The sequence below is a fragment of the Rhinoraja longicauda genome, chromosome 16 (genome assembly GCF_053455715.1).
Source record: "Rhinoraja longicauda isolate Sanriku21f chromosome 16, sRhiLon1.1, whole genome shotgun sequence".
Lineage (NCBI taxonomy): Eukaryota > Metazoa > Chordata > Chondrichthyes > Rajiformes > Arhynchobatidae > Rhinoraja > Rhinoraja longicauda.
In genome coordinates this window covers 5999863-6071614 of record NC_135968.1, presented here as the reverse complement: position 1 = coordinate 6071614, position 71752 = coordinate 5999863, and the positions used below count along the sequence as shown (strand labels likewise).

General features: G+C 43.4%; 7 protein-coding genes across 7 annotated transcripts; 5 read left to right on the top strand and 2 right to left on the bottom strand.

The window, feature by feature from the left end:
• Positions 1 to 5573: 5573 nt before the first annotated feature.
• On the bottom strand, positions 5574 to 6503 carry LOC144601136 (putative G-protein coupled receptor 139; the record flags this gene model as incomplete). Its single annotated transcript, XM_078413092.1, has 1 exon — positions 5574 to 6503. A coding segment is annotated over one exon (930 nt), but the record flags the coding sequence as incomplete, so codon positions are not given.
• A 6906-nt stretch (positions 6504 to 13409) lies between these two features.
• LOC144600798 (putative G-protein coupled receptor 139) lies at positions 13410 to 20271 on the top strand. The gene is made up of 4 exons (XM_078412690.1): positions 13410 to 13473; positions 15293 to 15424; positions 17082 to 17185; positions 19312 to 20271. Exons 1-4 carry the CDS (start codon positions 13410 to 13412, stop codon positions 20269 to 20271), a joined length of 1260 nt encoding a protein of 419 aa, XP_078268816.1.
• An 11081-nt stretch (positions 20272 to 31352) lies between these two features.
• LOC144600797 (putative G-protein coupled receptor 139) lies at positions 31353 to 33175 on the top strand. Its single transcript, XM_078412689.1, has 2 exons — positions 31353 to 31442; positions 32216 to 33175. The coding sequence occupies exons 1-2, from the start codon at positions 31353 to 31355 to the stop codon at positions 33173 to 33175; spliced, it is 1050 nt and encodes a 349-aa protein (XP_078268815.1).
• Positions 33176 to 33337: 162 nt separating this feature from the next.
• On the bottom strand, positions 33338 to 38090 carry LOC144601105 (uncharacterized). Its single transcript, XM_078413046.1, has 2 exons — positions 36718 to 38090; positions 33338 to 33422 (listed from the first exon to the last, which is right to left on the bottom strand). The coding sequence occupies exon 1, from the start codon at positions 37983 to 37985 to the stop codon at positions 36735 to 36737; it is 1251 nt and encodes a 416-aa protein (XP_078269172.1). The 5' UTR covers positions 37986 to 38090; the 3' UTR covers positions 33338 to 33422; positions 36718 to 36734.
• Positions 38091 to 48909: 10819 nt separating this feature from the next.
• Positions 48910 to 51623, top strand: LOC144600796 (putative G-protein coupled receptor 139). Its single transcript, XM_078412687.1, has 2 exons — positions 48910 to 48978; positions 50664 to 51623. Exons 1-2 carry the CDS (start codon positions 48910 to 48912, stop codon positions 51621 to 51623), a joined length of 1029 nt encoding a protein of 342 aa, XP_078268813.1.
• Positions 51624 to 58859: 7236 nt separating this feature from the next.
• LOC144600795 (putative G-protein coupled receptor 139) lies at positions 58860 to 61755 on the top strand. The gene is made up of 3 exons (XM_078412686.1): positions 58860 to 58889; positions 60088 to 60118; positions 60842 to 61755. The coding sequence occupies exons 1-3, from the start codon at positions 58860 to 58862 to the stop codon at positions 61753 to 61755; spliced, it is 975 nt and encodes a 324-aa protein (XP_078268812.1).
• An 8092-nt stretch (positions 61756 to 69847) lies between these two features.
• Positions 69848 to 70753, top strand: LOC144601142 (putative G-protein coupled receptor 139; the record flags this gene model as incomplete). The annotated part of the gene is made up of 1 exon (XM_078413097.1): positions 69848 to 70753. A coding segment is annotated over one exon (906 nt), but the record flags the coding sequence as incomplete, so codon positions are not given.
• Positions 70754 to 71752: the final 999 nt, after the last annotated feature.

Below are 71752 nucleotides of genomic sequence, written 5' to 3'. Positions count from 1 at the left end.
CTCAAGAAAAATAACAGTTCTGCCATTGATCCCAGGGAATCAGCACTGTACCAATTCTTCAGATCAAAGCAACATATACGCTCTCAAAACCGAAACGCCTGTTGCTCTCAAAATGCCTGACAAACATTAACGAGCCTTCCGTTGTTTAGTGCTTTGCTGGAAACTGCTTGACAACAAGCGGATTTTATCGTCACAATTTAATGCTTCCCTTTTCATTTGAATATATGGAGGTGAGCGGTGGCGACCGGCGTGAATGGGGGATATTCGAGTCCCGTTTTGACCCAGCCTCCAAACAAATGCATCTTTCAAAGGATACAATCCAAAATGTCTGCTCTATATGATCTACATAGTTTCAACCAGCAATGCCAAATTCCGATTCCAACCTAGATATGATTGATAATAAAGTGTGTTGAATGTCAATGGAACAGAAGGTGACTTTAGACTTTAGAGATACAACGAGGAAACAGGCCCGTCGGCCCACCGAATCCGCGCCGTGGGGTGATCCACCTACGCTAGCACTACACTGGGAACATTTTTACAATTTTTACCGAAGCCAATTAACCTACAAAACTGTACGTCTTTGGAGTTGGGAACCGGAGCCCCGCAGAAAACCCACGCGGTCACAGGGAGAAAGCAAAAAGTCCGTACATGCGGCACCCGTAGTCAGGATCGAAACCGGGTCTCTGGCGCCCTATAACTCTAACGCTGTGCCACCGTGCTACCCAAAATGGCGATGTCCAAGTATTTGTAGTTTTGTTAATCAGTTCCGAGCTTGAACGCGTTGTCGTCCGTATGGAAGCTGATCCACCGAGCAGGATGTTGTCTCTTGCCGATGCTTGCTGCCATGTTCGAGAGCTTGGCCAGATCAGGCAGATTAGCCAGATCTTGTGGGCTACATATATCAATGGGGGTAAGAAAACAAAATGATCAAGCAACACGCATATACGGTATCAGATGCTAAATATTCTGCAAAAGGTTAGCGGTATAATAATAATAATAATACAAACCACGCACTGGGGTTTATTTCCAGAAGGATATCATTCAAAAGTGGGGAAGTTGGATTAGACCTGTATTAATTGGCGAATTGCACACAATTCTGCTCGTCATCTAATAAAATGGATATAGACGCATTTGGCAGAATGTAGACCGTAGAATGTAGAATGTAGAAATAACTTAGAAGGGTAATGCAAAGAATACTAGGTGTGCTCAGGAAAAAATGTGTCTTTGGGTAGTGTAACCAAATTATGAAAGATTTTGATAGTAGTTGCAGAGCGAATTTCCTCTTGTGGGGATAGCCCTGTCCAAATGCGGTAGAGACAAACGCGTATCCAAAATATCTATTTTGCAATTTAATAAATTATCGGTGCAGAATGAAGCCATTCGGCCCATCAAGTCGACTTCACCAATCTATCAAAGCTGATCTATCTTTTCCTCTAAACCCCATTCCCCCGCATTCTCCCCGTAACCACTGACACACTCAATCATCAAAAGTCTTTAAATCTCCGGCTCAAAATATATACATTGACGGCCTCCACAGCTGCCTGTAACAATGAATTCCAAAAATTCACCACCCTCTGACTTAAGATTCACCACCCTTTCACTAAAGATTCAACAATCTCTGACTAAAGATTCACCACCTCTGACTAAAGATTCATCACCCTCTGACGAAAGATTCACCACCCTCTGACTAAAGATTCACCACCCTCTGACTAAAGATTCACCACCCTCTGACTAAGTTTAATCCAAACATTGGTGTGTAGTATTATCCCACTACCTCATTATTGAGAGCTTGGAAAAGTTTTTAAACTATTGCACTCGTGTATGAACATATATTCATTAGAAGAGAAGAGACTGCACGAGGCTCTCGTTAAGGCAATTGTCCCAAATGGTTTTTTGCTGGGATATTTTAATTTTATTCAATGGACATGTTTCGCCGAAAATGAGCAAATGTTGTTCAAAATCAAATTGGAACATATATTTCGCATCAGCCTCTCATCAACGATAATCTATTATTATTGAAATTTAGTTTGCAATAATAGAATGTAACCGATCGATCCTGTTTCTGATTAATGATACTATTGCACTAACGTTCGTTCGACGCAGCTATAATTGCACGGTTTAACTGTTGATCGTTCAAACACCGCTTTACCAATTCATTACAATTGAGAAGTAAACAGAATATGGCACGTGGGAACACGCATAAGAGGGAAATCAGGACTGCAAACAGGATTCATGAGATATCGTCGGTAGATAAGATGAATCTGAGGAGATTCTCCAGGTATATTAGTCGCTTGACAAAATAAGTCCCGCTAAGAAACGACAAGGCTGTCTATGTATGGAGCCGCTAGAGATGGGTGAAGCCTTACGTGAATAATTCTACGTGAATAATTCTCCTCTGTATTTATTGGGGAGAGGTAATGGAAGCCAACGAATTTAGGAAAGTGAAGTGATATCCTGAGACATACCAACATTAGGAAAGAGGAATTGCTAACAACGTTGAGCCGCAGAGAGGTGAATAAATCCCAGAGTCTGACCAAGTGTATCCTGGAACGTTGTACTAAGCAAGGGAGGAAATAGCTGGTGCCACATCTGCTTTTTTGTATCTTTTTTGGTCACGACTGAGAGACTGGAACATATCCGGGTGGCTCGCGTTGTGCCTTGAATTATGAAGGGTTGCGGCGACAACCCAGGGAACTACTGGCCGAGTGCTTAAACATCATCGGTGCGAAGATTACTGAATGAGATCCCAGGGATTACAGAAGGATGAAAGGGACCACATTGAAAACTGCCGAATGATGAAAGGCCTGGATAGAGTGGATGTGGAAAGCATTGTCCACTAGTGGGAGAGTCTAGAACCAGAGGACAGAGCCTCAGAATAAAAGGGCGCACGAGAGAGGAGATGAGGAAGAATGTCTTTAGTCAGAGGGCAGTGAATGTATTGAACCCATTGCCACACCAGACATCTGCGGAGGTCAAATCATTGGGTATATTTAAAGCGGAGGTCACAGATACTTGATCGGTAAGGGCGTCAAGGTGGAGGCAGGAGGGAGTTGAGAGGAAAAAAAGATAGATCAACCATGATTGAATGGCGGAGTAGACACGATGGGCCGAATAGTTCACTTCTGCTCCTGGGACTTATGAACATAAGATTCTGAGAGAGAGGGAGGACTGATTGGGGATACGACATGGCTTGGGAAATGTGGTATCAGAAATTAGTCAATCAAATTAGTAGTTTCTTTGGTCAGAGGCTAGTTAATCAGTGTAACTCATTGCCACAGATGGCTGTGGAAGCCAAGTCAGCGGATATTTTAAGGCAGAGATAGACGAATTCTTGATTAGACCGGATGTCAAGGGCTTTGGGGAGAAGCCAAGAAAATGGGATTCGGAGGCAGAGATCAGCGGAGTGGACTCGATTGGCCGAATGGCCTAATTCTACTCCTATAACTTGTGACCTTGCGAAATTAAATTCGTTTTTGGGAGACCAGAAAGCTTCACGGGGAAGGGTTTGCAGATGTTGTCTACCTGGAGTTGAGCAAGTTGTTTGACGAGGACATGCATGGTAGATCGGTACAGAAATGTAGATCACATGGCATCCAGGGTGACCGAGGCAATTATGAATTTGGCTTGGTGGAAGGCGTGAGAAGGTGGTAGTGGAAGTTGGTTTAAGGTAATTATTGTCACCCCGTGCTGAGAACTAGTGAAGAACCCGCACTTGCGTGCTGTCTAGTCAAATCATACAAGATACGAGTACAGTCAAGTCATGCACAAATACAACACGGAGTGCAAAGAGGAAAATAACAAAATGCAGTGTTACAAGTTTACAGGATTTATTGCAGAGAAAGTGCAAATAACAAGGACCGCAATGATATGGGGCGGCAGATCGGGACTACACCCGAGCTGAAATGTTCAGGAAAGAAAGCAGGAACACAAATTAATTTTCTGGCTAAGTACCTCCCTCCCCCCACATGGCAAGAGATATGCAGCGTGGAAAGGGAACATTGCGTTTGTTGCAGTCAGTGAACACACTGAAGATGTGAGATTTTGTTGAAATTAAATATTCGCCATTGTAATGTACACGAGGTGTGCTTGAAGGGGCGAGTGACCTATAACTAGTTCATATAGTTTATATTTTCACATGTATGCATGTATTCCATTAGAATTCCCATGAATTATGAAACGGCGCTCAGTTACTGATGTCAGTGTGTGTGTGTGTGTGTGTGTGTGTGTGTGTGTGTGTGTGTGTATGTGTGTGCTTCCGCGTGTGTGTGGGTGTGTGTGTGTGTGTGTGGCGGTGAGGGAATGGCGATTGCTGTTCTTAACCGTGAGGAGTCTCGGGATGGCGCTGAAAACAATGGAGGCGGAGACACAATGTGCGGACAGAGGAAGAGCAGTGGGTCAAGTGAAAGAGAGGAGCAGAAAAGGTTGGAGTAAATGGGAAGCACCGAAGGAGTTAGGGTTTAAGAGAAGAGTGGGTGGACAGGGGAATCTGAACACTGGTCCACCTATGAGTTTGAGGGCATTTTTTGCTGATCAGTCCCTTCCTCCCATTTCTATCTACCATCTGCTGCACTGCTCCCACGAAGCCAAACGCAAGCTTGAGAGCAGCAACTCAGCTTCCGTCTGTGCATGGTTACCCCATCCGACTGGCCCCACGAATTCTCCTGCTCATTCTGAATCAGAATTCGTCATTTTTGACTGCTGTCAATTTAGCCTCATTTTATTTTTCTTATTCTGTTTGTATAGTCTGTTGGGTTGGACTCGAGAAACTCACCAGTCAGAAAGCATTACTCAGACCAGAAAACGTAATGAGATTTTAACTACCCTCACTCGCGCAATTGGGCGTCAAACCCCAGCTATACCCACAATTCTGCCCACAACGGTCCCATTCCCATACTCCTCCGCGATTGAAATCAGACATGCTATTCCCTTTCAGTTCGGACAAAGGTGTCGGAGCGAATCCTGAACGCCCTTTCTTATTCCTGATCTGCTGAGCGATTCCAGTATTTTCTACTTTCATTTCATGCCATGTGGCGCACGGATAGAGCTACTTCCTTAATGTGCCAGAGATCTTAATGTCTTGGATCCTGAGTACAGGTGATAGACACAAAATGCTGGAGTAACTCAGCGGGACAGGCAGAATCTCTGGAGAGAAGGAATGAGTGACGTTTTGGGTCGAAACCCTTCCGCTGACTACGGGTGTTGTCTGCACAGAGTCTGTACGTTCTCCCCGTGACCTGCCTGGGTTTTCTCCGAGATCTTCGCTTTCCTCCCACCCTCCGACAACGTTCAGGTTTGTAGATTAATTGTCTTGTTATAAATGTAAATTGGCCCCAGTATGGAGGATAGTGTTAATGTGCGGGGATCGCTGGTCGGTGCCGGTTCGGTTGGGCCAAAAGGCATGTTTCCGTGTTGTAACTCTAAACAAAACTAAACCAAATTATACTTCCCCCTGTCGAAAAAAAGGCAGTCGTTTGAAATGAAGAATACGGAAATGCAGTGCAATTATTCTGAACTCGGAAAGTTTCCAGTGAAAATTCTCATAAACAAGGCGTCAATTTAGACGTAAACTTCCATTATTTGCATCTTTTACCCAATACTTGAAGTAGATATTTCACAGCGTCTTTTAGCTCCTTTCTGAAGCTACTTTGAGTTACTGCATAAATAAACGTATTAGTGCAAGAATTCAACAACTGAAGCATATTAGCGCTTTCTTGCAATATAAATTTGGGATCGCTGAAGCCATTTGGAACACTATTTGTGATTCGTTGGTAACAAAATTGTACGACATACGTCATCCACAGGAGTATGAAACTACCCGAGATGGCAAAAAGTAAAACGATGGACTTCCTCCGGTTCTCCATCTCTGGATCACTTAGTTTTTCTCCATTGCTCTGCGCCCGAAGCCTGCTGCGCGCTTTACTCGCCGCTAGAATGGACCTGACAGTCAGGACATTGAGCAGCAATATCAGAAGGAATGGGGCGCACGGGGTCAAAATACGATCGAACCAGTCGTATGCTCTCCAGAAGGGTGAAGTAAAACGGATTTCCTTCACTCTGCAATACCAGGGAACTTCATTGATTACAAACATGGGCTCATGAATAAAGTACCAGGGCACGCTTTTCAAAGTTCCCAGAGCATACATGGTTCCTACAACCACAACCGCCGTCTTCTCGGTGCAATATTTTGTTTTCAGCTTCTGGCAACAAATGGCCACAAATCGATCAAACGTGAAGGCGACTGTCAACCAGACGGAGGCGGTGCTGAATGCATGAATTAAAACAACGGAGAGACTACACACAGGTGTAATGTACAGGAAGTTACCGGGAAAATAAATCGCCGGAATCCGGTTTAATAAAACAGCGGTGATAATGACTAAGAGATCCATCACCGCCATCGACACCAGGTACTTAGTTATACATCTGGAGAGACCGCACCTTCCTCTGGAAAGGATCGCAATGGCCATTAGATTAACTACAATAAGAGATAGAAAGAAAGATACAATATTATCAAGTGGAATTTTGCAAGTCGGTTATTTTCTGTGACGTACATCGCACGGTGATCTACGTACAAAGGTATAAATTCGGGCGAAAGAGTTCCTAATGCACCGAATCTTTCCTTTTGGCACTTAGTCCCCCAATAATAATAATATCGAAGATTTCAAATGGTTTGAGATATTTGATTTACTGTGTTGAGTAACCCGTATTTGCAGGAGGAATAAAAGTACCTGAAGCTTTTAAGAGTTTGGACCGGCGAGCAGGGATCGTCAGTAACCGGTTCGTGGAACAAAACCGATCGGAAACCTGGAGTTGTTGATTAATTAATAAGCCCCTTTAGTTATTCTGAACTCGGAAAGTGTCCATGGAAAATTCTCATTAACCAGGTTTTATTTTAGACTTAAACTCCCATTACGTTTGTATTTTACCCAATGCTCCGTGGATATTTCATCGCGTCGTTTAGCTCCTTTCTGAAGCTACATTGAGTTACTGCAGAAATAAACATATTAGTGCAAGAATTTAATAATTGAAACACGTTAGCCCTTGCTTGCATTATAAATTTTGGATCGCTGATCTACTTTCATTAGTTACACATTACGAGTGTCCAGTTACCGGTAGCTCGATGGACGCATAAAACGAGGAGTACGATGGTATTAACATTGTTTTGGAATAATGAATAACATTAGAAACATGTCAATATAGTTCAACGCATAAATTACGTAAGTTCACACAATGCCTTGTTTTATTTTCTTCTAACCGCCACCTACTCTAACAGGGTCCAATACTGTACCTGGTGGAGAAGGATCCAGCTACCCACGCCGGTTAGTCAGTGAACGTGGAGGTATATTTCAAAATCAGAGCACTTTGCCTAATCCTTCGTTCCTTCAGCTAGATTATCACAACGCCGCGCGAAACTACCAAGGCAACAATGTTGGAACACAAATAAACAATTGCAGTTATCCATCGACCGGAGCGCCAAATAACCTATTCTCGAGAAAAGAAACTACAGTAAATAACATCTCTGGTTTCACCTGGAATAGCGCAAGCTGCAAGAGCAGTGTAGTAAACGGCGTACACTGGACCTCGAGGCGGGGAGTGCATTTTTAGCGTGCGAATGCTGTCCTGGATCACACATATAATCTACTCGACGCTAACACCGTCCCTCGTTATATCTCGTCGTAATGGAACAACATTAATTCCTGGGAGGTGGAATTAGATAATAGCTTTATTTAGCAAATAAATTTAAAGAGCCGCTTTCAAATAAGCATTACATCACAGCTTTTGTAATTTATTTTTATGAAACAAACATCTTATTGCACTCGATTGAAGTTGCATATTTGATGCAGTAAAACAGATAAAAGCGAATGGCATAGAGTTTTGAAAGGATACTATATTTTATAATTATGTACCGGGCCTTCTATATTACATTGTCTGCCCTATTTATTCTAGTGGACATTTAACCTTTCACATTTAAGTGCATGAAATTTCACCACAGACCAGGCCTCCACCATTCCCCGTTCAACTGAACTCTAATTCCTTCTCTCTGTTTACCACACTTCCACGTCTTCTAGATCTGCAAAGTTCCATGTGGTTCCCTCTGCATTCATGTTTTAAAGGTATCAGAAGAGAAATAATAGTTTTGACCCCAGGCAAATAGCAAATGGTTCTGACCAGGAATGTGTTAAAGAGCCGCACGATGTTTCGTGCTTTGCTTCAATCACTGCTTGACAACATGTGGATTATACATTCACAATGTTCTTTTCAATACGTCCATTCAATATTAATTTCAATATGTGGTAGTGCTTAACGAGTCGTTGGAGACAAGCGGCGTTCAATCTCTACTTCAGACGCATTTAAACTTTTCTCATCGAAGCACATCGTCTTCAACTTTAACGGCTCCTGTAGTCTCTCCAAGAACAAATCTTTCAAAGGATGCAATGGAAATTTCCTTGCTCTAAACAGTCCCAATTATCAGTACACTATTCCGATTCTAAAGTCACGTAAGGCAGGTCTGAAGAAGGGTTCCGATCCGAAAAGTCACCCGTTCGTTTTCTCCAGAGATAGTCTGTCCCGCTGAAATTCTGCAACATTTTATGACTATCTTTGGTTTAAAACATCATCTGTCGTCCCTTCCTACAAATAATGCATGTACAGTTGATTATAAGGTGTGGTTTACGGCCACGGAACAGCAGATGTCTAATACCGTGAAATAATTATTGTAGGTTAGGTGGTTATCTTAGAGTTTCAAACGTTTGTCGTCTTGTGGAAGGAAGTCGAGACACCCAGAAGGGCATTGCGTCTTGCCGATGGTTGCAGCCACGTTGAAGACCTTGGCCAGTCGGAGAGAATGGTATTTTGGGCTAAGTGTATAAGTGGGATAACAAAACAAAGTGATCCGGCAGCAGAAATACAAAAAAAGCTAAAAGTTGTTCAACAAGTTAGCAATATCAAACTGTAAACCACGTATTGGAGTTTCTTCCCAGAGGATAAAATTAAAAGTAGGGAAGTGACGTTAAACCTGAATGACGAGGCAAATGGCAAATAATTCTGTCCGTCATATTTTAAACAGTCAGAGATGCTTTGAGCAAAATACAGAAAGGGCTTACTAGATTTATGCACAAAATATGAGGTATGCACATCAGGGAAAATTGCCTCTTTATCATTGAGATAGGAAAACCGCGTAGTGTCCTTAAATTACGAAAAGTTTCGATTGAACAGGTACTAAGACAATGCCTTCACTTGTGGCGTTAACCCTGACCCAATGCCCTCAATAGAAATAGGTCATAAAGAGATCCAATTTGCAATTTAATCCAAAGTGCGTCCGTCATGTTTCAGAATTGACGTCCTGGAAGAGCTTTTAAGGGACAAATTACGCTAATGGATGAGAGGTTGCTAATGAGCTGCGAAAGGATAGTTTGGATTCGATTGGATGCAATTGGCCTAAATGGCTTTCGGTGAACTATTTTAATTGTATTCAGTGGATGTCGCTTTCGCTGACAATTATCAAATGATTTAGCAATTCCGCTCCACATCATCCTTTCCCCAACCTTCTCAAGGACATTCAATCAATATTGAAACTCTGTTTTCAATAGTAAAATGTACACGATCGATTCTGTTTCTGATTGGTGGGACTATATCCCTACCATTGAGAATAGGTCGACCCACTGTCATTACATGGTTCAATCTTTGATCGTGTAGCATCTCATCGACATTCAGGCCGGCTGAGAAATTAATCGAGGCTTCACTTCCTTCTATCCAGGACATTGCACACAAACGCTGCTTGACCAAGGGCAAAAACATTATTAAACACCCCACCCATCTCCATCATGGACTGTTCACCCTGCTGCTCTCTGGTAAAAGGTATTGCAGCATACGGAGCAGAACAGCCAGGTTCTGCAATAGCTTCTTCCCCGAGCCATCAGACTCTTGAATTCCCAATAATCCGCCGCCATTATTTTTATGTGCGAGTTACTTATTTATTTTTTAAATCTATTTTTATTAATCGGTGTTACATTGTGAGCCAGATGCAACGGCATTTCGTTCAAATGTGCACTCGTCTGGTGTATAGATTTGAATGACAATAAAGTTATATTCATTCATTCAATATGAATTGAAAACGGAGCAGTATAAGTCATATAGGAGCACACATAAGAAGCGAATCGGAATCGCAAAAGAGGGATGTGTGATATCCTCAGTGGACAAGATAGGGGAGAAACCTCAGACAATTTCAGGGAAAAATAATAGCAAAAAGGTAACCAGTGAGGGCATAGATCCCGTTAAGAACCAACGCGGTTGTCTATGTGCGGAGACAGAATTAATTGGTGAAGCTTTAAACGGATATTTCTCATCTGACTTTAACCAGGCGAAGGTCATGGAAGCAAGAGAATTTGGGAAGTGAATAGTGACGTCCTGAAAAATACCAACATTACGAAAGAGGATACGCCAGCATGTTGATACGCACAACGGTTAGTGAATCTCAAAGCATGGCCAAGTCTTTAGATTCTAAACTATAGAGATAAAACATGGAAACATGCCCTTCGGTCTACAGAGTCCACGCCGACCAGCGTTCACCTTACAAACTAGGGACAATTTGCAATTAAACCGAAGGCAATTGACCAACAAACCATAACGTCTTTGGACAGTGAAAGGAAACAGGAGCACCCGCAGAAAACCAATTTTCCCTGATGTGCATACCTCATATTTTTTTTCATCAATCTTGAAAGCCCTTTCTGTATTTTGCTCAAAGCATCTCTGACCATTTAAAATATGACGGACAGAATTATTTGCCATATGCCTCGTCATTCAGGTTTAATGTCACTTCCCTTCTTTTAATTTTATCCTCTGGGAAGAAACTCCAATACGTGGTTTGCAGTTTGATATTGCTAAATTGTTGAACAAGTTTTAGCGTTTGTTGTATTTGTACTGCGGGATCACTTTGTTTTGTTACCCCACTTATAGACTTAGCCCAAAATACCATTCATTCCGACTTGCCAAAAATACCATTCTCTCCGACTGAATATTATATTCCCAATATGACAAGCCATTACGCAATAACGTGGTGCTTGTTTTTTTGTTGTATATTCTTCGTTGTTTCCTGCGACATGTTTACGTCAAAGCAATTCTAAACATATTTCTGGAGCGGGACAACGTAATACTGCGCACGGGTGAACCGCTGCCACAGATAATCAAAGTCAGGCAAAGGGGAGTTTGCACCTCAGAGAACACCAAAGCCGAAGAGTTTGCCAAATCATCTGATTTTCTTTCAAAAAATATAAACGTAGAATCTGCATGGGTGTGATTCGATGGAATATTGGCTTTTTAGTTCAGCCTGATTTATTTACACTTTAGAAGATATGAATCGAAAAAATCCTTGTTTGGATATGTTTAGAATTGCTTTGACGTAATGATGGCGCAGGAAACAACGAAGAAGATACAACAACAAAAAAAAGCACCACGTTATTGCGTAATGGCTTGTCATATTGGGAATATAATATTCTCGTGTTCTTTTTTTGTTCTTGTTAAACGAATCGATGCCTGTATTTCTGTGAAGCTCATCTATATCTTCAGTCATGCGCTTTGCCACTTGCCCCACTGACTACCAATATGCTTTGTTATTTGTTCATTGCTCAAGGAATAAAATTAAAGGCACTGGATTAATTAAGTTAGTTAAGGTTACACACCAAAACTGCAATAAATGCAAATCGTGACTGACTGAAATTATCGGTGATTGATGAGATGTCTGAGATTGATGATTTACGCACACACACACACACACACACACACACACACACACACACACACACACACACACACACACACACACACACACACCTCTCTCTCTCTCTCTCTCTCTCTCTCTCTCTCTCTCTCTCTCTCTCTCTCTCTCTCTCTCTCTCTCTCTCTCTCTCTCTCTCTATATATATATATATATATATATATATATATAAAGGAAATAACTGCAGATAGGGTCAGAGTCATGGAGTCGTAAAGTGAAACAGTGTGGAAACAGGCCCTTCGGCCCAACTCGCCCATACCGGCCTACAATGTCCAAGCTACACTAGTCTCACTTACCGACACTTGGCCCATAACCCCCCAAACCTGTCCTATCCATGTACCCGTCTAACTGTTTCTTATAAAATGGGATAGTCCCAGACTGAACTACCTCCCCTGACAGCTTGTTCCAGACACCCACCACCCTTTGTGTGAAAATGTTACCCCTCCGATTCCTATTAAATCTTTTCCCCTTCACCTTGAACCTATGTCTTCTGGTCCTCGATTCTCCCACTCTGGGCAAAATACCCTGTGCAACTACGCGATCTATTCATCTCATGATTTTGTTTACCTCTGGAGGATCCCCTCTCATCCTCTTGCGCTCCATACTCAACCTCTCCCTATAGCTCACAACCTCTAGTCCTTGTAACATCCTCGTAAATCTTTTCTGAACCCGTTATAGGTTGACAATTTATTTCCTATAACATGGGGCCCAAAACTGAACACAATATTCTAAATGCGGTCTGTCCAACGTCTTATACGACTGCAACATGACCACCCAACTTCTTTACTCAATATTCTGACTGATGAAGGCCAAAGTGCCAAAAGCCTTTTTGACCACCTAATCTACCTGCGACTCGACCTTCAAGGAACCCTGCACCTGTAAGCCGAGATGTTTCCGTTTGTGGAGATAATCATCGCTGAGGGCCATCAATGTAACCGGATCACCTATAAATCTATTGGCAATTTAATCAGAGCAGTATTCTTCCATATCTTTAAACGCTGCCAATGAGAGCTTGGAGTGGTTTTTATCGGATAAAGCATTATGGTCGCGAATTAAACAAGACGTGGCATTAATAATGGAACCAATTGTTCAAATGTCTATCCTTCTGCGGAATGATTTTATACAAGGGACATCAGTTTCGCTGACAATTAGCGAATCTTTTTGGAAGTCAATTTCCAAGACATTCTCGCATCAGGCTTTCCGTTACTTCATCAATGCCACTCAGTTATTATATAAACTCAGTTGTAAAAATAAAATGCATATGATCAATTCTGTTTCTGATTCGTAGTATTATATCCTCACCACTGACTTCAGGTCGATCCACCAATAACTACATTGTTTAACGTTTGATTGTGTATCACCGCTGCACCAACTAATCAGAGTCATTATGAGCCATGTAGGATCACACATTTAAATGAAATCAGGACAGCAAAAAGGGCTGTCCCGCTGAGTTACTCCAGCATTTTGTGTCTGCTTTGGATTTAAACCAGCATCTGCAGTTCCTTCCAACACACAGGGTATAAGATATCTTCGGTACAAACGAAAGAGGAGAATCCCAAATGATTAAGTATGTAAGAGCAAAAGGAGAGAAATTTCGTTTACGAATGCGCGTGGTGGACTATGTGCAGCGCCACACGAGATGGCAGAAGTCTTAAGTGAATACTTCTCGACTGTATTTACTGAGAAGAATTTAATGGAAGTTGGTATGAATTTGGTAAAGAGAACAATGATTTCCTGAAGCAAATGAACATTATGAAAGGGGAGGTACTAGCAGTATTGAAGCGCCTAAAGTTGGATAAATCCCGGGCCTGACCAAATGTATCTTGGTTCGTTGTAGTGTGCCCGGGAAGCAATGGCTGGGACTATGGCAGGGATGTTTGTGTAGGGAATCCAGGCTCATGGAATAAACAGATATACATTTAAGAGTTGGCGGAATAAATTGACGAGAGCAGGGCTGTGCTGGTTCTCTATGTGGACTTCAGCCAATGGATTGACAAGGAGATACATGGAAGATTGTTACAGAAAGTTAAATCATATGAGTTCCTGGGCGTGCTAACCAATTTGACACAAAATTAGTTTGGTCGAAGGTGTCTGAAGGTGGATGTGGAAGGTTTGGGTTGGTTTAGTTTATTATCATATCATCCTTTACCGAGGTACACTGAAAAGGGTTGTTGGCATGCTATCCAGTCAAATCATACCGCACATGAGTACAATTATGTACGCAGGTACAACTGGTAGGCAAAGAGCAAGATACCAGAGTGGAGAATGTGGCGTTACAGTTTTATAGTATTGCAGTTACAGAGATATTACAGGTAACAAGAAAAGTGCAAAATACGCAACGAGGTAGGCTGGAAGACCGGGTGAGCGAAGAAGTTTGTCTGAGGTAATAACAGGATATTTCAACGGATAACTGAGACATCGACTGACATTTCGATGGAAATATGGATATGAAAGCTTTGAAGGGATACTTGTTAATGTAGGTAAAGGCGACCGGTTCAGGAAAACATAGAGTCATTAAATGATAGAGTCGTACAGCAAGGAAACATGTCCTTCAGCCTTACTTGCTCCTCAAGCTGGCCCATCTACACCGGTCTCATCTGCCCGCGTTTGGGCTATATTTCTCTGAACATTTCCAGTCCAAATACCCGTGCAAATGTCTTTTGAAAATGCAGGGGGGAGGGGGTGGACACACACACACACACACACACACACACACACACACACACACACACACACACACACACACACACACACACACACACACACACACACACACACACACACAGGCACACACACACACACAGGCACACACACACACACACACACACACACACAAGAAAATGCAGATGGTGGAATTTTAAAAATAATTACAGGCTGGTGGGGGCCGTCGGCAAGCCAGGTAGCATCTGTGAGGGAGCCTTTTGAAAACACTTTGGCTGTCTGGCACGTGTTGGGATGAAAGGTCTTTTTCCATGCTGGATAATTCTAAGCATGCATGGATAGAATACCAAATCTTTGCACACCTACAATTTCGACCAATATTCTGTTCTGGTCCTTGAATACATTCCATCGGTATCGCCATTAATTAAAAGCAGCTTTGATAAATTCTTGACTTATAAAAATATGCTGCCATAAGGAAATGAATAACTCTTGAAATTTCTTTTAACGATGCTCCAACTATGAACGATTTAAAAAATGGACACAAATTGGACATGGGCAATTTCATTTACGTTAAGTAAACAATGCTTAAATAATTTCGTGTTGATAAGTAGTTTTTATATTGTGAAGCTCAGGTTTGTGTGCACTCTAAACACGAGTCCAACTGCATATTTCCAACAATGTATTAATTATACTGAAGAAGTAGCAATAGATCTTAAACATCAAAGAAACTAAAATATTCAAGAACAGCAATATTCGAATGGCATCATGACCCTTACTTCATAATTATCCAATGTATATTTTATATATACTGTTTCAACTGGAACGCGTAAGCTCTAATGTAGAGATCAACTATGCCTCTAGTTATGAGAGCATCAGAGGCAAAACAGGTCCAAGCAAACTCTAAGAAAACGAATGAAATTAGGCAGGGCTCCAGTGGTTCTAACCGATTTCCATTGATGCCCCAAGGAAGTATCCCATTTGGCCACATTGCAGGTTGGATTTACGTTGCCCCAAACCATAAGAAATTTCGGACACTTGTGCGTGAGGACCAGTCCATCAGAAAAGCCAGTTTCGGAACAGCAGTCGACATAATCCACTGCCACTTACACTCTAAGCATTCCCTCTTCTCACGTCTCCGGTCGGGCAGATATAGCGCTGGAAAGCACGTACCGCAGATTCATAATTAGAGAATTTTTGTATCGATGTTGGTGTAAGTCGCAGACTACCTAACCCTGCTAGATTGTCATCCAAATAAATATTAGACACACCATTCAACCAGGCACTGAGCCAAAAAGGACATGAAGTGGAACTGGCAGGCAAAGTAAATGAAAATCCTAAGAGATTCGACAGATAGGTTGAATGTAAAGGCGTGGGTAGGAAGGGAATAGATTAGCTAAAAACTCAGCATGGTGGTCCTTGTGTAGAGCTATCTGAGATGAATGAAATATTAAATGAATATCGAGTGTAATATAAACGCCTTCAGTCGCAAATGTCTAGTTGCTCATGCCCAAAAAGTGTCAAAGAGACATCATTGAAATGGTTACTTTGGTCCACCATGCCTTGCCGAGCAAGCGGCTTTCTGGGCTAGACCCATTTGTCCACATTCGGCCTAGGTTCCTCTGAACCATTCCTCACCATAAACCTTCTAAAATAATCAAATTAAATTGAAGCATTATATTATGACTCGAAACCCCACTTGCTGTCAGGCTGAGATTTTAGCAAAGCACAAAACTTCGCAAGGCTCGTCAACACAACCTTTGTTGAGAGCAACGGGTGTATTGGTTTCTTTGATCTGAGAGAAATATCAATGTGGTTTCCATGGGATCAAAGGTAGAACTATTACATTTCTGGAGATGTCTTTATTCCTTGAATATAAAGGGAAGTATTTCAAGCTTAGTAGTTGTGTAGCACTTAGTAGTGTGATAAACCTCCACACTAGACTTGAGTTTAGTGTGAAAGAAGGAAGATGTAGCCTGATGCGTGAAATACCGGGCACTTAAATGGGAAGTGAAATAATATTGACAAGAAGAACAGTGACAGGCAATATAACTTTGAAGTTAACATTCTTTCAAAGCACTGCATTCTGGTCATCAAATCTTAGAATCATTGAGTCTTAGAGTTATACACCGTGGAAACATGCCGTTCGGCTCAACTGGCCCACACCGGCCAACATGTCCCAGCTACACTAGTCCCACCTCCCTGTGTTTAGTGCATATCCCTCCAAAGCGGTCCTATCCATGACCCTGCCTAACTGTTTCTCAAACGCTGGGATAGTCTCAGCCTCAATCACCCCCTCTGACAGCTTGTTCCAAAACACCACCATCCTTTGCGTGAAAAAAAAGTTACCCCTCAGATTCATATTAAACATTTTCCCCTTCATCTTAAACCTAAGACCTCTGGTCCGCGATTCACCAACTCTGGGCAAGAGACTCTGTACATCTACCCGATCTATTCCTCCCATGACCGCAAATAAGCTGATTGCTTCATGAACATAAATAATTGCCGTGATGTAAGTTACTCCGGCGATTCTATTAATTAAGTGGATGGAAAAAAAACTTTCTAATTGCACCTCTTAGGAATTCATGCAAGAGGGATAGGCCATTAAGACAAGACATAATGAGCGACGATGTGATTACCGAGTAACTTGTAGGCGCGATTCGCAGCAGACTGAGCTCTGAAGAAAGATGCACGCTCCGCCTCGAGGTCCTGTGTACGCCGTTTACTACACGGCTCTTGCAGTTTGCGCTGTTCCAGGTAAACGGAGGGAGGTTGTAATTTACTGTGGTTTGTTACCTCGAGAATCGGTTGCTTGGCACTCAGATTTCTTGGATGGCAGGAATTGCTATTTGTACTCCAGTATTGATTGTGTTAGTTTGCTTTAGACGCGATATCTTTACAATGGCTCTGAGTGAGGAAAGGTAGCCGATACATTGGTCAAACGATGATACCTCCAGAACTGACTGTTCTCAATTTACTTAGCAACGCTTCCACGTGAATGAAATCTGCATTGGAAGCCACCGGTACTCCGCGACCTGGGATTGTAATGTCAATAGACAATAGACAATAGGTGCAGGAGTAGGCCATTCGGCCCTTCGAGTCAGCGCCACCATTCACTGCGATCATGGCTGATCATTCCCAATCAGTACCCCGTTCCTGCCTTCTCTCTATACAGCCTGACTCCGCTATCCTTAAGAGCTCTCTCTAGCTTTCTCTTGAAAGCACCCAGTGAATTGGCCTCCACCGCCTTCTGAGGCAGAGAATTCCACAGATTTATAACTCTCTGACTGAAGAGGTTTTTCCTCATCTCCGTTCTAAATAGCTTACCCCTTATTCTTAAACTGTGGCCGCTGGCTCTGGACTCCCCCAACATTGGGAACATGTTTCCTGCCTTTAACGTGTCCAACCCGTTAATAATCTTATATGTTTCAATAAGATCCCGTCTCATCCTTCTAAATTCCAGTGTATACAAGCCTAGTCGATCCGATCTTTCAACATACGACAGTCCCGCCATTCCGGGAATTAACCTACTAAACATAGTCAACAATTGACTCCAGCATCTTCTCCACCACCGATGCCAGACTAACTGGTCTATAATTTCCTGTTTTCTCTCTCCCTCCTTTCTTAAAATGTGCGATAACATTAGCTACCCTCCAATCCACAGGAACTGATCCTGAATCTATAGAACATTGGAAAATGATCACCAATGCGCCCACGATTTCTAGAGCCACCTCCTTAAGTACCCTGGGATGCAGACCATCAAGCCCTGGGGATTTATTAGCCCTCAGTCCCATCAGTATACCCAACACCATTTCCTGCCTAATGTGAATGTCCATTAATTATCCTCATGTACGTTCGTCTACATAGCTCCCAGTCAAGTGAATGCACGATGTAAAAATTCGTCTTTACAAACCCCGTGTTTATATTCACCTCTGTCCGACCGGGGTTTAACACTGAAAATATGGCGTATTCATCACCGTGTCCATCGTGTCTTCAGCTACCAGCATCCGAAACTTCGAAATGCCCCGCATAACCTGCCATGTCTGTCTACCTCTCGGACGTAAAACACATGTCTTTGAAGAAGCACTTGGGCGACTGCCGTTATATATCGTAGGTTATCTTCACATTTTTTGTAAAAGCTCCGGTAAAGTGTGTAAATGCGGTTTTACCGGAGTGGAGGTCACGGATGGAACGCAACGTGTTGTTTGATCGGCCACTTACTTTGGACTTCATGAGAACTGTATCTAATTAATTATGAAAGGAATGAGTATAACTAATATGAGATGTTGGAGCTTATTAATTAATATGTTAAACTTACCGGTAATAGCATTATTCTATCCACAATTGCTCGGTGAATTAATTATGTGATGTTTAATTATTTATCCTTTAAAACAAGCAACATTATATGTCCACATAGAAAGGAAGTTAAATGATAGTAGGTGGGTGACAGAGAATTGCAATAAGTGTTATTTCAGCTTGTCGTCTGTTTGGCTCCTTTGTTCTAATTATATTCGTATTCTCTGGCTTGCTGGCACGTCACACTATTAAGAATACTCAAAGAAAGGAAAAAAGGAGTTTCCAACTAAATTCTTTAACCCATTGGGACTGATTTAGTTTATTATTAGGCCATAATCGACCACCCGTTTTTCGACACATTTTCCATTAATGGATCACGAACGTTCATTGGCCCATGTCCTCAAATCTTCAAATGATACGATACATTTATACTTTTTGCAAGCAGGGATTATTCAGCACGTTAATTAAAAAGTATGATCCATTTGAAACCTAGTGTTATTCCTCGTGGGCCCCCATTCTAAATGTTAACACGTTTACGCATTTCCCTGTTGACATGTCAATCTGCTTGTTTTTTTTATCGCTCCAAGTATGTCAACTGCAACTTCCACGACAATCATTTATCTCTCTTTGTGTCTCTTCTTGCAGTTAACCTAATGGCCGTTGTGATCCTTTCGAGAGGAAGGTGTGGTCTCTCCAGATGTATAACTAAGTACCTGGTATCGATGGCGGTAACGGATCTCTTAGTCATTATCACCGCTGTTTTATTAAACCGGATTCCGGCGATTTATTTCCCAGCGAGCTTCCTGTCCATTACACCTGTGTGTAGTTTCACCATTGCTTTAATTTATGCATCCAGGGACAGCTCCGTCTGGCTGACAGTCGCCTTCACTTTTGATCGATTTGTGGCCATCTGTTGCCAGGAGCTGAAAACAAAATATTGCACCGAGAAGACCGCGATTGTGGTTATAACAACGATCTGTGGTCTGGGAAGTTTGAAAAGCGTTCCCTGGTACTTTATACATGAGCCCATGCTTTTTATCAACGAAGTTCCTTGGTACTGTAGAGTGAAGGAATTCCGTTATACCTCACCCGTGTGGCGAGCATTTGACTGGTTGGATCGTGTTTTGACCCCATGTGCCCCTTTCCTCCTGATAATTCTGCTCAATGTTCTGACTGTCAGGTTCATTCTAGCGGCGAATAAAGCGCGGAAGAGGCTTCGCGAGCAGAACAACCGAGAAAAACAAAGCGATCCAGAGATGGAGAACAGGAGGAAGTCCATCATTTTACTTTTCGCTATATCGGGGAACTTCATTGTCTTGTGGATACCGAATGTCGTACAATTTTGTTTCACATATCTTACGATTAATTATCAAATCACTAGTATCAGTGATCCAAGGTATATTCTGCAAGAAAGTGCGAATATGCTTCAATTATTAAATTCTTGTACTAATACGTTTATTTACGCAGTAACTCAAAGTAGCTTCAGGAAGGAGCTAAAGGATACGATTAAATATCCGTTTATTGCACTGGGTAAAATAATCAAATAATGGAAGTTTAAATCTAAATTTAGATTCTGTTTTACAAGATGTTCCCGTTTACGTTTCGGGGTTCAGAAACATTGTTACTGCGTTTCCATTTTACCGAATTTTAAATGTTTATTATAATATATCAGCTGTGGCAAATAAAATTGGCCTGACAAAATAGTACAGAAAATTGATTCTGCACGCGTCTCCTCTGTGTACTTCAGTTCTGCTCTTGAAACCACTCCCCCAGATGGAACAAGGATAGTTCTCTTGGTCCTCACATGTGTTATTCCGCCAACCTATGCATCGAACACACTTTTCTCCGACATTTATCGCTTCCTCCAACGCGATCCTACCACCAGTCACATCTTCCAATCCCTACCCCTTTCCGCCGTCCGCTGAGATCGCTCACTCCGGAACTCCTTGGCTCACTCATCGCTTCCCACCCAAGCTACTCCGTCCCTAGCTACTTTTCCTTGCAACCTCAGGATATTTAACACCTGTCCCTATAACTCCCGCAACACATCCAACCCGGAGCCCCAACAGTGTTTCATGTAAGACATAGGTTTACGTGCACCCCCTCTCACCTCCTCTACTACATTCGGTGCTCCCGCTGTGGTCTCCTTCACATCGGGAAGACCATGCGGAGAACCGGTGACTGTCTCGCCGAAAATCTGAGTTTCGTCCGTCAAGACCTCCCAATTGCTGACCATTTTAATCCCCTTTCCAATTTCCATACAGAACTGGCCAACCCCTTCGTCAGAGTAAGGCCACAAACAAAGTGGAAGAATAGCTCCCCATATTCCACGTGAGTGACGTAGAACCCCGAGACATGGATATTGCGTTCACCCATTTTATCTAACATAAACCCCTCTTTCTTTGACCCCTTACCTCTTCCCCCTCCGCTCTGTATCAACACACACACAACTCTCTCCTCCGCATTCCTTTCAAACTGCATTTCTTCCTCTGATTTCAAAATTCGCAAAACGTCTATCCGTAACTCACGACTTTACTCTTTACTTCTCTGTTCTTTGTTCAATCATCTGCCTAATCCCCTCACCCCCCTTCTCTCACCCGAATCCACCTATCATTTACCAGACTTTGTCAGCCCCTCCTCTCTACCAGTTCTCTTCACCCACCACCACCACGATATCGACATAATTTCACCTTTAATTTCGACATTGAGGACCCGGGGTGGGTGGGGGAGCTTGCCCGGAACAAACACGGACCCGATGTTGGGGCTGCCGTAGGGGGTGGGGTCGCCGAGGGAACAGAGATAAGAGGGATCTTGCGGGGTGGTGGTGGCGGGGGGGGGGGGGGGGGGATGCCGTGAATAGAGGTACAATTGGGGAATATATTGGATACTTTTTTCACTTTGATGACGCCCTATACGTGCCAACTCTTTACATACATTGTGTATGGTATCCACAACAAAGAATTTCCCTGTGACATGTCATGTGTGATAATAAAGTATCATTCGATCATTCGTGTTCTCCAGAGATGCTGCCTGACCCAGTGATTTACTCCAGCACCATGTCCTTTTAGTAATCCAGCACCCAAGTTCCTTGTTTCTGCAGAAAATGTTGGGAACATTCGGCAGGTCCAGAAGCAGTTTGAAGAAAAAGAAACCTGGTTAAAGTTTAGGTCGGAGACTCTTTGCCAGACCTGAGGGGAAGTAGCATGTTAATTTTCAATAGTAGAAAATGCAGGACGCGGAGTGGGTGGTGGGTGGAGCGAATACCACGGGTGGTCCATATCGACCAAGAAGCCCCATAGAAGCTGGTCCCATTTGACAGCGACTCTCCTCTATCCAGAAAAAACCGTTCCTATCCATGTGCCTGTTCAAATGTATTTGAAATCTTGTGGTTGTAAGTGCCTCAACTACTTCCTCTGGCGTCCGTCCGTACCCACCACCCACCGTGTTAAGAAATTGCCCCATCAGGTTCCAATTAAACATTTCCCCTCTCTCCGTAAGATGATAACCTCTAGTTCTTGAATTGCTGATCCTGGAACAATCTGTGCGCATTCACTCTTTTTATGGCCTTAGTGATTTTATATGCCTCTATTAGATTATCCCTCAGCTTCAACGACTGACGTCCAATCCTTTCTTATAACAAAGACCCTCAAATCCTAGCAACATCCTGGACAATCTGCTCTGCACCCATTCCAGCTCACTGGCAATTTTAAAGAAATTAATCGGGACTTCACTTCCTTCCATCCAGGACATTGCACACAAACGCTGCTTGACCAAGGGCAAAAACAATTCTTAAAAACCCCACCCATCTCCATCATGGACTGTTCACCCTGCTGCTCTCTGGTAAAAGGTATTGCAGCATACGGAGCAGAACAGCCAGGTTCTGCAATAGCTTCTTCCCCGAGCCATCAGACTCTTGAATTCCCAATAATCCGCCGCCATTATTTTTATGTGCGACTTACTTATTTATTTTTTAAATCTATTTTTATGAATCGGTGTTACATTGTGAGCCAGATGGAACGGAATTTCGTTCAAATGTGCACTCGTCTGGTGTATAGTTTTGAATGACAATAAAGTTATATTCATTCATTCAATATGAATTGAAAACGGAGCAGTCAGTATAAATTATATAGGAGCACACATAAGAAGCGAATCGGAATCGCAAAAGAGGGATGTGTGATATCCTCAGTGGACAAGATAGGGGAGAAACCTCAGACAATTTCAGGGAAAAATAATAGCAAAAAGGTAACCAGTGAGAGCATAGGTCCCGTTAAGAACCAACGCGGTTGTCTATGTGGGGAGACAGAATTAATTGGTGAAGCTTTAAACGGATATTTCTCGTCTGACTTTAACCAGGCGAAGGTCATGGAAACAAGAGAATTTGGGAAGTGAACAGTGACGTCCTGAAAAATACCAACATTACGAAAGAGGATACGCCTGCATGTTGATGCGCACAACGGTTAGTGAATCTCAAAGCATGGCCAAGTCTTTAGATTCGAAACTATAGAGATAAAACATGGAAACATGCTCTTCGGCCCACAGAGTCCATGCCGACCAACGTTCACCTTACAAACTAGGGACAAATTGCAATTAAACTGAAGGCAATTGACCAACAAACCATAACGTCTTTGGACAGTGAAAGGAAACAGGAGCACCCGCAGAAAACCAATTTTCCCTGATGTGCATACCTCATATTTTTTTGCATCAATCTTGTAAGCCCTTTCTGTATTTTAGTCAAAGCATCTCTGACCGTTTAAAATATGACGGACAGAATTATTTGCCATATGCCTCGTCATTCAGGTTTAATGTCACTTCCCTACTTTTAATTTTATCCTCTGGGAAGAAACTCCAATACGTGGTTTGCAGTTTGATATTGCTAACTTGTTGAACAAGTTTTAGCGTTTGTTGTATTTGTACTGCCGGATCACTTTGTTTTGTTACCCCACTTATACACTTAGCCCAAAATACCATTCCGACTGGCCAAAAATACCATTCTCTCCGACTGAATATTATATTCCCAATATGACAAGCCATTACGCAATAACGTGGTGCTTGTTTTTTTGTTGTATCTTCTTCGTTGTTTCCTGCGACATATTTACGTCAAAGCAATTCTAAACATATCTCTGGAGCGGGATAACGTAATACTGCGCACGGGTGTACCGCTGCCATAGATAATCAAAGTCAGGCAAAGGGGAGTTTGCACCTCAGAGTACACCAAAGCCGAAGAGTTTGCCAAATCATCTGATTTTCCTTCAAAATATATAAACGTAGAATCTGCATGGGTGTCATTCAATGGAATATTGGCTTTTTAGTTCAGCCTGATTTATTTACACTTTAGAAGATATGAATCCAAAAAATCCATGTTTGGATATGTTTAGAATTGCTTTGACGTAAAGATGTCGCAGGAAACAACGAAGATAGGGTCAGAGTCATGGAGTCGTAAAGTGAAACAGTGTGGAAACAGGCCCTTCGGCCCAACTCGCCCATACCGGCCTACAATGTCCAAGCTACACTAGTCCCACTTGCCTGCACTTGGCCCATAACCCCCCAAACCAGTCCTATCCATGTACCTGTCTAACCGTTTCTTATAAAATGGGATACTCCCAGACTCAACTCCCTCCTCTGACAGCTTGTTCCAGACATCCACCAACCTTTGTGTGAAAATGTCACCCCTCCGATTCCTATTAAATCTTTTCCCCTTCACCTTGCACCTATGTCTTCTGGTCCTCGATTCCCCCACTCTGGGCAAAATACCCTGTGCAACTACGCGATCTATTCCTCTCATGATTTTGTCAAGTCAAGTCAAGTCAAGTCAATTTATTTGTATAGCACATTTAAAAACAACCCACGTTGACCAAAGTGCTGCACATCTGACCAGGAAAAAAAGAAACATACAGTGGCAGGCAGCCAAACACAACGGCGCGGCCATCTTGAACAAAATGTTAATTCAATCACCCACAGTCCAACAATAAAAGCACTAAACAGGCACCCAAAATTACCCAACCCCAAAAACCCCCCAAAACACAGTCCAACAATAAATGCATTAAATAGGCATTCAAATCACACACCCCAAAACCCCCAAAAACACAGTCCAACAATAAAAGCATCAAACAGGCACTCAAACCACCCAACCCCAAAAACACACAAAAAAAGAAACATCCATCAAAGAAACATCCATCACAGTGAGTCTCCTCCAGTCCTCTCTCTCCTCACTGTGATGGAAGGCCACAATGTCTTTCCCTTCTCCCGCTGTGCCTCGCCCGCAGTCAGGTTGTTGTGGTTGCAGGCCGCACCGGACGGTCCACAGCGGGCCGAGCCCAAGGCGCGTCGCGTCGCAGCCGCTCCCGCAGCCTCCGAAGACGGCCGGCTCCGCCGATGATAAGTCCGATCCGGGGCGGGCGAACACGCTGCTGCCGCTGTTGCTGCACGTCGGGGCGGTCGTGGCTCCCGACATTGAAGCCCCCGCCCAGCAGAGAAATATCCCGCGGCCATCCTAGGCCGCGCCGGACGGTGAAATGTCCGCGCCCCATGCCCCGCGATCCGGGGCGGGCGAGCACGCTGCCGCTGCCGGAGCTCCCGATGTCGGCATCCACGCGGCCCGAGCCTAAGGCGAGTCGCAGCCGCTCCCGCAGCCTCCGAAGACGGCCGGCTCCGGTGGTGGTAAGTCCGATCCGCGGGCTCTGCGAACCAGAGCCCTGGAGGCCGACAGCTCCAGGAGTTGGGCCGATGGTAGGCCGCAGCAGGAACGGAGACACGGCCCAGAAAACAAAGGTCGGGTCTCCGTTCTGAAGGGACACATATTTACAGTGTTAGTTTCCCCCTCCCCCCCACATACACACATAGTACACAAACACAAAACACCACAAAACACCACATCACAACTACAATTAAGACAAAAAAAAACCCAACAAAAACACAAAGACAAATGGACCGCAGGTGAGCGGCAGCTGCTAGGGCAGTGCCGCCATTTTGTTTGTATACCTCTGGAGGATCCCCTCTCACCCTCTTGCGCTCCATGGAATAGAGACCCAGCCTACTCAACCTCTCCCTATAGCCCACAACCTCTAGTCCTTGTAACATCCTCGTAAATCTTTTCTGAACCCTTTATAGATTGACAATATATTTCCTATAACATGGGGCCCAAAACTGAACACAATATTCTAAATGCGGTCTGTCCAACGTCTTATACGACTGCAACATGACCTCCCAACTTCTTTACTCGATATTCTGACTGATGAAGGCCAAAGTGGCAAAAGCCTTTTTCACCACCTAATCTACCTGCGAATCTACCTATATCCCCACCACTGACTTCAGGTCGATCCACCAATAACTACATTGTTTAACTTTTGATTGTGTATCACCGCTGCATCAACTAATCAGAGTCATTATGAGCCATGTAGGATCACACATTTAAATGAAATCAGGACAGCAAAAAGGGCTGTCCCACTGAGTTACTCCAGCATTTTGTGTCTGCTTTGGATTTAAACCAGCATCTGCAGTTCCTTCCTACACACAGGGTATAAGATATCTTCGGTACAAACGAAAGAGGAAAATCCCAAATGATTAAGTATGTAAGAGCAAAAGGAGAGAAATTTCGTTTACGAATGCGCGTGGTGGACTATGTGCAGCGCCACACGAGATGGCAGAAGTCTTAAGTGAATACCTCTCGACTGTATTTACTGAGAAGAATTTAATGGAAGTTGGTATGAATTTGGTAAAGAGAACAATGATTTCCTGAAGCAAATGAACATTATGAAAGGGGAGGTACTAGCAGTATTGAAGCGCCTAAAGTTGGATAAATCCCGGGCCTGACCAAATATATCTTGGTTCGTTGTAGTGTGCCCGGGAAGCAATGGCTGGGACTATGGCAGGGATGATTGTGTAGGGAATCCAGGCTCATGGAATAAAAAGATATACATTTAAGAGTTGGCGGAATAAATTGACGAGAGCAGGGCTGTGCTGGTTCTCTATGTGGACTTCAGCCAATGGATTGACAAGGAGATACATGGAAGATTGTTACAGAAAGTTAAATCATATGAGTTCCTGGGCGTGCTAACCAATTTGACACAAAATTAGTTTGGTCGAAGGTGTCTGAAGGAGGATGTGGAAGGTTTGGGTTGGTTTAGTTTATTATCGTATCCTCCTTTACCGAGGTACACTGAAAAGGGTTGTTGGCATGCTATCCAGTCAAATCATACCGCACATGAGTACAATTATGTACGCAGGTACAACTGGTAGGCAAAGAGCAAGATACCAGAGTGCAGAATGTGGCGTTACAGTTTTATACTATTGCAGTTACAGAGATATTACAGGTAACAAGAAAAGTGCAAAATACGCAACAAGGTAGGCTGGAAGACCGGGTGAGCGAAGAAGTTTGCCTGAGGTAATAACAGGATATTTCAACGGATAAATGAGACATCGACTGACATTTCGATGGAAATATGGGTATGAAAGCTTTGAAGGGATACTTGTTAATGTAGGTAAAGGCGACCGGTTCAGGAAAACATAGAGTCATTAAATGATAGGGTCGTACAGCAAGGAAACATGTCCTTCAGCCTTACTTCCTCCTCAAGCTGGCCCATCTACACCGGTCTCATCTGCCCGCGTTTGGGCTATATTTCTCTGAACATTTCCAGTCCAAATACCCGTGCAAATGTCTTTTGAAAATGCAGGGGGGGGTGGGTGGACACACACACACACACACACACACACACACACACACACACACACACACACACACACACACACACACACACACACACACACACACACACACACACACACACACACAGGCACACACACACACAAGAAAATGCAGATGGTGGAATTTTAAAAATAATTACAGGCTGGTGGAGGCCGTCGGCAAGCCAGGTAGCATCTGTGAGGGAGCCTTTTGAAAACACTTTGGCTGTCAGGCACGTGTTGGGATGAAAGGTCTATTTCCATGCTGGATAAGTCTAAGCATGCATGGATCGAATACCAAATCTTTGCACACCTACAATTTCGACCAATATTCTGTTCTGGTCCTTGAATACATTCCATCGGTATCGCCATTAATTAAAAGCAGCTTTGATAAATTCTTGACTTATAAAAATATGCTGCCATAAGGAAATGAATAACTCTTGAAATTTCTTTTAACGATGCTCCAACTATGAACGATTTAAAAAATTGACACAAATTGGACATGGGCAATTTCATTTACGTTAAGTAAACAATGCTTAAATAATTTCGTGTTGATAAGTAGTTTTTATATTGTGAAGCTCAGGTTTGTGTGCATTCTAAACACGAGTCCAACTGCATATTTCCAACAATGTATTAATTATACTGAAGAAGTAGCAATAGATCTTAAACATCAAAGAAACTAAAATATTCAAGAACAGCAATATTCGAATGGCATCATGACCCTTACTTCATAATTATCCTATGTATATTTTATATATACTGTTTCAACTGGAACGCGTAAGCTCTAATGTAGAGATCAACTATGCCTCTAGTTATGAGAGCATCAGAGGCAAAACAGGCCCAAGCAAACTCTAAGAAAACGAATGAAATTAGGCAGGGCTCCAGTCGTTCTAACCGATTTCCATTGATGCCCCAAGGAAGTATCCCATTTGGCCACATTCCAGGTTGGATTTGCGTTGCCCCAAACCATAAGAAATTTCGGACACTTGTGCGTGAGGACCAGTCCATCAGAAAAGCCAGTTTCGGAACAGCAGTCGACATAATCCACTGCCACTTACACTCTAAGCATTCCCTCTTCTCACGTCTCCGGTCGGGCAGATATAGCGCTGGAAAGCACGTACCGCAGATTCATAATTAGAGAATTTTTGTATCGATGTTGGTGTAAGTCGCAGACTACCTAACCCTGCTAGATTGTCATCCAAATAAATATTAGACACACCATTCAACCAGACACCGAGCCAAAAAGGACATGAAGTGGAACTGGCAGGCAAAGTAAATGAAAATCCTAAGAGATTCGACAGATAGGTTGAATGCAAAGGCGTGGGTAGGAAGGGAATAGATTAGCGAAAAACTCAGCATGGTGGTCCATGTGTAGAGCTATCTGAGATGAATAAAATATTAAATGAATATCGAGTGTAATATAAACGCCTTCAGTCGCAAATGTCTAGTTGCTCATGTCCAATAAGTGTCAAAGAGACATCATTGAAATGGTTACTTTGGTCCACCATGCCTTGCCGAGCAAGCGGCTTTCTGGGCTAGACCCATTTGTCCACATTCGGCCTAGGTTCCTCTGAACCCTTCCTCACCATAAACCTTCTAAAACAATCAAATTAAATTGAAGCATTATATTATGACTCGAAACCCCACTTGCTGTCAGGCTGAGATTTTAGCAAAGCACAAAACTTCGCAAGGCTCGTCAACACAACCTTTGTTGAGAGCAACGGGTGTATTGGTTTCTTTGATCTGAGAGAAATATCAATGTGGTTTCCATGGGATCAAAGGTAGAACTATTACATTTCTGGAGATGTCTTTATTCCTTGAATATAAAGGGAAGTAGTTCAAGCTTAGTAGTTGTGTAGCACTTAGTAGTGCGATAAACCTCCACACTAGACTTGAGTTTAGTGTGAAAGAAGGAAGATGTAGCCTGATGCGTGAAATACCGGGCACTTAAATGGGAAGTGAAATAATATTGACAAGAAGAACAGTGACAGGCAATATAACTTTGAAGTTAACATTCTTTCAAAGCACTGCATTCTGGTCATCAAATCTTAGAATCATTGAGTCCTAGAGTTATACACCGTGGAAACATGTCCCAGCGACACTAGTCCCACCTCCCTGTGTTTAGTGCATATCCCTCCAAAGCGGTCCTATCCATGACCCTGTCTAACTGTTTCTCAAACGCTGGGATAGTCTCAGCCTCAATCACCCCCTCTGACAGCTTGTTCCAAAACACCACCATCCTTTGCGTGAAAAAAAGTTACCCCTCAGATTCATATTAAACATTTTCCCCTTCATCTTAAACCTAAGACCTCTGGTCCGCGATTCACCAACTCTGGGCAAGAGACTCTGTACATCTATCCGATCTATTCCTCCCATGACCTGCAAATAAGCTGATTGCTTCATGAACATAAATAATTGCCGTGATGTAAGTTACTCCGGCGATTCTATTAATTAAGTGGATGGAAAAAAAAACTTTCTAATTGCACCTCTCAGGAATTCATGCAAGAGGGATAGGCCATTAAGACAAGACATAATGAGCGACGATGTGATTACCGAGTAACTTGTAGGCGCGATCCGCAGCAGACTGAGCTCTGAAGAAAGATGCACGCTCCGCCTCGAGGTCCTGTGTACGCCGTTTACTACACTGCTCTTGCAGTTTGCGCTGTTCCAGGTAAACGGAGGGAGGTTGTAATTTACTGTGGTTTGTTACCTCGAGAATCGGTTGCTTGGCACTCAGATTTCTTGGATGGCAGGAATTGCTATTTGTACTCCAGTATTGATTGTGTTTGTTTGCTTTTGACGCGATATCTTTACAATGGCTCTGAGTGAAGAAAGGTAGCCGGTACATTGGTCAAACGATGATACCTGCAGAACTGACTGTTCTCAATTTACTTAGCAACGCTTCCACGTGAATGAAATCTGCATTGGAGGCCACCGGTACTCGGCGACCTGGGATTGTAATGTCAATAGACAATAGACAATAGGTGCAGGAGTAGGCCATTCGGCCCTTCGAGTCAGCGCCACCATTCACTGCGATCAGGGCTGATCATTCCCAATCAGTACCCCGTTCCTGCCTTCTCTCTATACAGCCTGACTCCGCTATCCTTAAGAGCTCTCTCTAGCTTTCTCTTGAAAGCACCCAGTGAATTGGCCTCCACCGCCTTCTGAGGCAGAGAATTCCACAGATTTATAACTCTCTGACTGAAGAGGTTTTTCCTCATCTCCGTTCTAAATAGCTTACCCCTTATTCTTAAACTGTGGCCGCTGGCTCTGGACTCCCCCAACATTGGGAACATGTTTCCTGCCTTTAACGTGTCCAACCCGTTAATAATCTTATATGTTTCAATAAGATCCCGTCTCATCCTTCTAAATTCCAGTGTATACAAGCCTAGTCGATCCGATCTTTCAACATACGACAGTCCCGCCATTCCGGGAATTAACCTACTAAACATAGTCAATAATTGACTCCAGCATCTTCTCCACCACCGATGCCAGACAAACTGGTCTATAATTTCCTGTTTTCTCTCCCTCCTTTCTTAAAATGTGCGATAACATTAGCTACCCTCCACTCCACATGAACTGATCCTGAATCTATAGAACATTGGAAAATGATCACCAATGCGTCCACGATTTCTACAGCCACCTCCTTAAGTACCCTGGGATGCAGACCATCAAGCCCTGGGGATTTATTAGCCCTCAGTCCCATCAGTATACCCAACACCATTTCCTGCCTAATGTGAATGTCCATTAATTATCCTCATGTACGTTCGTCTACATAGCTCCCAGTCAAGTGAATGCACGATGTAAAAATTCGTCTTTCCAAACCCCGTGTTTATATTCACCTCTGTCCGACCGGGGTTAACACTGAAAATATGGGTATGCCTCCAATTCTGGCGTATTCACCACCGTGTCCATCGTGTCTTCAGCTACCAGCATCCGAAACTTCGAAATGCCCCGCATAACCTGCCATGTCTGTCTACCTCTCGGTCGTAAAACACATGTCTTTGAAGAAGCACTTGGGCGACTGCCGTTATATATCGTAGGTTATCTTCACATTTGTTGAAAAGGCTCCGGTAAAGTGTGTAAATGCGCTTTTACCGGAGTGGAGGTCACGGATGGAACGCAACGTGTTGTTTGTTCGGCCACTTACTTTGGACTTCATGAGAACTGTATCTAATTAATTATGAAAGGAATGAGTATAACTAATATGAGATGTTGGAGCTTATTAATTAATATGTTAAACTTACCGGTAATAGCATTATTCTATCCACAATTGCTCGGTGAATTAATTATGTGATGTTTAATTATTTATCCTTTAAAACGAGCAACATTATCGGTCCACATAGAAAGGAAGTTAAATGATAGTAGGTGGGTGACAGAGAATTGCAATAAGTGTTATTTCAGCTTGTGGTCTGTTTGGCTCCTTTGTTCTAATTATATTCGTATTCTCTGGCTTGTTGGCACGTCACTCTATTAAGAATACTCAAAGAAAGGAAAAAAGGAGTTTCCAACTAAATTCTTTAACCCATTGGGACTGATATAGTTGATTATTAGGCCATAATCGACCACCCGTTTTTCGACACATTTTCCATTAATGGATCACGAACGTTCCTTGGCCCATGTACTCAAATCTTCAAATGATACGATACATTTATACTTTTTGCAAGCAGGGATTATTCAACACGTTAATTAAAAAGTATGATCCATTTGAAACCTAGTGTTATTCCTCGTGGGCCCCCATTCTAAATGTTAACACGTTTACGCATTTCCCGGTTGACATGTCAATCTGCTTGTTTTTTTTATCGCTCCAAGTATCTCAACTGCAACTTCCACGATAATCATTTATCTCTCTTTGTGTCTCTTCTTGCAGTTAACTTAATGGCCGTTGTGATCCTTTCGAGAGGAAGGTGTGGTCTCTCCAGATGTATAACCAAGTACCTGGTATCGATGGCGGTAACGGATCTCTTAGTCATTATCACCGCTGTTTTATTAAACCGGATTCCGGCGATTTATTTCCCAGCGAGCTTCCTGTCCATTACACCTGTGTGTAGTTTCACCATTGCTTTAATTTATGCATCCAGGGACAGCTCCGTCTGGCTGACAGTCGCCTTCACTTTTGATCGATTTGTGGCCATCTGTTGCCAGGAGCTGAAAACAAAATATTGCACCGAGAAGACCGCGATTGTGGTTATAACAACGATCTGTGGTCTGGGAAGTTTGAAAAGCGTTCCCTGGTACTTTATACATGAGCCCATGCTTTTTATCAACGAAGTTCCTTGGTACTGTAGAGTGAAGGAATTCCGTTATACCTCACCCATGTGGCGAGCATTTGACTGGTTGGATCGTGTTTTGACCCCATGTGCCCCGTTCCTCCTGATAATTCTGCTCAATGTTCTGACTGTCAGGTTCATTCTAGGGGCGAATAAAGCGCGGAAGAGGCTTCGCGAGCAGAACAACCGAGAAAAACAAAGCGATCCAGAGATGGAGAACAGGAGGAAGTCCATCATTTTACTTTTCGCTATATCGGGGAACTTCATTGTCTTGTGGATACCGAATGTCGTACAATTTTGTTTCACATATCTTACGATTAATTATCAAATCACTAGTATCAGTGATCCAAGGTATATTCTGCAAGAAAGTGCGAATATGCTTCAATTATTAAATTCTTGTACTAATACGTTTATTTACGCAGTAACTCAAAGTAGCTTCAGGAAGGAGCTAAAGGATACGATTAAATATCCGTTTATTGCATTGGGTAAAATAATCAAATAATGGAAGTCTAAATCTAAATTTAGATTCTGTTTTACAAGATGTTCCCGTGTACGTTTCGGGGTTCAGAAACATTGTTACTGCGTTTCCATTTGCCGTATTTTAAATGTTTATTATAATATATCAGCTGTGGCAAATAAAATAGTAAGATTAAATGAGAACTTACCAGTTCGAAGTTTGATCTGTATTTTATGAGGAGTTACGATGAGGGACTACGTGAAGACCCCGTCCTGCACGCATGCGCGACATTCTTCAAAGCAGCGGTGTGGATTCACAGAAAAAACACAACGATTGAAATAAATATAGTAAAGAAAAAATAAGAACTTGATTACCAGTTGATCTGTATAAAAAAGGGTGGGAGCGGAGGGCACGTAGTCCCTCATCGTAACTCCTCATAAAATACAGATCAAACTTCGAACTGGTAAGTTCTCATTTAATCTTACTATTTTATTTCGGAGTCACGTGAGTGACTACGTGAAGACTTCAAAGCTCTGTGATTCCGAACCGTGTACCAGCTCATGCTTCACTCACTGTCTGAAGACCTTAGAGGGAGGAAGTATGTTATCGCAATAAAGAGCCTGTTTGTGAACAAAAAAGGTTTATTAATGACAACAAAAAACAGAGAGCTCCCCAGGGCTCAAATTAAATATTATCTGCAGACTCTAAAATTCTGTCTGCAAATGTAGCAGGTTGCGCCAGCGGTTTATTATAAAACCTTTGGAAAGTTCTTTCCGAGGACCATCCTGCTCTGGCCAGTATATGGTCCATAGGCACGTCCATTCGACTTGCCGCCGACGTAGATGCAGCCCTGGTGGAGTGAGATTTGAAAACATTGGTATTTACTCCCGCGGACTTAAGCACCTGCTTGAGCCACCTTGAAATGGTTTGGCTCGTCACCTGACCATGAGGCTTCTTGTGGCTTATCCATAAGGCTTTTTCTCTCCCTCTTAAGTTGAGTGTTGTGTCTATGTAATTGGCGAGATGGGTTTTGGCACACAGCCGTGGGTCAGATAAATATGTGCAGAACTCCATAACTGGAGGCGTGGTACCTGGTCTAGTTTGTTTGACCAGTCCCTGAATGTGGAATGTGAAACAGTCCAATGTTTCTGTCATGCTGTCCAGCCTCAGAAGGTGGAGGGATTGTACCCTTTGAGCTGACACTAGTGCCATGAGCATGACTGATTTCAGTGTAAGTTGTTCCAGCGTGAGTGCCCTGGGTGGTGGCCATCCCCTAAGGTGCGTCAGCACAATGCTGACATCCCAGATCTGAGTGTACCTTGGTCTGGGAGGGTTAGTGTTAAAAATGCCCCTCATGACTTTGGTTACTAGTGGATGGGACCCCAAAGCCAGTTGTCCTGCTGCTGGAACCAAATAAGCTGACAACGCACTCCTGGCTGTATTTATGGCGCTGTAGCTGAGTCCTTCCCGATGTAATCCAACCAGGAATTCTACAACACTGGTGGGTGTTGCTGTAGTGTAGGTAGTTCCTGTTTCGGAGCAATACCGTTCCCATTTTCTTATGTTGGTCAGGTATTGTCGCCTGGTGGACTCCCGGTGGGATGCGGTCATCATGTTGATGGCGTCCTCAGACAGTCCCAGGCCCAGTATAGGTCTTTTTAGAATCTGCAAGCCAGGAGATTGACTCTGTCATGGCACGGGTGACTAATGCCTGACACTGGGTGGATTAATAATTCCGGACTGCTGGGGAATTCCAACGGTGTTTCGACAGCCATGTCGAGGGCCACTGGGAACCATGGCTGTGTAGGCCAGTCGGGTATTATCAAGATTCCTGAAGCGGAATCCAATTGAATCTTGCGTAACACCCGACTGATGAGGCAGAAGGGTGGAAAAGCATAAAAGAACATTTTCCCCCAATACAGCGTGAATGCATCAACTGCTGCTGCCTCAGGGTCTGGTTCCCAAGCGACATACGTTGGTACCTGGTGATTTAGCCTGGATGCAAATAGATCGATATCTGGTGTGCCATATTGTTTTGTAATTTCGGCAAATACTTTGGGATTTAACATCCATTCGATGTTATCGTTAAATTTGCGTGACCTGGTGTCTGCCACTGTATTTTGCTTACCTGGTAGGTAAGTTGCTGATAACCAAGTATGTCTTTCGACACACCATTGCCAGATTATGTTGACCAATTTGTCACACGATGTTGACTTTATACCACCCATGTGGTTGATATAGGCCACCACCGTGGTATTATCTAATTGCAACCGGACATGTGCATGATGCGTATTAGATGAATATGCTTTTAAACCATAAAACGCACCCAACATTTCTAAATAGTTGATACCTCGTGTCTGTAGGCAAGATGATTCAGAATTAGTCCATCTGCCCCCTGTGCTGGATTGCATGTTAGTTGCTCCCCAACCCAAAGCACTGGCATCCGTTTGAATGGTTAATACTGGGTTAGTGATAATTATGGGACTGGAACTGAGGCTAATGTTCCTTGTCCACCATTGTAACTCTGTAATGGATTCAGCAGTTAAATACATAGCTCGGTCAAAGTGACCTGAGTTTTGCTTTAGTGCGTGCACTTTTGCTCTTTGTAAATTTTGGTAGTGCAAAGGCCCTAATTGTACAGCTGGAAAGGCTGCTACCATTTTGCCAATAACTCTAGCTACCTGCCGTATGGTTGGCTGACGTTTATGCATTAGTTCGTGGCATGATAGTGCCAATTTTGATGCTTTCCCCTTTGGCAGAGTTACAACCATGCGAACAGTATCAATCGTAAATCCAAGATAGTCCATGGTAGTGGACGGTGTAAGATTGGATTTATCTGGATGTATGACAAACCCCAAAGTTTCAAACAAACGTTTGGTGGCTGCTACTGCCAAAATAGCTGTCTCCAAGGTTTTCCCTACTATTAAAATGTCGTCTAAGTACGCCATGACTATATGCTTTTGTTTTCTTAATAACGCCAAGGCGGGTTTTAAGATTTTAGTGAACAACCTTGGAGCGGAGGTTAGTCCATTTGGTAAGACTTTAAATTGCCATAGCTGTTTCATCCAGATAAATTTTAAATATTTACGGTGCTCCTTGTGTATGGGTACTGAGTAGTAGGCATCTTTTAAATCAATGCCTGCTAGAAAGTAACCTGTAGAAATCAAAAGTCTGGCGGTTTCAAAAGTTTCCATCTTAAAATGTGTATACTTAACTGAGTCGTTTAACGTAGTTAAGTCAATGATGATGCGACATCCACCATCTTTTTTAGTTTTGGTGAAAATATTAGACGCAAATTCCAAAGGTTCATGATTTGTTCTTTCAATGACACCTTTTGCTAGTAGCCTCACAAGTTCAGCTTGACCCTCTTGTTTGTCTTTGACTGAGAGGGTGAATACCCTTTGGGGTATGTGCTGAACTGGCGGAACGTTTTCATGAACAAATTCAATCTTATAACCATGAATGCAGGTTAGTATGTATTTGTCATTAGTAATGGTTTCCCATGCATCCAAAAACAAGTGCAATCTCCCCCCTGATAATATAGAGCCCCTACTGCTCATATGCCGAGAGGTACCAGACCCACCTACCTCCATGGTTATTGGTATTAATTTTTCTTGCGCCTCTTCGCTAGACGATGAGGTGTCTGCTGGGCTGTAGAGGGCTGCTGTTGACGTTGATGTTGTTGTTGTTGGGGGTGGCGCATTTTCCATGGGGTCCGCTCTGGGCCCTGGCCTAAAAAAGGCTTACGGGGAATAATTGCGGACCCCGAGCTTTCACCAGTCCCATATGGTGGTCTATGACTGGTGGACGCCGTGAGGTACTGCCGCCTGGGTTTGTTAGGTCTGCTCGGTCCTAAACCTACCCTCACGAGACCAAAGGTCTTGGATTCTTCCTCTAGGTCTTTCACCTTTTTTGGAAGATCCTTCCCAAAGAGCAGAATTGGAGGTTCTGAACCCGGTGTTTTGCAGAGTCCCGCAAACTTAGGGTTGAGGGCAGGCTTGATGTTTTCCTTCCGTAGGATATTTATCTGGTATTGGGTGGTACACAGCAGAGCTAATGTGTCTTGCTGGTTTGTGGAAATGTCCACCCCATCAATGGACCGAGCATATGATGTTATTCCTGCAGTCAGGAGTTTAAGGATCTTCTGGAGCTTCAACTCCAGGGTCCTGATATTCGGCCCCAAATGTCCCCAAATTTGGCTGTTTACAGCTGGTACATTTAATGATGTACAATTTTCTGGGGCTGTGTATAGCTCAAGAGCCTCATTGACCACCCGTTCTTGTAGGGGTTTTGAGGACAGGTGGTCAATGCTGGCTGCAAGTTTCGGCTCTAAAGGCCGACCCCCTCGTGGAATGACCACGTAGCGGTTGACCACCCCCAGCAGCTCTTCCTGATCCTGTACACTCTGCGTACTCCGGACATCTTCAGCCAACAACCCCTCTTCTTGACCAGCCCAGGCCTGGTCGCCACTGCTGCCTTCATTAGAAGGTGACACAATGGCCAGTGCCCCTAAAGGGTACTGCGGGAGTGCCTGGGCGCTCTGAGCCCTCCCTTGGCGAGTCTGCTGCTGCTCTCTTAGCAGGTCTCGCTGGAGCATTTGCTCCATAAGCCGTTCCATTCGGCTTAGGCGGCTGCCAGAGCCGCTGTGTAGCGGTGTAGCATCTTCATCCGAATCGTCGGACACTACCGCCCGGTTCTGGCTGCAGGTACCTCCAGCCCGCTGCTCAGGCTGCACTAGCGGTGCTGGGCTCGGCTCGGTAGTTACTGCCGCCTCTTGCCCCCCCTCCAAAGAACGTTCCTCAACGGGAAACGAACGGGGGCGAACTGCAATTTTCCTTCCTCTGGTCTTGCTCATCTTGGGTCGCCAATGCTTCCTAAAGCAGAGCACAGAGAAATATTCACGGCCACAGTAGAACTTACCTGTCGGCCCGACTTTTTAAATTGTAGCGGGAGCACCTTGGACTCCCGTTCGTCGCGGGTGCATTGCGTGAACGCTAATGTCGCGCATGCGTGCAGGACGGGGTCTTCACGTAGTCACTCACGTGACTCCGAAATAAAATTGGCATGACAAAATACGTACAGAAAATCGATTCTGCACTCTCGTCTCCTCTGTGTACTTCAGTTCTGCTCTTGAAACCACTCCCCCAGATGGAACAAGGATAGTTCTCTTGGTCCTCACATGTGTTATTCCGCCAACCTATGCATCGAACACACTTTTCTCCGACATTTATCGCTTCCTCCAACGCGATCCTACCACCAGTCACATCTTCCAATCCCTACCCCTTTCCGCCGTCCGGTGAGATCGCTCACTCCGGAACTCCTTGGCTCACTCATCGCTTCCCACCCAAGCTACTCCGTCCCCAGCTACTTTTCCTTGCAACCTCAGGATATTTAACACCTGTCCCTATAACTCCCGCAACACATCCAACCCGGAGCCCCAACAGTGTTTCATGTAAGACATAGGTTTACGTGCACCTCCTCTCACCTCCTCTACTACATTCGGTGCTCCCGCTGTGGTCTCCTTCACATCGGGAAGACCATGCGGAGAACCGGTGACCGTCTCGCCGAAAATCTGAGTTTCGTTCGTCAAGACCTCCCAATTGCTGACCATTTTAATCCCCTTTCCAATTTCCATACAGAACTGGCCAACCCCTTCGTCAGAGTAAGGCCACAAACAAACTGGAAGAATAGCTCCCCATATTCCACGTGAGTGACGTAGAACCCCAAGACATGGATATTGCGTTCACCCATTTTATCTAACATAAACCCCTCTTTCTTTGACCCCTTACCTCTTCCCCCTCCGCTCTGTATCAACACACACACAACTTTCTCCTCCACATTCCTTTCAAACTGCATTTATCCTCTGATTTCATAATTTGCAAAACGTCTATCCGTAACTCACGACTTTACTCTTTACTTCTCTGTTCTTTGTTCAATCATCTGCCTAATGCCCTCACCTCCCTCCTCTCACCCGAATCCACCTAACATTTGCCAGACTTTGTCAGCCCCTCCTCTCTACCAGTTCTCTTCACCCACCACCACCACCACGATGTCGACATAATTTCACCTTTAATTTCGACATTGAGGACCCGGGGTGGGTGGGGGAGCTTGCCCAGAACAAACACGGACCCGATGTTGGGGCTGCCGTTGGGGGTGGGGTCGCCGAGGGAACAGAGATAAGAGGGATCTTGCGGGGTGGTGGTGGGGGGGGGGGGGGGGGGTGATGCCGTGAACAGAGGTACAATTGGGGAATATATTGGATACTTTTTTCACTTTGATGACGCCCTATACGTGCCAACTCTTTGCATACATTGTGTATGGTATCCACAACAAAGAATTTCCCTGTGACATGTCACATGTGATAATAAAGTATCATTCGATCATTCGTGTTCTACAGAGATGCTGCCTGACCCAGTGATTTACTCCAGCACCTTGTCCTTTTAGTAATCCTTGTTTCTGCAGAAAATGTTGGGAACATTCGGCAGGTCCAGAAGCAGTTGAAGAAAGAGAAACCTGGTTAAAGTTTAGGTCGGAGACTCTTTGCCAGACCTGAGGGGAAGTAGCATGTTAGTTTTCAATAGTAGAAAATGCAGGACGCGGAGTGGGTGGTGACAATGGAGCGAATACCACGGGTGGTCCATATCGAGCAAGAAGCCCCATAGAAGCTGGTCCTATTTGACAGCGACTCTCCACTATCCAGAAAAAACCGTTCCTATCCATGTGCCTGTTCAAATGTATTTGAAATCTTGTGGTTGTAAGTGCCTCAACTACTTCATCTGGCGTCCGTTCCATACACCCACCACCCACCGTGTTAAGAAATTGCCCCATCAGGTTCCAATTAAACCTTTCCCCTCTCTCCGTAAGATGATAACCTCTAGTTCTTGAATTGCTGATCCTGGAACAATCTGTGCGCATTCACTCTTTTTATGGCCCTAGTGATTTTATATGCCTCTATTAGATTATCCCTCAGCTTCAACGACTGACGTCCAATCCTTTCTTATAACAAAGACCCTCAAATCCTCGCAACATCCTGGACAATCTGCTCTGTACCCATTCCAGCTCACTGGCAATTTTTAAGAAATTAATCGGGACTTCACTTCCTTCCATCCAGGACATTGCACACAAACGCTGCTTGACCAAGGGCAAAAACATTATTAAAGACCCCACCCATCTCCATCATGAACTGTTCACCCTGCTGCTCTCTGGTAAAAGGTATTGCAGCATACGGAGCAGAACAGCCAGGTTCTGCAATAGCTTCTTCCCCGAGCCATCAGACTCTTGAATTCCCAATAATCCGCCGCCATTATTTTTATGTGCGACTTACTTATTTATTTTTTAAATCTATTTTTATGAATCGGTGTTACATTGTGAGCCAGATGGAACGGAATTTCGTTCAAATGTGCACTCGTCTGGTGTATAGTTTTGAATGACAATAAAGTTATATTCATTCATTCAATATGAATTGAAAACGGAGCAGTCAGTATAAATTATATAGGAGCACACATAAGAAGCGAATCGGATTCGCAAAAGAGGGATGTGTGATATCCTCAGTGGACAAGATAGGGGAGAAACCTCAGACAATTTCAGGGAAAAATAATAGCAAAAAAGTAACCAGTGAGAGCATAGGTCCCGTTAGGAACCAACGCGGTTGTCTATGTGGGGAGACAGACTTAATTGGTGAAGATTTAAACGGATATTTCTCGTCTGACTTTAACCAGGCAAAGGTCATGGAAGCAAGAGAATTTGGGAAGTGAACAGTGACGTCCTGAAAAATACCAACATTACGAAAGAGGATACGCCAGCATGTTGGTGCGCACAACGGTTAGTGAATCTCAAAGCATGGCCAAGTCTTTAGATTCGAAACTATAGAGATAAAACATGGAAACATGCCCTTCGGCCCACAGAGTCCACGCCGACCAGCGTTCACCTTACAAACTAGGGATAATTTGCAATTAAACTGAAGGCAATTGACCAACAAACCATAACGTCTTTGGACAGTGAAAGGAAACAGGAACACCCGCAGAAAACGAATTTTCCCTGATGTGCATACCTCATATTTTTTTGCATCAATCTTGTAAGCCCTTTCTGTATTTTAGTCAAAGCATCTCTGACCGTTTAAAATATGACGGACAGAATTATTTGCCATATGCCTAGTCATTCAGGTTTAATGTCACTTCCCTACTTTTAATTTTATCCTCTGGGAAGAAACTCCAATACGTGGTTTGCAGTTTGATATTGCTAACTTGTTGAACAAGTTTTAGCGTTTGTTGTATTTGTACTGCGGGATCACTTTGTTTTGTTACCCCACTTATACACTTGGCCCAACATACCATTCTCTCCGACTGGCCAAAAATACCATTCTCTCCGACTGAATATTATATTCCCAATATGACAAGCCATTACGCAATAACGTGGTGCTTGTTTTTGTTGTTGTATCTTCTTCGTTGGTTCCTGCGACATCTTTACGTCAAAGCAATTCTAAACATATCTCTGGAGCGGGACAACGTAATACTGCGCATGGTTGAACCGCTCCTACAAATAATCAAAGTCAGGCAAAGGGGAGTTTGCACCTCAGAGTACACCAAAGCCGAAGAGTTTGCCAAATCATCTGATTTACTTTCAAAATATATAAACGTAGAATCTGCATGGGTGTCATTCAATGGAATATTGGCTTTTTAGTTCAGCCTGATTCATTTATACTTTAGAAGATATGAATCCAAAAAATCCATGTTTGGATATGTTTAGAATTGCTTTGACGTAAAGATGTCGCAGGAAACAACGAAGAAGATACAACAACAACAAAAAAGCACCACGGTATTGCGTGATGGCTTGTCATATTGGGAATATAATATTCTCGTGTTCTTTTTTTTTGTTCTTAAACGAATCGCTGTCAGTATTTCTGTAAAGCTCATCTATATCTTCAGTCATGCGCTTTGCCACTTGTCCCACTGACTACCAATATGCTTTGTTATTTGTTCATTGCTCAAGGAATAAAATTAAAGGCACTGGATTAATTAAGTTAGTTAAGGTGAAACACCAAAACTGCAATAATTGTAAATCGTGACTGACTGAAATTATCGGTGATTGATGAGATGTCTGAGATTGATGATTTACGCACACACACACTCAAAACACACATACACACACACACATACACACACACACACACACACACACACACACACACACACACACACACACACACACACACACACACACACACATCTCTCTCTCTCTCTCTCTCTCTCTCTCTAAAGGACATAACTGCAGATAGGTTCAGAGTCATGGAGTCGTAAAGTGAAACAGTGTGGAAACAGGCCCTTCGGCCCAACTAGCCCATACCGGCCTACAATGTCCAAGATACACTAGTCCCACTTACCTGCACTTGGACCATATCCCCCCCAAACCTGTCCTATCCATGTACCTGTCCAACTGTTTCTTATAAAATGGGATAGTCCCAGACTCAACTACCTCCCCTGAAAGCTTGTTCCAGACACCCACCAGCCTTTGTGTGAAAATGTTACCCCTCCGATTCCTATTAAATCTTTTCCCCTTCACCTTGAACCTATGCCTTCTGGTCCTCGATTCCCCCACTCTGGGCAAAATACCATGTGCAACTACGCGATCTATTCATCTCATGATTTTGTATACCTCTGGAGGATCCCCTCTCATCCTCTTGCGCTCCATGGAATAGAGACCCAGCCTACTCAACCTCTCCCTATAGCTCACAACCTCTAGTCCTTGTAACATCCTCGTAAATCTTTTCTGAACCCGTTATAGGTTGACAATTTATTTCCTAGAACATGGGGCCCAAAACTGAAAACAATGTTCTAAATGCGGTCTGTCCAACGTCTTATACGACTGCGACATGACCTCCCAACTTCTTTACTCAATATTCTGACTGATGAAGGCCAAAGTGCCAAAAGCCTTTTTGACCAACTAATCTACCTGCGACACGACCTACAAGGAACCCTGCACCTGTAAGCCGAGATGTTTCGATTTGTGGAGATAATCCTCGCTGAGGCCATCAATGTAACCGGATCACCTATAAATCTATTGGCAATTTAATCAAAGGAGCAGTATTCTTCCATATCTTTAAACGCTGCCAATGAGAGCTTGGAGTGGTTTTTACCGGATAAAGCATTATGGTCGCGAATTAAACAAGACGTGGCATTAATAATGGAACCAATTGTTCAAATGTCTTTCCTTCTGCGGAATGATTTTATTCAAGGGACATCAGTTTCGCTGACAATTAGCGAATCTTTTTGGAAGTCCATTTCCAAGACATTCTCGCATCACGCTTTCCGTTACTTCATCAAACAACCACTCAGTTATTATATAAACTCAGTTGTAAAAATAAAATGCATATGATCAATTCTGTTTCTGATTCATAGTATTATATCCCCACCACTGACTTCAGGTCGATCCACCAATAACTACATTGGTTAACGTTTGATTGTGTATCACCGCTGCATCAACTAATCAGAGTCAGTATGAGCCATGTAGGATCACACATTTAAATCAAATCAGGACAGCAAAAAGGGCTGTCCCACTGAGTTACTCCAGCATTTTGTGTCTGCTCTGGATTTAAACCAGCATCTGCAGTTCCTTCCTACACACAGGGTATAAGATATCTTCGGTACAAACGAGAGAGGAGAATCCCAAATGATTCAGTATGTAAGAGCAAAAGGAGAGAACCGTCGTTTACGAATGTGCGTGGTGGACTATGTGCAGCGCCACACGAGATGGCAGAAGTCTTAAGTGAATACCTCTCGACTGTATTTACTGAGAAGAATTTAATGGAAGTTGGTATGAATTTGGTAAAGAGAACAATGATTTCCTGAAGCAAATGAACATTATGAAAGGGGAGGTACTAGCAGTATTGAAGCGCCTAAAGTTGGATAAATCCCGGGCCTGACCAAATGTATCCTAGTTCGTTGTAGTGTGCCAGGGAAGGAATGGCTGGGACTATGGCAGGGATGTTTGTGGAGGGAATCCAGGCTCGTGGAATAAACAGATATACATTTAAGAGTTGGCGGAATAAATTGACGAGAGCAGCCAATGGATTGACAAGGAGATACATGGAAGATTGTTACAGAAAGTTAAATCATATGAGTTCCTGTGCGTGCTAGCGAATTTGACACAAAATTAGTTTAGTCGAAGGTGTCTGAAGGTGGATGTGGAAGGTTTGGGTTAGTTTAGTTTATTATCATATCCTCCTTTACCGAGGTACACTGAAAATGGTTGTTGGCATGCTATCCAGTCAAATCATACCGCAAATGAGTACAATTATGTACGCAGGTACAACTGGTAGGCAAAGAGGAAGATACCAGAGTTCAGAATGTGGCGTTACAGTTTTATAGTATTGCAGTTACAGAGATATTACAGGTAACAAGAAAAGTGCAAAATACCTAACGAGGTAGGCTGGAAGACCGGGTGAGCGAAGAAGTTTGTCTGAGGTAATAACAGGATATTTCAACGGATAAATGAGACATCGACTGACATTTCGATGGAAATATGGATATGAAAGCTTTGAAGGGATACTTGTTAATGTAGTTAAAGGCGACCGGTTCAGCAAAACATAGAGTCATTAAATGATAGGGTTATACAGCAAGGAAACAGGTCCTTCAGCCTTACTTCCTCCTCAAGCTGGCCCATCTACACCGGTCTCATCTGCCCGAGTTTGGGCTATATTTCTCTGAACCTTTCCAGTCCAAATACCCGTGCAAATGTCGTTTGAAAATGCAGGGGGGTTGAACACACACACACACACACACACACACACACACACACACACACACACACACACACACACACACACACACACACACACACACACACACACACACACACACACACACACACACACACACACACACACACACACACACAAGAGAATGAATGCAGATGGTGGAATTTTAAAAATAATTACAGGCTGGTGGGGGCCGTCGGCAAGCCAGGTAGCATCTGTGAGGGAGCCTTTTGAAAACACTTTGGCTGTCATGCATTGGTTTGTGATGAAAGGTCTATTTCCATGCTGGATAAGTCTAAGCATGCATGGATCGAACGCCAAATCTTTGCACACCTACAATTTCGACCAATATTCTGTTCTGGTCCTTGAATACATTCCATCGATATCGCCATTAATTAAAAGCAGCGTTGGTAAATTCTTGACATAAAAATATGCTGCCATAAGGAAATGAATAACTCTTGAAATTTCTTTTAACGATGCTCCAACTATGAACGATTTAAAAAATTGACACAAATTGGACATGGGCAATTTCATTTACGTTAAGTAAACAATGCTTAAATAATTTCGTGTTGATAAGTAGTTTTTATATTGCGAAGCCCAAGTTTGTGTGCACTCTAAACACGAGTCCAACTGCATATTTCCAACAATGTATTAATTATACTGATGAAGTAGCAATAGATCTTAAACATCAAGGAAACGAAAATATTCAAGAACAGCAATATTCGAATGGCATCATGACCCTTACTTCATAATTATCCTATGTATATTGTACCTATACTGTTTCAACTGGAACGCGTAAGCTCCAATGTAGAGATTAACTATGCCTCTAGTTATGAGAGCATCAGGGGCAAAACAGGCCCACGCAAACTCTAAGAAAAAGAGTGAAATTAGGCAGGACTCCAGTGGTTCTAACCGATTTCCATTGATGCCCCAAGGAAGTATCCCATTTGGTCACATTGCTGGTTGGATTTGCGTTGCCCCAAACCATAAGAAATTTCGGACACTTGTGCGTGAGGACCAGTCCATCCGAAAAGCCAGTTTCGGAACAGCAGTCGACATAATCCACTGCCACTTACACTCTAAGCATTCCCTCTTCTCTCGTCTCCTGTCGGGCAGATATAGCGCTGGAAAGCACGTACCGCAGATTCATAGTTAAAGAATTTTTGTATCGATGTTGGTGTAAGTCGCAGGCTACCTAATCCTGCTAGATTGTCGTCCAAATAAATATTAGAAACACCATTGAACGAGGCACCGAACCAAAAAGGACATGACGTGGAACTGGCAGGCAAAGTAAAAGAAAATCCTAAAAGATTCGACAGATAGGTTGAATGTAAAGGCGTGGGTAGGAAGGGAATAGAACAGCTGAAAACGCAGCATGGTGGTCCTTGTGTAGAGCTATCTGAGATGAATGGAATATTAAATAAATATCGAATGTAGTATTACCGCCTTCAGTCGCAAATGTCTATTTGCTCATGTCCAAAACGTGTCAAAGAGACATTATTGAAATGGTTACTTTGTTCCACCATGCCTTGCCGAGCAAGCGGCTTTCTGGGCTAGACCCATTTGTCTACATTCGGCCTAGGTTCCTCTGAACCCTTCCTCACCATAAACCTTCTAAAATAATCAAATTTAATTGGAGCATTATATTATGACTCGAAACCCCACTTGCTGTCAGGCTGAGATTTTAGCAAAGCACAAAACTTCGCAAGACTCGTCAACGCAACCTTTGTTGAGAGCAACGGGTGTATTGGTTTCTTTGATCTGAGAGAAATATCAACGTGGTTTCCATGGGATCAAAGGTAGAACTATTACATTTCTAGAGATGTCTTTATTCCTTGAATATAAAGGGAAGTATTTCAAGCTTAGTAGTTGTGTAGCGCTTAGTAGTGTGATAAACCTCTTTACTAGACTTGAGTTTAGTGTGAAAGAAGGAAGATGAAGCCTGATGCGTGAAATACTGAGCACTTAAATGGGAAATGAAATAATATTGACAAGAAGAACGGTGACAGGCAATGTAACTTTGAAGTTAACATTCTTTCAAAGCACTGCATTCTGGTCTTCAAATCTTAGAATCATTGAGTCTTAGAGTGATACACCGTGGAAACATGCCCTTCGGCTCAACTGGCCCACACCGGCCAACATGTCCCAGCTACACTAGTCCCACCTCCCTGTGTTTGGTGCATATCCCTCCAAACCGGTCCTATCCATGACCCTGTCTAACTGTTTCTCAAACGTTGGGATAGTCTCAGCCTCAATCACGTCCTCTGACGGCTTGTTCCAAAACACCACCATCCTTTGCGTGAAAAAAAAGTTACCCCTCAGATTCATTTAAAACATTTTCCCCTTCATCTTAAACCTAAGACCTCTGGTCCTCGATTCACCAACTCTGGGCAAGAGACTCTGTACGTCTACCCGATCTATTCCTCCCATGACCGCAATAAGCTGATTGCTTCATGGATATAAATAATTGCCGTGATGTAAGTTACTCTGACGATTCTATTAATTAAGTGGATGAAAAAAAACGTTCTAATTCCACCTCTCAGGAATTCATGCAAGAGGGATAGGCCATTAAGACAAGATATAATGAGCGACGATGTGATTGCCGAGTAACTTGTAGGCGCGATCCGCAGCAAACTGAGCTCTGAAGAAACATGCACGCTCCGCCTCGAGGTCCTGTGTATGCCGTTTACTACACTGCTCTTGCAGTTTGCGCTATTCCAGGTAAACGGAGGGAGGTTGGTATTTACTATGGTTTGTTACCTCGAGAATCGGTTGCTTGGCACTCGAATTTCTTAGATGGCAGAAATTGTTATTTGTACTCCAGTATTGATTGTGTTGGTTTGCTTTTGACGCGATATCTTTACAATGTCTCTGAATGAAGAAAGGTAGCCGATACCTTGGTCAAACGATTATACCTCCAGAACTGACTGTTCTCAATTTACTTAGCAACGCTTCCACGTGTAGGAAATCTGCACTGGAGGCCACCGGAACTCTGCGACCTGGGATTGTCATGTCAATAGATAATAGACATTAGACAACAAGTGCAGGAGTAGGCCATTTGGCCCTTCGATTCAGCACCGCCATTCAATGTGATCATGGCTGATCATTCCCAATCAGTACCCGTCCCTGCTTTCTCCACAAAACCCCCTGACTCCGCTATCCTTAAGAGCTCTATCTAGCTCTCTCTTGAAAGCACTCAGAGAATTGGCCTCCACCGCCTTCTGAGGCAGAGAATTCCACAGATTTATAACTCTCTGACTGAAGAGGTCTTTCCTCATCTCCGTTCTAAATGGCCTACCCCTTATTCTTAAACTGTGGCCCCTGGTTCTGGACTCCCCCAACATTGGGAACACGTTTCCTGCCTTTAACGTGTCCAACCCGTTAAAAATCTTGTATGTTTCAATAAGATCCCGTCTCATCCTTCTAAATTCCAGTGTGTACAAGCCAAGTCGATCCAATCTTTCAACATACGACAGTCCCGCCATTCCGGGAATTAACCTACTAAACCTCGTCAATTATTGACTCCAGCATCTTCCCCACCACCGATGCCAGACTAACTGCTCTATAATTTCCTGTTTTCTCTCTCCCTCCTGTCTTAAAAAGTGCGATAACATTAGCTACCCTCCAATCCACAGGAACTGATCCTGAATCTATAGAACATTGGAAAATGATCACCAATGCGCCCACGATTTCTAGAGCCACCTCCTTAAGTACCCTGGGATGCAGACCATCAGGCCCTGGGGATTTATCAGCCTTCAGTCCCATCAGTCTACCCAACACCATTTCCTGCCTAATGTGAATGTCCATTAATTATCCTCATGTACGTTCGTCTACATAGCTCCCAGTCAAGTGAATGCACGATGTAAACATTCTTCTTTACAAACCCCGTGTTTATATTCACCTCTGTCGGACCGGGGTTAACACTGAAAATATCGGTATGCCTCCAATTCTGGCTTATTTACCACCCTGTCCATCGTGTCTTTAGCTACCAGCATCCGAACCTTCGAAATGCCCCGCATAACCTGCCATGTCTGCCTACCTCTCGGACGTAAAACACGTCTTTGAAGAAGCACTTGGGCGACTGCCGTTATATATCGTAGGTTATCTTCACATTTTTTGTAAAGGCTCCGGTAAAGTGTGTAAATGCGGTTTTACCTGAGTGGAGGTCACGGATGGAACACAACGTGTTGTTTGTTCGGCCACATACTTTGGACTTCATGAGAACTGTATCCAATTAATTATGAAAGGAATGGGTATAACTAATATGAGTTGTTGGAACTTATTAATTAATATGTTAAACTTTATCGGTTATGGCAGTGTTAGCTGCGAGGAGGATGCTAGGAGGCTGCAGAGTGACTTGGATAGATTAGGCGAGTGGGCAAATGCATGGCAGATGCAATATAATGTGGATAAATGTGAGGTTATCCACTTTGGCGGCAAGAACAGGAAAGCAGAGTATTACCTGAATGGTGAACGATTAGGAGAAGGGGAGATGCAACGTGACCTGGGTGTCATGGTGCACCAATCATTGAAAGCAAGCGTGCAGGTGCAGCAGGCAGTGAAGAAAGCGAATGGTATGTTGGCATTCATAGCAAGAGGATTTGAGTTTAGGAGCAGGGAGGTTCTACTGCAGTTGTACAAGTGAGACCGCATCTGGAGTATTGTGTGCAGTTTTGGTCTCTTAATCTGAGGAAAGACGTTCTTGCCTTAGAGGGACTACAGAGAAGGTTCACTAGATTGATCCCTGGGATGGCGGGACTTTCATATGAAGAAAGACTGGATAGACTAGGCTTGTACTCGCTGGAATTTAGAAGACTGAGGGCGGATCTTATAGAAACATATAAAATTCTTAAGGGGTTGGAGAGGCTAGATGCGGGAAGATTGTTCCCGATGTTGGGGGAGTCCAGAACCAGGGGTCACAGCTTAAGGATAAGGGGGAAGTCTTTTAGGACCGAGATGAGAAAACATTTCTTCACACAGAGTGGTGAGTCTGTGGAATTCTCTGCCACAGAAGGTAGTTGAGGCCAGTTCATTGGCTATATTTAAGAGGGAATTGGATGTGGCCCTTTTTGCTAAAGGGATCAGGGGGTATGGAGAGAAGGCAGGTACAGGTTACTGAGCTGGATGATCAGCCATGATCATATTGAATGGCGGTGCTGGCTCGAAGGGCCGAATGGCCTTCTCCTGCACCTTTTTTCTATGTTTCTATGTTTCTATATAGCATTATTCTATCCAAAATTGCTCGGTGAATTAATTATGTAATGTTTAATTATTTATCCTTTAAAACAAGCAACATTATCGGTCCACATAGAAAGTGAATTAAATGATAATCGGTGGGTGACAGAGAATTGCAATATGTCTGTAACGTGTTATTTTCATCTTGTGGTACGTTTGGCTCCTGTGTTCTAATTATATTCGTATTCTCTGGCTTGCTGGCACTGTTAAGAATACTGAAAGAAAGGAAAAAAGGAGTTTCCAACTAAATTCTTTAACCCATTGGGACTGATTTAGTTTATTATTAGGCAACAATCGACCACCCGTTTTTCGGCACATTTTCAATTAATGGATCACGAACGTTCCCTGGCCTATGTCCTCAAATCTTCAAATGATACGATACGTTTATACTTCTTGCAAGCAGGGATTATTCAATACAGTAATTAAAAAGTATGATCCATTTGAAACCTAGTGTTATTCCTCGTGGGCCTCCATTCTAAATGTTAACACGTTTACGCATTTCCCTGTTGACATGTCAATCTGATTGTTTTTTTTTATCGCTCCAAGTATCTCAACTGCAACTTCCACGATAATAATTTATCTCTCTTTGTGTCTCTTCTTGCAGTTAACCTAATGGCCGTTGTGATCCTTTCGAGAGGAAGGTGTGGTCTCTCCCGATGTATAACCAAGTACCTGGTGTCGATGGCGGTAACGGATCTCTTAGTCATTATCACCGCTGTTTTATTAAACCGGATTCCGGCGATTTATTTCCCAGCGAGCTTCCTGTCCATTACACCTGTGTGTAGTTTCACCATTGCTTTAATTTATGCATCCAGGGACAGCTCCGTCTGGCTGACAGTCGCCTTCACTTTTGATCGATTTGTGGCCATCTGTTGCCAGGAGCTGAAAACAAAATACTGTACCGAGAAGACCGCGATTGTGGTTATAACAACGATCTGTGGCCTGGGAAGTTTGAAAAGCGTGCCCTGGTACTTTATACATGAGCCCATGCTTTTTATCAACGAAGTGCCTTGGTATTGTAGAGTGAAGGAATTCCGTTATACCTCACCCTTGTGGCGAGCATTTGACTGGTTGGATCGTGTTTTGACCCCATGTGCCCCTTTCCTCCTGATACTTCTGCTCAATGTTCTGACTGTCAGGTTCATTCTAGCGGCGAATAAAGCGCGGAAGAGGCTTCGGGAGCAGAACAACCCAGAAAAACAAAGCGATCCAGAGATGGAGAACAGAAGGAAGTCCATCATTTTACTTTTCGCTATATCGGGCAACTTCATTGTCTTGTGGATACCGAATGTCGTACAATTTTGTTTCAAATATCTTACGATTAATTATCAAATCACTAGTATCAGTGATCCAAGGTATATTCTGCAAGAAAGTGCGAATATGCTTCAATTATTAAATTCTTGTACTAATACGTTTATTTACGCAGTAACACAAAGTAGCTTCAGGAAGGAGCTAAAGGATACGATTAAATATCCGTTTATTGCACTGGGTAAAATAATCAAATAATGGAAGTCTAAATCTAAATTTAGATTCTGTTTTACAAGATGTTCCCGTGTACGTTTCGGGGTTCAGAAACATTGTTACCGGTGGGGGGCGTGGCTGCGTTCTGCAGCTGCGGCTCACCGGCAGTCTCTCTGTCTTTTATTTGTTTTTATCTTTGTTATCGTTTAAATGCTTATTTTGATTTATTTTTAACTCTCTATATGTGGGGGGTGGTGGTGGGGGGGGGTGGGTGGGGGAAACTTTTTTTCCAATCTCCTCCTCAACGGAGATGCGACCTTTACAGTGTTGTGTCTCCGTTCGTGCTACGTCCTAACACCGTGGAGTCGGCGGCCTCCAGCTGGGATCGACCTTGAAGACTCCGGTCGCAGGGCCTGGACTTACCATCTCGGAGGCTTCGGCCGTGGGCCCTGCAGACCGCAACATCGGGAGCACGCAGGTCCCTGGCTGGCGACCGGCTTTCGGGTGCTGCAGCCGTAGCAGCTTCGACCGCTCCGAAGCGCGAGGTTTGATTGACCCGCTCGCAGGCCCCTCATCGCCCTGCGTGGCCTGGCCGCGGCACTTTCCATCGCCCGGTGGGGGCTCAGGACCTTCATCGGCCTGCTCGGCTCGGCCCTGGGACTTTCCATCACCCGGTGGGGGCTTCAAAAGTCGGGAGCCTCGATCGCCTCGTTGCACCGCGGGAGAAGAATGAGGAGGAGATAAGACTTTTCTTTGCCTTCCATCACAGTTAGGGTGTGCCTGGAGCAATCACTGTGATGGCTGTTTGTGTTAAAAATTGTAATTGTGTGTCTTGTGTTCTTTATTGTCTACTGCCGGACCCTGACGTGAGAGGACGCTGGCGCTATTTGTTCGCCGCTTCTCCGTCAGGGTTGTTTGTCTGTTTGTTTTTATGTCTTTGTAAAGCGTCTTTGAGCATTTGGAAAAGCGCTATAAAAAATAAATGTTTATTATTATTATTATATATTATTACTACGTTTCCATTTGCTAAATTTTAAATGTTTATTATAATATATCAGCTGTGACAAATAAAATTGGCATGACAAAATACGTACAGAAAATCGATTCTGCACTCTCGTCTCCTCTGTGTACTTCAGTTCTGCTCTTGAAACCATTCCCCCAGATGGAACAAGGATAGTTCTCTTGGTCCTCACATGTGTTATTCCGCCAACCTATGCATCGAACACACTTTTCTCCGACATTTATCGCTTCCTCCAACGCGATCCTACCACCAGTCACATCTTCCAATCCCTACCCCTTTCCGCCGTCCGGTGAGATCGCTCACTCCGGAACTCCTTGGCTCACTCATCGCTTCCCACCCAAGCTACTCCGTCCCCAGCTACTTTTCCTTGCAACCTCAGGATATTTAACACCTGTCCCTATAACTCCCGCAACACATCCAACCCGGAGCCGCAACAGTGTTTCATGTAAGACATAGGTTTACGTGCACCTCCTCTCACCTCCTCTACTACATTCGGTGCTCCCGCTGTGGTCTCCTTCACACCGGGAAGACCAAGCGGGGACCTGGTGACCGTCTCGCCGAAAATCTGAGATTCGTCCGTTAAGACCACCCAATTGCTGATCATTTTAATCCCCTTTCCAATTTTCATACAGAACTGGCCAACCCCTTCGCCAGAGTAAGGCCACAAACAAACTGGAAGAATAACTCCCCATATTCCACGTGAGTGACGTAGAACCGCAAGACATGGATATTGCGTTGACACATTTTATCTAACATAAACCCCTCTTTGTTTTACCCCTCACCCCTTTCCCCCTCCGCCCTGTATCAACACGCACACAACTCTCCCCTCCACTTTCCTTTCAAACTGCAATTCTTCCTCTGATTTTAAAATTCGCAAAACTCCTATCCGTATCTCACGACTTTACTCTTTACTTGTCTGTTCTTTGTTCAATCATCTGCCTATCCCCCCCCCCCCCCTCCTCTCACCCGAATCCAACTATCATTTGCCAGACTTTGTCAGCCCCTCCTCTCTACCAGTTCTCTCCACCCACCACCTATCTAGGTCGACATAATTTCACCTTTAATTTCGAAATTAAGGATCCGGGGTGGGTGGGGGAGCTTGCCCAGAACAAAGTCGTTGGGGCTGCCGAGAACGAAGTCGGACCCGGCTTAGGTGGGGGGGGGGGGGGGGGGGGTTGCCGAGAGAACATAGATAAGTGAGATCTTGCGGGGTGGTGGTGGGGGGTGGGGGATTTGCCGTGAACAGAGGTACAATTGGGGAATATATTGGATACTTTTTTTCACTTTGATGATGCCCTATACGTGTCAACTCTTTGCATACTTTGTGTATGGTATCCACAACAAAGAATTTCCATGTGACATGTCACATGTGATAATAAAGTATCTTTCGATCATTCATGTTCTTCAGAGATGCTGCCTGACCCAGTGATGTACTCCAGCACATTGTCCTTTTAGTAATCCAAGTTCCTTGTTTCTGCAGAAAATGTTGGGAACATTCGGCAGGTCCAGAAGCAGTTGAAGAAAGAGAAACGTGGTTAAAGTTTAGGTCGGAGACTCTTTGCCAGACCTGAGGGGAAGTAGCATGTTAGGTTTCAATAGTAGAAAATGCAGGACGCGGAGTGGTGGTGACAATGGTGCGAATACCACGGATGGTCCATATCGACCAAGAAGCCCCCATATAAGCTGGTCCCATTTGACAGCGACTCTCCACTATCCAGAAAAAACCGTTCCTATCCATGTGCCTGTTCAAATGTACTTGCAATCTTGTGGTTGTAAGTGCCTCAACTACTTCCTCTGGCGTCCGTTCCATACACCCACCACCCACCGTGTTAAGAAATTGCCCCATCACGTTCCCTTTAAACCTTTCCCCTCTCTCCGTAAGATGATAAACTCTAGTTCTTGAATTTCCGATCCTGGAAAAATCTGTGCGCATTCACTCTTTTTATGGCCCTAGTGATTTTATATGCCTCTGTTAGATTATCCCTCAGCATCAACGACTGATGTCCAATCCTTTCTTATAACTCAGACCCTCAAATCCTCGCAACATCCTGGACAATCTTCTTTGCACCCATTCCAGCTCACTGGCATTTTTTTAGGATGACCCACCACTGAACACAATACTGCAAGCCTGGCTTCACTAAAGTCTTGTACAACTGTAACGTCATGACCCTCCTTTCATGCTCAATTCCTTCCCTTCATGGCCATCGTGCCAAAAGGCTTCTTCACTATCCGATCTGCCTGTGACGCCACATTCAGGTTTCCGCCAGTCGACAACACTCCACATGAACCTACTGATCACTGTGAAGGTCCTGCCCTGGTTTGACTTTCCAAGCTGCAACATATCACACTTAAGCAAATGACACTGCATTAGCCACTCAACGGCCCAATTTCCCAGCTGCTCACGATACCACTGCAGTTCTTGTCAACCATTGTCACCGTCTGTCATGTTATCTATTTCATCCATCTTCACCATCTACTTTCTCACCCACTTTAGAATCATCTGCAAATTTGTTAATAAAGCTTTGTATAGCCTCATCCAAATCACCTGCTATAGATGACAAACAAATACGGGTCCAGTACCAAATCTTGAAGCACATCCGGAGCAACAGGTCTTCAGTGCGAAAAACAACCTTCCATCACCACATTCTCGGGTTCCTATCATGAAGCCAATTCTGTTTCCAGTTAGCTAGCTCATCTCGATCCCATGCTATCTACACTTTCAGTGCAGACTCACCTTCAGTAAAACACACCTCCAGTTTCAGGGACAGTTTCTTCAGCTGTTATCAGGCAACTGAACCATCCTACCAACAACTCGAGAGCAGTACTGAAGTGCCATCGACCTCGTTGGAGATCCTTGGACTATTATTGATTAGACTTGCTTTATCCCGCACTAAACATTATTCATATGATTCCCTTTGTCATGTTTTTGTACACTGTGGATGCTTTGATTGTAATCATGCATTCTCTTTCCGCTAACTGGTTAGCACGCAACAAAGGCTTTTCATTGTGCCTCGGTACACGTGACAATAAACCAAATTAACTAAACCAAACTAACCTCGCGGAAGATTATGTTCCACGTCTTGCAGAAATTCATGAAGGCACGTCTACGGCACTGCCCTCCACAGCCTCTTCAAAAACGCAAGCAATTCGTGACACGCGGTCTCCCACGGACAAAACCATGCTGACTATTCCCAATCAACCCCCGCTTTATAAATGCATGTATATCTTATTTTCCGAATCCTATCCAGAAACGTCCCAGCACATTTGTAAGACTTACTGGTCTATACTTCCCGGGTTTTTCTGCTGCGCTTCTTATCTAGAGGTGAAACATTAGCCATCCTCCAACCTTTTGGCACCTCACCCCTGTTTAAGGATAATTTATATATGTCAGCCAAGACTCCAGCAATTTTCTTCCAGAGCTTTGCAGAGTGTCCTTGCATAGATCTCACCAGGTCAGTGGTTGGTCATTGGCTTTCCATCTCGAACAAACGGAAAGTGTAAATGTTTACAGACCAAACAAAATAATGATGAATTTGTTGAGGAAAAAACAATGTGCCGGCCTAAATTAATGGGCCAGGCAGCATATGTGACGGAAAATGGACAGACGATGTTTCGAGTCTGGACCCTCTTCAGACTGATACGTTTGAAGAAGGGTCGTCTGTCCATTCCCTGCCTACTGTAGATGCTGCCGGATACGATGAATTCCTCCAGCAATTTGTTTTTTCCCCCTCTCATGATTCCAGCATATGTAGTATCTTAACTCTTATGAATGATGTATTCATGAGTTTCATGGACGCTTAATTATCGGTAACAAATTTATCATTTTGTCACTTTGACGGTTTGTTCCCTTGATGCCGTCTCACGCAGCCGGTCGGAATATCTCGGCTCCAGAAATGTTGAAGGAAAGGGAGCCCTGAATGTTTACTGATTTATTAATTCTGGAGCTTCAGCGAGTTGCGGGCAAGGCTTGTGATGTGAAATTAGGTTTTTCCAAAGGCTGCTACGGATTTCCATTGATGCCCCCCAAAAGGTGATTATGTGCTGTCTTGGTGTAATTTTCCAAAATGCAGCAGCTCTCACTTGCCTAAGTAAAATTATTTGTCCACTTTCCCAATTTATCTAGGCCCTGTTTGAACCTTACATAACCTTCTCCACTGCCTACCAGACCATCAACTTTGAAGTCGACCGCAGTCTAACTAATCATGCTACCTATATTGTTATCCAAATGTGTGTGACAAACAACTTTGAAACAGGTACGGAGCCATACATGACGCGTACCTGATCTGTCAGGAAAAGTAAATTAAATTCCTCAGCGATATATTGTTTCAAAGCATCGGTTGGAACTATATATCACGTAAAAATCAACCCGTTGGTCCAGATATTAAATGAACATGGAGTGGAGAATAAACTTCTGTCGTCTTCAATGGAGAGCACCTCACCTCCATATAGGGACATAGAGACTGATGCATGGAGATCTACAGCATGGAATTCAGTATTTAAAACTACACAGCCCATGGCGACCAAGTGGCTTTCTGGGCTAATCCAATTTAATCACATCTGGCTTAGCTCCCTCTGAGCATTTAGTTTATCATATCATATCATATCATATATATACAGCCGGAAACAGGCCTTTTTCGGCCCACCAAGTCCGTGCCGCCCAACGATCCCCGTACATTAACACTATCCTACACCCACTAGGGACAAAAAATTTTTTAAACATTTACCCAGCCAATTAACCTACATACCTACATATTTTAGTTAGTTTAGTTTAGTTTAGTTTAGCTTAGATTAGTTTAGTTAAGTTTAGTTTTGTTTAGTCTAGTTTAGAATTTGGATAGTTCTAGTTTAGCTTGGTTTATAATTGTCACATGTACCGAGGTGCTGTGAAAAGCTTTTGTTTGCCTGTTATTGCGGCAAAGAAAAGACGAGACATGAATACAAATATCTATCCAAAGATAATGAAATTAAATGGAAGCATTGGATTATGACCAGAAGATCCACTTATTGTCAGATTGACACTCTGGCAAAGCACGAAACATCGGAAGCTCGTCACCTCAATCCGAGTCAGACAAAATGTCGCAGCAATAGGTGTATTGATTGCTTTGATCCGAGAAAAGAACATAGTGTTATTTCCCACGAATCAGTGGTAGAACCATTGCTTTTCATGAGACGCTTTTCTAACTTGAATTTCGGGAGAAGCACTTTAAACTTTGCAGATATGCAAAGACTTGGCTGTGTGTTAAACAGCGAGAACGAGTCAGACCAATTGAGTGGGGCGGGTGGAGGCACGGTCTGATGAGTGAAATGTTATGCACCTAAATGCGAAGCGATAAATATTGGACACGAATAACAAAGGAAAACAATATAATTTGGAACGCACAATGTATCATTTGAAAAAGTAACATACTTTCAAAACTCCATGGCTTTATCCTTTTTACTGCATCAAAATAATTAACCCAAATTGGCTGTAGTAAGCTGTTTGTTTCAAGAATATAAAAAGGTGTGATTCAACCTACTCCTACGATTCAATGAATTAGGTAGATAAATAAAGTTATTATCTAATTACACCTCTCAGGAATTGATGGGGAAGGGGGGGGGGGAGGAATGATCCATTAAGACAAGATATAATGAGGGATACTGTAAATGTCGAGTGAATTTTAAGTGCGACCCGAGGCAGACTTCGCTTGCAAAAAAATGCACGTTCCACCTCGAGGTCCGGTGTACGCCGTTTACTACACTGCTCTTGCAGGATGCGCCATTCCAGGTGAAACGTTATTTACTGCAGTCTGTTTCTGCGAGAATCCGTTATTTGGCGCTCGCGTTGATGGATAACAGTAATTGTTATTTGTGAACCAGTATTTGATTGCTGTGCTTTACTTTCTTGCGGTTTCTTTACAATGGCGCCGAGTGAAGGTTGGTGATGGCATCGTAACGTTCTTACACGTACCTCGCTTTTCACCGATCAGCTACGAACAGCTAAGTTAGTGCTAGTTATACCAAAAAGTATTTCACTTACTGCAGGCAGTCTAATTTGCTATGCATAATGTGGATCTGTTGTGCTCCTTTCACTGCCAGTAGCCAAAAAAATACTCCGAAGTAGCCTAATGTAAACTGCAATGTTATGTAATTCAAATCCTGAATCGATTTGAAACGTTTATTTAATTGTAAAACCCGACCATGAAATTTTGGCGCAAAATATATCAAAACGTATTCTACTTGCAGCGTACATTCGAAAGTAGCGTTCCCTGTGCAGAGTAGACATGTTTGACACTTCTGTCATTAACAAAAAAGTAAGTCCAAATAACTTTTTAAAACTCCTTTATTAGAACTAATGCTTGATCCTGAATCGAAGGGAGATATTTATTTTGTTGTAATTTTTTGCCATGAACAATTAGTTCGATATATATGAAAAAAAGAATTCTACTTGCAGAAAACAGTCCAATCTAGATTTCAAGCGTTCCCAGTCAAGAGTACTTATTTCACTCAATTGTCATTAAGAAAAATAGACTTAGAAATAACGCTGTAAACCACTCTATTTTACGTTTTTCATGGTCCTGGGTCAATGGATAACCTTTAGTTAGTTGTAAAAGCTTGCCTTGAAAGGTTTATTTATGCAAGGTATGTCAAAAAGTAGGCTACTTGCTTTAATAATCCACCTGAGCCTTTCCAATGCAGAATAGATACGTTTCTCTAATTTGCCATTTCGCAAAAGTACTTTGTTTATTATGGGTCACATAATTTTATGCAATTCATGATCCCGAATCGATTGGAAACGTTTAGTTTGTTGTATCGCCTTACCTTGAATAACAGAGCAAGATACTTCAAAGTGTATTCCACTTGCTGCTAGCCATATAATTTAGCATTTCCAATGCAAAATAGATGAAGAGTGGATAAAGGTACCTCGGTCTACCAAGTTCACACCATTGATAACCCATGTTTATTAATCCCATTTCGTATTCGTCACACATTCACATGAACTCCCCCCCCCCCCCCCACACACACACACACATACACACCTATATTTTAGGGACAATAGACAATGCCCGGTTAATCTACTAACCTACTTGTTTCTATGATGTGGGAGGAAACAAGAGCACAGAGAGGAGTTCACGGGAGCACTGCGAGAATATGAGAAACTCCACACCGGCAACAGGCATGGTTTGGAATACACCAGGGTCTCAGGCGCTGCAAAGTAGGCGCTCTATAAATGTGCCACTGTACCGCCATAATTCCGTGACAAACCCTTGAATTATCATGTTTCGCACGCAGATGAGGTTTCATCAGTCACTGTGACTATGACTAGCTAATTATACCCCTGCAATAACCCGTCGTCAGTAGTTGAAACCGTTAAAGATGCTACCTCCGGAATTGACTGATCCAAAGTTTCTTATATTAGGCGCCCTTCATCGTCTATCTACACAAACGGACGCCGTAACCCCGTCTTATCTAATTATTATCCTTGCGCTCGTTTCTCTTGTTTTCTCTCAGATAAGCACATTCTGGGTGCATTATCCGATCGGTATTGTTCCATGAGCGATATTGTTCCCTTGGTCCCTGAAGTTCACTGATATACTTTCACAAATCGCCTACTCGCGTTATACATACCCCCCCCTGCATGTTTGGGTTGTTCAACCCAATAAATTAATATTTCAATGCATTCGAGACCTACAATATTATTCTTTGTGGATCTCCATTGTAAATGTACACACGGTTTCGCATTCTTCACAATCGACACGTTGTTACGTGGTTCTTAGTTCAATGTTTGTCACTCCGAATACCTGAGACGCCGTTCCCGCTTGCTCACAATTTGCCTCAGTTATTCTTCTTCTATCCGCACGATCTCTTCCGCTGGTCATGTCTCACAGCCTCAGTATTAAGATCACATTGCTTGGACAGGGAAACAAAATGAGCTTCCAACTAATCCTGGCGTTCCCATCCAATGTGTTCGTTTAACCGGGTGCTGACGTTGCCTGCTCGCCGGTCCCAATTTTTCAAATCATACTGCACTTCCACCCCCCCCCCCCCCAACCCCGCAACCACGGTGTTATCCAACACAGAGAACGGATATTCTCAAAACATACAACATTTTTTTCTTGTGGATCCTAGTGCCAAAGGTATAGATTCGGGTGAATAAATAACAAATTTGCCCCTTTGGCACTTCGTGCGATTTATGTCGGTCAAAATACCCGAGGTGCGAATTACACTTGATAACCTTTATCTCGCTTTCTATTTCGTCTTCCAGTTAACCTAATGGCCATTGCGATCCTCTCCAGAGGAAGGTGCGGTCTCTCCGGATGTATAACAAAATACCTGCTGTCGATGGCGGTGACGGACCTCTTAGTCATTATTACCGCTGTTTTATTTAACCGGATTCCTGCGATTTACTTCCCAAGTAGCTTCCTGTACATTACACCTGCGTGTAGTCTCTCCATTGCTTTGAGTTATGCATCCAGGGACAGCTCCGTCTGGTTGACAGTCGCCTTCACATTCGATCGATTTGTGGCCATCTGTTACCAGAAGCTGAAAATAAAATACTGCACCGAGAAGACGGCGGATGTGGTTATAGGAATGGTCTGTGTAGTGGCAAGTTTGAAAAGCGTACCCTGGTACTTCATGTATGAACCCATGTTTATCATTGACAAAGTTCCCTGGTATTGCCGGGTAAAGGAAGCTCGTTATACTTCACCCTTTTGGAAAACATTTGACTGGTTGGATCGCATATTGACCCCGTGCACCTCGTTTCTTCTGATATTGCTGCTCAATGTTCTGACTGTCAGGTCCATTCTCGCGGCGAGTAAAGCGCGCAGGAGGATTCGGGCGCAAAGCAATGGGGAAAAACAAACTGATCCAGAGATCGAGAACCGGAAGAAGTCCATCATTTTACTTTTTGCCATCACGGGCAATTTCATTCTCTTGTGGATAACGAATGTTGTGCAATTTGGTTTCAAAACGTTTTCGACTGATTATCAATTCAGCAGTTTCAATGACCCCAGATATATACTGCAGGAAAGTTCTAATATGCTTCAGTTATTAAATTCTTGTACTAATACGTTTATTTATGCAGTAACGCAACGTAGCTTCAGAAAGGAGCTAAAGGATGCGATGAAATATCCATTTATTGTACTGGGTAAAATTATTAAAAAATTGGATCCTTGATAACATAACATAACAACACTTTATTGTCACTCGGCTTTTTACACCGAACGAAATTTCAGCAGTAACACAAAACACAGCAAAAAGAAAAGAACACAGGACACCCGACCCCAACACAAACATCCATCACAGTGACTCCAAACACCCCCTCACTGTGATGGAGGCACAAAACTTCTGATTTACTAAACGTCCCCTCGCACATTTCGGGGTTCAGGTACATTGTTATTGTATTTTCAGTCGCCGAATTTCAAATGTTTGTTATTACTTTTCGGCTACAGCAAATATTATTGGCAAGCGCAAATACGAACAGAAAGTACTGAACCCATTCTGCATCTCCGGAAGCACTCATGAAAAGAAAAACGCGGTCTACGTTTCGCTCGAGATTCTTTGCCAGATCTAAGAGGGGAGAGCGTGTTAGTTTTCAATATTAGGTGGAGCGGTAGTTGGAGTGGGTGAAACTGAGGGAATACCTCGGATGGAGTGTGTTCAGATGTGTTAATGGGTAGTGGGGAGATGAAGATGTGATTAGGAGCACATTGTGTTACTTCATCTTTGTAATGTGTTATTGGGAGTGAAACTGTTGTACGTAGCCAGCATACCTGATTAGACGAATCGAATCATTGAGTCATAGATCACTGAACCAGGCCCTTAAGCCCAACTCGTTCATGCCGAACAAGAAGCCCCATCTAACCTCGGCTCATTTGCCACCGTCTGCCCCCCCCCCCCCACCCCCCATCGCTCTCAACCTCTCCTCTGCATGTATCTACTCAAATATCGTTTAAATGTTTTTATTGTGCCTGCGTCAACTACTTCTAGCGCCACGTTCCATCTACTCCCATCCTCTGAGTGAAAAGAATATCCCACAAAATCCTATTAAATCCTTTCATTCTCACCTTAAATGTATGTTATCTAGTTTTTGATTCATCTACCCTGGTAAACTTCTCTGCGCATTCATTCTATCGATGATCGTCGTGATGTATGCACCTTCATAAGATCACACCTCAATCTCCTGCGCTCCAAGGAATAATGTCCCATCCATCCCAATCTCTCCTTATAGCTCAGGCCATGGAGGCCTGATAAGATTCTGGTCAATCCTCCATGCACCCCTTCCAGCTTAATGACATATCTCCTACAGCAGAGTGACTACGTTTGAACACAATACTCCAACTCCTGGCTTTCCAAATGCCTACATATATTATCATCGGAATCCTCAATAGTAACCTTCTCACCACATGTATTAGGATTACTGGTCTAAAGTTCCAGGGTTTCCTTTTTATCCCTCCTTCAATAGAGATACATCCTTAGCTGTCCTCCTGTCTTCTGGCACCTCACCCCTGTTTAACAATTATTCAAACATCTCAGTCAGGACTCCTGCAATTTCGCATGTTTTCCCAAAGTGTCCTTGGATAAATGTGATCAGGTCCGTGACACTTCATACGTCTTAGGAAATGAATAAGTGTGAGCTGCTGCATTTTGGAAAATCAAACCAATGAAGGGTACTCGCATTGAACGGTGTTGCTCTGTGGGGTGCTATGGAGCGGAGGGATCTAGGATTGAGGTACTGTGAATAAGAAAGACTGAATAAAGTTGGTGGCAGTTGAAATTGCGAATTCTGATATGAACTGAAAGAAAGAATGAGCTAGAGATGTCGAAATCCAGCCTGGGAGGCAAATAGGGAGCGACCGGTGTACATAAAGTGGCAATGACCAGGAAGTTTACAAAGCCCTGTATTTGTTGAGTTATAGAGACGTAGAGCCAGACAGCAGGGGATCAAGCCCTTCGGTCCAAATCGTCCAAGCTAATTCCATATACTATAGACAATAGACAATAGACATTAGGTGCAGGAGTAGGCCATTCAGCCCTTCGAGCCAGCACCGCCATTCAATGCGATCATGGCTGATCACTCTCAATCAGTACCCCGTTCCTGCCTTCTCCCCATACCCCCTCACTCCGCTATCCTTAAGAGCTCTATCCAGCTCTCTCTTGAAAGCATCCAACGAACTGGCCTCCACTGCCTTCTGAGGCAGAGAATTCCACACCTTCACCACTCTCTGACTGAAAAAGCTCTTCCTCATCTCCATTCTAAATGGACTACCCCTTATTCTTAAACTGTGGCCCCTTGTTCTGGACTCCCCCAACATTGGGAACATGTTTCCTGCCTCTAATGTGTTCAATCCCCTAATTATCTTATATGTTTCAATAAGATCCCCCCTCATCCTTCTAAATTCCAGTGTATACAAGCCTAATTGCTCCAGCCTTTCAACATACGACAGTCCCGCCATTCCGGGAATTAACCTAGTGAACCTACGCTGCACGCCCTCAATAGCAAGAATATCCTTCCTCAAATTTGGAGACCAAAACTGCACACAGTACTCCAGGTGCGGTCTCACCAGGGCCCGATACAACTGTAGACAACTGTAGACTCTCCATTCTCTATCAGAAAACGTTAACGTACACTCCTCCAAAGATACATTCATCCGCTACCCAAACCTTACCTATGCCAACGAGAATATTCAAACAAGCTCTCATTATCACACTTTTAAATCTTCCACTTTCCGCATGTTTCTTTGCCTACAAAACTCTAATCAATTTCTGCAAGTTCCTGGCTCATACCAACAAAGTCGACCTTGCCCCCAATGTATAAATTTAATTTGTGGACAAGCCCTACCTTTTTCGTGACTATTTAAAAACTGATGGAACTACGGTCACTGGTCCTAAAGTGTGTGCCCAGTGAAACAACCGTAATTTGTCCTGTCCAATTCGAAATAGTAGGTTAAGCTTTACTCTCTCAATCGTAGGGCCCTTTCCATATTGACTGAGGAAACTTTTCTGAACACACTTGTCAAATGACACCGCATCTACACCCCTGGCACTATGGCAGTCCCAATCTATATTCGAGAAATTAAAAAACCCCACTATGACAATCCTATTATTCTTGCAGTTGTGTGCAATCTCCCACCGTATTTCTTTTCTTTTAATTCCCTTTGACTATTTGGATGCCTCTTACAAAATCCCAACAAGGTGATCAGCTCCTGTCTGCTCTCTCATTTCTAACTGTATAGCTTCACTGGGTGCATATAATGAAACCTCAGCAATTTCACCTCGCACCAGTGACACCAAGTTGGTCACAGTCAATCAGTAAAGCCACTCCATCTATTTCCCCCACCATCATCTCGCCTGTACAACATATACCCCATAACATTAAAAGTTCAATTCTGTCCCTTATTTATCCTTTTTACATGCATTAAGACTAAAGAGGAACCGCGAAAGCCGCTCGAGCCAAAGCCTTTGCCCATCCCCTCAATTACAGTACTTGGACCCGAAGCACAGTCACTAGTAAACATGACTGCTCAATTAGTTTCTACCTTCCTTTAATATACTAGTAGGAGCAGTCACTCCAGTACACTGTACTCCAACGCTGCTGGCGAAACTAACCTGCTCTCATCGCACGGCTCCTTTTTCTCATACATATTTAGAATTGTAGAATGACAGAATCGTACAACATGTGTACAGGCCATTCGGCCCAGTGCATTTCACCGCACCCGTAGGTTGTTTTTTTATGTTAATTTCGTGGATCAGCACGTTGCCCAAAGCCCCTGTGCCTTTAATGCTCCTCGAAACACTTCTTCAATCCACCTTTCCGGCATTTCTCCCAATGCATTTTCTTTAACTGCCTCCAATGTTACTGCATTCGTTTTTAGGTCAGGAGAACAAAACTGTCCGCAGTGTTTGGAGGAGGCCTGGCCAACACTCTGTACAATTGGAAAAAGCTCCCTATTTTTACATCCCTTCGCAACATCGAGTAAAAAGCAGATTTTTTACTTAACTACTTGTTGGATTTGCCTGCCAGCTTTCTATAGTTCATTCTATGGAACTGTTAAATCCTTCTGTAGATCATGGACCAAACGCGGGCTGGTGGGACTAGTGTAGCTGGGACATGTTGGCCGATGTAGGCAAGTTGAACCGAAGGGCCTGTTTTTACACTGTATCGCTCTACGACTCTATAACATAGATCAGCATAGTAAAGGAACAGGCATTTTCTTCTCCCAGGCCTGCACTGACGATGATCAGCGTTCCTCTATTCCTGCCAGTTTATGCGTCCGCCTGCCTGCCTCTTAAACGTTGTTATCGTATGTGCTTCTACCACCTTCTACTGGCAGCATCTTCCAGCCACCCACCACTTTCCGCGAAAAGAACTTGCTTTGGAAATGACCTTTGCACTTTCCTCCTCTGATGGTTGACATTTCCCCACTGGATGAAAGGCTCTCATTCACTACCCTGATCTATGGCTGTCATAACTGTACGTGCTTAGATGTTCCAACCACACCCACGCGGACTCATAGGGAACCCGTTCTTGTCGCTTTCATTTTCCCGTGCTTGGCCCCCACACACACTGCGAAGCAATTGCTCGGCTAGACACTTCTGAAGTGCTGTGAACGACGCTGTTATCGCCACTCTTTCCGGCCCTGCACTCGAATAGTACCAATCTCTGGGTGAAAAGGCCTCCTTCAGATTCCATCTAAATCTGTTACCTTTACCCCAAATCTATGTCGCCTAACTGCATTCTCCATTGCCAATGCGATAGGTTCTCACAGACTCTCGGGTTAACATACCTATAATCTGCGGTGTCCGCCCATAATTGAAACGCTCCAGCCCAGGCCACATCCTGGCGAATCTCCTCTGAACTCCCTCCCACGCTTTCCATCCTGCCTGAACCGCATGCAGGACTACAGCTGAAGTCTGAGCTACGTTCCATAAAATTGGAGCAGAACCTTCCGATTCTTGTATGCAGGGCCCCGACTAATGAAGACCATTACCGCTTCTTACGGGGTAAGAATGGACCATTACTCACAACATAATCTACTTCCGCTTTTACCCTCAAGGTTCCACAGTTCGGCAATAAGGCCGTAACATTCATGTTTTATGCTCGAGCCACGTTGATATTCAAATATAAAACCGCGATTTGTCAGGATTAAACTGCATCTACCATTGATCAGCTCGGTTCAATAACACGCCAATATTACCTTATATAATATACCTTAATATTGTAGCTTATTTTAAACAGCGGATACACGTGCATGTTGCGATGTAATTAAAAATAAACACTGAACGGATAGTCTGCTGGAGTATTAATATAGTAACATAACATCCATATACTAAAACTCTCGTTTGTTATCTTGTTTGTCAATGAACTTCAGCCAAAACGGTACACGATAGCGTGACAATTTTAGGCCCACCTTACTCACCATTATCACTTTAGTGATAATGCAAGTCGTTTTATTGAAATCGGTGTTATATTTTAAATGTTATTCCCACTTTAAAGTTTAAATCTATCTCCTGGAAGGGGGGGGGGAGGGAGGATAAGGGGGGATTGAAGGGGATGGGGGAGGGGGAGGGGGGGAGGGTGCTGCACCAATGCAGGAGAGGTTTGGGCCCAACGGGTCCACTTGGTCTAGTAGTACATAAAAGCCACTGATCCAGAACCACCGAAGTGTTGATGGTTCTTTAAATTAAACCTTTGAAAAGACTGTCAGTAATGTTGAGACAGTTCAGTGTGTCCAAATACAGCACATTGTGGTGAACGTTCGTTGTCACCGACGATCGATTTGCAGTCATTTGTTGTCTGAAGCGGTAAACCAGAATATTGCACTGAGAGGAGCGCACGAGTGGCTAGAGGAACAATCTGCGTTGTGAGCTGTATTAAGAACACGTCGTGGCATTTTATTCGTGGGCCTTTGTATATAATTGACGGGGCGACGGGGCTTCATAAAACAATAACATTAAATTAAGCTTTTATTCTGAACTGTTATGGAAAACTTTTGATTGAATTGACCACATATTGAGCCTATGTGCTCCCTTTCTCCTGGTGTCACCGCTGAACGCGCTGACAATCAGATACATTCGTTGTCGATCAGAGCCCGCATGAGTCTTTAGGTCCAAAAACACTGGAGACAGACATGGAGAGCAGAAAAAAAGTCACTCGTTTGTCTCTTCACCATCTCGGGACCTTCTCTCGTTCTGTGGACCATTTATGTTGCATATGTCCTTGACGTGCGATTTCGCGACAACAAAGATGAAATTCAAATTGGTCGCAATATAATGTTTGTCTCATGAATATAATAATCTGTGATGTAACGTACTCAGAGAGTTCTCTGAATCCAGTGGAGAAATAAAGTTATTATCTAATTGCACCTCTCAGGAATTGGAGATTGGGGGGAATTGTAAATTTGGACGAGATATAATGAGGGTGATGCGAATGTCTAGTAGATTGAATGTACAATAAAGGGTAGACTTCGCTCTCTCAAAAATGCACGCTCCGCCTCGAGGTCCGGTGTACGCCGTTTACTACACGGCCCTTGCAGCTTGTGCATTTCCAGGTGAAACCCGAGACGTTGTTATTCACTGTAGTGTGTTTCCTCGATAATCTGTTGTTGGGCGCTCTAGTGAATGGATAACAGGAATTGTTATTTATGCTTTAGTACTTTAGTATAAATTGCCTTGGTTTAGTTTCACGCGGAGTGCTGACAATGGTGACTGGTTCATAAGCATCGAGAAAAGCTTTAAAATGTACCCCCTCTTTCACGGGTCAGCCGGTTGGAGTAGCTGGTTCACTGTTCACTTAAAAAAACGTGGTTTAAGTTGTATTGAAATGCCTCTAATTGTATTCATAGCTCTGAAACAATGTTAGTGACATTTCGTCCCTCGTTTAAGACGTTCAAGCACTGTTTAATAATATTTTCGTTGCTTAATGTGAGTCGGATAATCGGATGGGTAAAATTAAATGTAACGTGTCAATTTTCTAGCAATGCGTTCCACGTGAGCTACACATCAGCTTGTACTCCAATTCTTGCATTTTTGCTATAAGTATCAAACCGACATCAAACAATGTAATGCAGAAAATTTGCGAATATTTTCAAACCGTCCGTAAATTGTAAATGACATGGAAATATGAGGCAAGGCAAGCACGACAAAGGCAGTCTTTTTGTCATCAGTTTTCCCAATTTCCTTACCAAACCATATGTCTGAAGAAGGGTCCCGACCCGAAACGTCACCCATCCTTTTTCTCCAGAGATGCTGCCTGACCCACTGAGTTACTCCAGCACCTTGTGACTATCTTAGGTATATACTACCATAAGCAGTTCCTTTCTGCACATATATGAAATCAAATTGTTTTCTCTTAAAATAAATTTTATTAATCTAAATAAACCGTGCACTTCTTTTCTCAGGACTCCATTGCAAATTGGATTATTTAGCCACCGATATTTTACAGAGATACACAACGGAAACAGTTCCCTCGGTCATCGAGTCCATGTCGACCATCGTCCACCTATTTTTACGAATCACATTTAATATTCCCTCCACGTCCTTCTAAACACACAGGGACAATTTACATTGCTCGGTTAACCCGCCAACCTGTTATTCTATCCAGTTTTGGGAGAAAATTGAAGTACCGACTGAAACCCATGCGGTCACGGGGAGAAGGTGCAAACTCCACACCGATAACACCGTTGGTTTGGAACGCGTCTGGGTTTCCAACATTGTGAGGTCACTAATCTATCAACGGTACCAGTATATGCTTTAATTTTCCGCCAAATCCTTGAACTCTCACATTTGACACGAAGATGAGGTGTCAACAGCGACCGTGAATATCACTATCTATATTTCACCTCAATAATATTGTTCAATTTCAATCCGCAGCAGAGCCTGTCAATCCATAATTCTCCCACAATAATGAACGATTCCAGCTGACGTTAGCCGCCCTTTTACATTTATCGAAACTACTTTGGAGACCTCAGGAACTCCTGCACTGAGCACGTACCAAGATGTCCATCGATTATCCCAATGCACGTACCTTGCTTCCAGCCGTGCAAATGGGGGCTTCTCAAATTTGCAAATTCCCACGGTACTTTCTTTAAAAAATGCCCCCTGCAAGTATTCATTATTCAACATAGGAACTCGATTGCATGTATTTATTTGAAATCCGCAGCGATATCCATAATAAATGTAATCCCGGGTTCTCTTCTATTAACTTGATTTCTTAGATCTTACCAGACTTGCAAAATCTACTTGATCTACTTTTTCCCTCTTTCTTCTTATAGTTAACTTAATGGCCATTGCGATCCTTTCCAGAGGAAGGTGCGGTCTCTCCGGATGTATAACTAAGTACCTGATATCGATGGCGGCGACTGATCTCTTAGTCATTATTACCGCTGTTTTATTAAACCGTATTCCAGCGATTTATTTCCCAGGAAGCTTCCTGTCCATTACACCTGTGTGTAGTCTCTCCATTGCTTTGATTTATGCATCCAGGGACAGCTCTGTCTGGTTGACAGTCGCCTTCACTTTTGATCGATTTGTGGCCATTTGTTGCCAGAAGCTGAAAAGAAAATATTGCACCGAGAGGACGGCGGTTGTGGTTATAGGAACGGTGTGTGCACTGGGAAGTTTGAAGAGCGTGCCCTGGTACTTCATACATGAGCCAATGTTTGTAATCAATGAAGTTCCCTGGTATTGCAGACTTAAGGAAATCCGCTACACTTCACCATTGTGGGGAGCGTTTGACTGGTTTGATCGTATTTTGACCCCGTGCGCCCCGTTTATTCTGATAATTCTGCTCAATGTTCTGACTGTCAGGTTCATTCTAGCGGCGAGTAAAGCGCGCAGGAGGCTTCGGGTGCAGGGCAACGGAGTAAAACAAAGTGACCCAGAGATGGAGAACCGGAGGAAGTCCATTGTTTTACTTTTTGCTATATCGGGTAGTTTCATCCTCTTGTGGATGACATATGTTGTACAATTTTGTTACGAACGGATTACGAATAACGTTACAATTGCCGGATTCAGTGATCCCAAATTTATACTGCAAGAAAGTGCCAACATGCTTCAGTTATTGAATTCCTGTACTAATACGTTTATTTATGCGGTAACTCAGAGTAGCTTCAGAAAGGAGTTAAAGGATGCGTTGAAATGTCCGTTTATTGTGCTGGGTAAAATAAACAAATAATTACAGTCTAAATCTAAACCTCGGTTGTTTCACGATACGTTTTCGTGGATTTATTCTGACGTCAGAGTAATTGTTACTGTACTGCATTAACACATAATTTCAAATTAATGTGTATTCCCGGCTGAATCAAATAAATTTGGCACGACGAAATGCAAACAAAAGATCCTGGTAACGCTCAGTAGGTTAGGAATGAGAAATCAGTTTCTGTTGGAGAACCTTTGTCGGAACTGAGAGAGAATCCAAAGACGTACAGGTATGTAGGTTAATTGGCTGGGTAAATGTTTTTTAAAAAATTGTCCCTAGTGGGTGTAGGATAGTGTTAATGTATGGGGATCGCTGGGCGGTACGGACTTGGAGGGCCGAAAAGGCCTGTTTCCGGCTGTATATATATGATATGATAGAATCGCTTATTGGTTTTCAATAGTGGGGAATGTGAGAAGTGGGTGGGTGAAACATAGGTAATATCCCGGATGGGGTGAGTCCCAATGGGTTAATGGGGGAGATATATCGACTGCGAAAAATGGGTCCAAATTGGCGACAGGCAGAAAAAGCGGGTTCCGGTTTAGGCGGAAATAGAGAGAGAGAGAGAGAGAGCGGGAGAATTCGAAATCGAGTCTCGGAGGCTGCAACAAGCGCAGACCCAAATTAAAGCGTTGCTGCTCAAGCTTGTTGGGCGTCGCAACGACAAAGCAGGAGGCGGCAGATAGAAATGTCAGAGTGGGAGATGATTCGACACATGAATGCACTTACACACATGGTTGGGCAAGTCTGCAGATGACCCTGTCTAGTGTGTTCATCCACCTTTCTCTTGCACATTAACTCCTTCGGCTCTCCTCCTTTGCACTACGGCTTCCTTCTCTACTCTCTCATTCACTTGACCCTTTGTTCCTCCTTCCATCGGACATTCAACCTCTGTCTCCGCTCTTTCCAGCGTCGTCCCTTTGGTCCTCAGCTTTAGGAATCGCACAGTCTTCAATCTCCGCGCACACATAAACACGC

Excerpts from the sequence above, each read along its gene's own strand:
- LOC144600798 (XM_078412690.1), top strand. The coding sequence starts at position 13,410 with ATGGCAGAAGTCTTAAGTGAATACTTCTCGACTGTATTTACTGAGAAG. Across the intron at positions 13,474-15,292 it reads GAAGAATTTAATGGAAGTTG|TTATGAGAGCATCAGAGGCA; the intron begins GTATGAATTTGG and ends CTATGCCTCTAG. Across the intron at positions 15,425-17,081 it reads CCCATTTGGCCACATTGCAG|GCGCGATTCGCAGCAGACTG; the intron begins GTTGGATTTACG and ends AGTAACTTGTAG.
- LOC144600797 (XM_078412689.1), top strand. The coding sequence starts at position 31,353 with ATGCCCCGCATAACCTGCCATGTCTGTCTACCTCTCGGTCGTAAAACA. Across the intron at positions 31,443-32,215 it reads GGCGACTGCCGTTATATATC|TATCTCAACTGCAACTTCCA; the intron begins GTAGGTTATCTT and ends TATCGCTCCAAG.
- LOC144600795 (XM_078412686.1), top strand. The coding sequence starts at position 58,860 with ATGTTTGACACTTCTGTCATTAACAAAAAA. Across the intron at positions 58,890-60,087 it reads CTTCTGTCATTAACAAAAAA|ATAAGCACATTCTGGGTGCA; the intron begins GTAAGTCCAAAT and ends GTTTTCTCTCAG. Across the intron at positions 60,119-60,841 it reads CTGGGTGCATTATCCGATCG|TTAACCTAATGGCCATTGCG; the intron begins GTATTGTTCCAT and ends TTCGTCTTCCAG.
- LOC144601105 (XM_078413046.1), bottom strand. The coding sequence starts at position 37,985 with ATGAGCAAGACCAGAGGAAGGAAAATTGCAGTTCGCCCCCGTTCGTTT.
- LOC144600796 (XM_078412687.1), top strand. The coding sequence starts at position 48,910 with ATGTCTGCCTACCTCTCGGACGTAAAACACGTCTTTGAAGAAGCACTT. Across the intron at positions 48,979-50,663 it reads GGCGACTGCCGTTATATATC|TATCTCAACTGCAACTTCCA; the intron begins GTAGGTTATCTT and ends TATCGCTCCAAG.